The 72,089-nt window shown below is 40.7% G+C and overlaps 2 protein-coding genes across 3 annotated transcripts in view; one reads left to right on the top strand and one right to left on the bottom strand.

The window, feature by feature from the left end:
• The window catches only part of LOC119896858 (trypsinogen-like protein 3), a 6,103-nt gene extending 2,462 nt beyond the window's left edge, over window positions 1-3,641 (top strand). Inside the window, exons 4-5 of the mRNA XM_038710287.1 lie at window positions 2,838-2,974; window positions 3,191-3,641. Of these exons, the coding sequence (XP_038566215.1) occupies window positions 2,838-2,974; window positions 3,191-3,373 (320 nt within the window). The 3' untranslated portion in view covers window positions 3,374-3,641. The remainder of the gene's footprint in view (window positions 1-2,837; window positions 2,975-3,190) is intronic.
• Window positions 3,642-18,596: 14,955 nt separating this feature from the next.
• Window positions 18,597-71,107, bottom strand: bcam (basal cell adhesion molecule (Lutheran blood group)). Of its 2 annotated transcripts, XM_038710944.1 has the most exons (16): window positions 70,882-71,106; window positions 38,266-38,393; window positions 37,793-38,009; window positions 36,022-36,095; window positions 35,740-35,836; window positions 35,451-35,633; window positions 31,620-31,741; window positions 31,294-31,435; window positions 30,639-30,754; window positions 29,731-29,872; window positions 28,218-28,342; window positions 27,339-27,480; window positions 26,465-26,488; window positions 23,576-23,717; window positions 22,436-22,535; window positions 18,597-20,677 (listed from the first exon to the last, which is right to left on the bottom strand). In XM_038710944.1, the coding sequence occupies exons 1-16, from the start codon at window positions 70,943-70,945 to the stop codon at window positions 20,675-20,677; spliced, it is 1,821 nt and encodes a 606-aa protein (XP_038566872.1). In that variant the 5' UTR covers window positions 70,946-71,106; the 3' UTR covers window positions 18,597-20,674. The 2 variants fall into 2 exon arrangements, with proteins under 2 accessions (XP_038566872.1, XP_038566873.1); XM_038710945.1 differs by lacking the exon at window positions 26,465-26,488 and having other exon boundaries at window positions 70,882-71,107.
• Window positions 71,108-72,089: the final 982 nt, after the last annotated feature.

The raw sequence follows: 72,089 nt of genomic DNA, 5'->3' as shown, positions 1-72,089 counted from the left end.
AAGAGAAGTAGGGTCATTTTCTCATAGACTTCTATACAATCTGACTTATTTTTGCAACCAGTGGCGTTGCCCCCTGCTGGACATTAGAAAGAATGCAGGTTTAAAGCACTTCTGCATTGGCTTCACTTTTCAGACCCGGAGGCTACATCCAGTGCTGTTATACAGTCAATGTCACCGCCTTAGAATTAAGTATAACTGCAGCAAAGCCATTGTTCCTTTATCCACTCCACAAGCATTCCCCTGATTTTTAAAAAAGGCTGAGAACATCAAAAATACATTCCATTCATCTAAAAACCTAAAACATATGGACAGAAGCCCCTAACTATTATACCATTAGAGGTTACTGGGGAAATTGTAACTTTACCAGTATTTGGGTCAACTAACCTTTTAAATAGCCCACGAGGATGCAGTGTATTTGAGGGCAAAAAAGTTAATTTGTGCAACACATGACATCCCACAACACAATAATACCCCAAATAATTGATATACATCACATCATGTAGCCTACATACACATACATCATGTGCATCCTTATTCACATTAGGGGTGCAACAACTAATTGACCTCCAGAGTGTGGCAGCATTTCAATCTTCACTCAGCCAGAAAGGTCGCGAACTGCAGCAAAGCTGAGCTCTCATGGAAACACTGGAGCATCTGAAGAGGAGGCGCGTAATGTCGTGTCTCTGTGGATGATTATGCTAGTTCGCAAGCTAGCTTCACGTTAAAACCGTGTTACTTCATGTTACGAGCTGAAACGTTTTCTATACAGTATACAGTAGCACATAATTATGATACACAACAACATCATCATTCACACAACACAAGATAACTAGACAAGAGTTTACAGCCATGCAAGCGGCTCTGTGAGACTGTACTTTGGTACAGCAGTGCTTTAAGCTTAATGCTAATTGTAGCACGCTAACGTGCTTACAATGACAATGCAAAGCTTACTATTAATAATGATTACTGTTATTATTATTATTATTATTATTATTGCACATCATCCTGTGGGGTTTCAGAGATTTATGCTAAACCAAATTATCATGACGCAAGTACCCGCGCTGCTGTAGACTGTATTCAGAAAGTAAACGTTTAATTTTGTTAAAATCACAAAGATTTCAATTTATGAAGACCCATATTGTTTTCATCTTTTAAATGGAGCTCTATCGCACCACTAGTGAGGTTAAGTGTGTAATATTTATGAGGATCTATTGACAGAAATGCAATATAATTGGCAACTAATAACTATGTTTTCAGTGGTGTATAAAGACCCGTTTTTTTTATTACCTTAGAATGAGCCATTTCAATCTACATACACCATGTGTCCTCCTATATGGCCGTCGCCATGTTGTGCCTGCCATGTTTCTACAGTAGTCCAAACAGACAAAAGGCGCTACAGAGCTTGTTACGTCACTACGTTGAATACATACGAAGAAGAGGAAGAAGAAGTAATGCTAGTAGTAGTAGTAGTCGTTTGGTTTATTAGAAGTAAGAAAAGAAGAGAAATTTGGACAAATGGAGGCCTACACATATTATTTGTCACAAGAGCAGACAGAGCATGTCGGCCACCATATCTTCTCCTGCCTGCTTGGAATGGGACGGGGCAAGTGGTGACTGGTGCTTTCATGTGGTGTCAGAATAATCAGAATATTCTTTTCCTCCTTAAATCTTTGTTGCAAAAAGAGAAATGAACTGTACATGGGACATAAAGAAGTATACAGAACTTTGATTTCGTGCAAAATCACATATTTTGCAAACATGTAATTTGTAATATGGTTATGGTTATGGTAATATGGGGTGGTGGTGGTGCATAGATAAGATGCTTGCCTTTGGTGTAGGAGACCTGGTTTCAATTCCCACTGTGAGACATCCACCAGAGGCGTGCGACCTCTGAGATGTATAGCAATTGTACGTCGCTTTGGATAAAAGTGTCAGCTAAATGAATAAATGTAAAGGTTGTAACGGTTAGTTTGCTGTCTATGTAGAGTGAACTAGATGTCTGCGTGTTGTTTATATGCTCTGATAATGCGTCCATGTTGATTCCGACTTAAGAGCAAATGAACACACACTGAAGTCCGAAGAACAACTTCGGAAATGGGACCATCCGAGGAGCAATTGAATACACTTATGAACCGCTAGTTGCAATTCACAACACTCACCACTAGATGCCACAAAAACTTACCTACTGAACCTTTAAATAGGATTTAAAAATTTGAAGACTCAAATTAGTTCTTATATAGTGCTCTTTTAAACAAATGCACATGGAGTGGTGCAAGGGAACATGTAGCACTCACCTTTCAGCAGGAAACATGCATCAGACATTTAGGCAGAAAGAAATACAACATTATTACTTTTTTTTATTTTGACCATGACTTAGGGGAATGTTTGATTTTGATCAGCACGTACTTGCATAAAAGCTAATAAATATTCTGGTCATTGCAGCTCTAACAAGGCATGAACATTCTGTTTTAATAACAGCTAAAAATGGCTTTCTTTAATCAGAGCAGTTTCTAATTGCCTGTCAAAATGCCCAGTCAGTGATCAAGACTAATTAAAAGAGTTAGACCTTGAAAATAGTACTTATTCAAGGTTTAGACGTTATGCTCCAGTGAAAGAAGTGGTAATGCATAAAAATGGGAAGTAATCCATAGACCTACTGAGGGGAAGGAAGGATGCTTTTGTCAAAGAATGAGTGGCATATTGATGAGTATGGTACAGAATATGTCACAATGACTAAATTGTACTTATGTTACAGATTCCGATGAGATCTCAATGATTTTAAGTACTTGGTTTAAATGAATCAGAATAATAACCCACCTTCTTCTTCTTCAAAACAGATAAGCCTTCTCAACACCTGAAGTGTTTAACTGTGCCTGTTGTGGATGACCAGACTTGTATGAACACATTCCCAGAGGTTTTGCACTGGAACACGAACATGGTCTGCGCTGGTCAAGCAAACACAGATAACTGCATGGTGAGCGTCTAAAGAAATCAGTGTGCTGTATTTCTTGCCTCTACCTCTGTTGTGTCATTTAATCTAACCTGTCATCTGTGACGCTTTCCTCATCCTTCCTCCCTGCCTCCCACTGTACTGTATAATAGCATTTTCTTTTAATGTTAACCCACTTATGAGCATACATTTCCCATAAACAACCACAACAGAGTCTGCTATTCTCTCCCATCTGTCCAGTACGATGGTGGCAGTGTGATGGTGTGCGATGGCCAGCTGCAGGGTCTGCAGTGGTTCAATAATGGCTGCATAAACCCAGCTGACCCCACCGTCTACACCAAGCTCTGCAAGTACAATGACTGGATCAACTATGTGATGGACCAATACGCGCCAACTGAAACTACTCCAGGGAAGATGACATGAGGCTGCAAAGAGACATTTGCTCACAGATTAAATGTAAACACTATTATAAATGTTGCTCCTGACCACTTTACTGGGAAGGTTGAGTGATATAGAAAATTATGCTCAAAGCCAGCACTATTGCATTTAATGAAAATGATACTCTAGGTAATATTAACTGACTTATGAACATTATGCAGCAGTCTCAAATGCAAATACTCTGCTAAAAAAAGAAGCAGTGAAGAAAAGACATCTGTATGCAAACTCAAAAATATAAACAACATCAAAAAATGTCATGTTTTATTCATGTGTTTTAGCACACCTTTACTCTGTGATTCCTCATTTTTCCTTATTTATCCCGGCAAACTGTTTCTACAGCTGGCTAATAGCTGCTACTAATTAGCTCAGATTGTTTTCACAGTAGATCATAATTTCACACATGTCGCTGTTTTGACAGTGACGGTTTATTATTGGTTTTGTTGCACATGTTGATCACTAAAACCACAAAATCTTGCTCAAAAGAGAGTGAATATCAGAAACATGAGTCCAAATAAAATATAATGTTGCTCCATTTACTGTGTAAATAGGGAACTGTTTCTGACTCTAACAAGTCGGTCATATCAGTTTGACATGGTAATAATACTGCCTGCCTGTCAAATAATACAGCATTTGATCTTTTAAAACTTAAAAAAAAAAATTATGTAACTTGGTCAAGATAGATAAAATTGGCAAAGTGACCATTATGTTTTACAAGGGTAGTTGCCATTATACAGATAGTAAAAATGTTATTTTGGAATGAAACTACTATTCACATATTTTGTAAAAATTTGTAATAGTGAAATGAACTTAAGACATATAGACTGACCCTAGTGATGAGGTGTGCCTGGGAATGTAAAGGGTATGGAGCATAACGTGAAGCACCACTAGATGGGGGTAAAGCCCAATAATAAAGACACCAATAATAAAGACACACATTGCGCTAAAGTCCCAGAGAGAGAGAGGAGGGGGGGGGGGGATTAGTGACAGTGTGGACAGGTGACATGCATCTGACATTCTTTGTGTGAAGTCTGATCTGAGATCTGAGCACTGCCATGACACCAGTATGTTTGCAAAAATATGTTACAGCAATAAACACATGGATCTAACGTACAATTACAGAGACACACTAAGTACAAAGAAACTACAGAACAGACACTACACACACACACACACACACACACACACACACACACACTTACATGCTAAGTGACTGACAGCTGTGTCTATAATCACCCAGGCAGCTGAACATAGGGGCCACTCTGCCATCTGTTCTCTGCATTTCTCTCCTGTTCTTACCTCCTCTCCCCCTCTTCTCCCACCTCAGCAGGAGACAGAAAGCAAACCGAGGGGCTGACTTTGGTAACTGGGATGTCACTTCAGAAAGCAGTGTGGTATTAATTGGTGTGTGTTTGAGGGATGCTGTGGATAGCCATTGTTAAAAATTCTGGGGGATTTGACTGAAACTAATTTAATTCAGTAGCAACAGTGTCAGCAATTTCTAGGTTTTTTAATAGATACAATACATACTTCACTTATTACCTCAGGCAGGATACCAAATGAGCCTGAAATCCTGTGGGATACCGCCCCCCCCCCCCACCAGCAATTACCATTTGGTCTCTGCAGATTGTTATGACTTGTAGTATGTGGTCAAACTCCCTCCAAAGAGTCTAAAGCATCTCCCTAATAAATTCCACCTGAAACCTCCGGTAATTTAAATGGGTTATCTTGTGTGCTTCTGCAAACACCACAGCCCATTTCTTCTGTGTAATTTCTAGCTGGAATTCAACCTTTCATTTCCACTGCAAATAAAGTTAGCCAAAACCATTAAATAAGGTTGATATAGTGATATAGAGTAGGAGATGTCTGAGATATAACATAACCATACTAGAGTCTACAGTCCTGCTAGTGGCCCTGTGAGTTTGTACACGGTGGTGTTTTGTGCTAAATGCTAATTTTAGCATGCTAACATGCTCACACTAAAAAAACGGGTGTCGTAAAAAAATCTGGGCCCTGTTCATAAGCATTCTCTATGGGCCCCTACTTGCATCCATGATTATTTGTTCTAGTATCTTTGGGCCCTCCACACATGAGGATGTACCACATTCACTTCACATTCAAGTTAGCATGAAAAGATTTGCTAAGACATTTGATGGGAATGTTATTAGTTTTGCTGGTATTAATGGCCATAACCAAATTATTGGTTAAATTAAAATGTTAACCAAATGGTGGTACTAAAGAAAATTAAGGGATCACCAATGAAATCAAAATTCATCTCGAGATATACACGATTGTCTGCACCAGATTTTGTCGCAATCCATGCAATAGTTGTTGGGACATTTCACTCAAAATCACAAATGACAACTTCTTGGTGCCACTACAGAAAAAGTCAGCTGATCAGCGAAGTCTTTAGGATATTGTCTGGGGTCCATGAATGTCTGTGCCAAATATATTGTGGATATATTTCAGTCTAAACCAAACCAAACTGACTGAGTGACATTGCCATCCTTAGAGCCACACTGGCTAAAAACTAGGATTTATGTTATAAATACTTTACAAAGGTAGGTAAACAAATTAAAAGGGTTTATTAACTGACTTCAGGAGGAATTGTCATCCACTACATCAACATTTCTCTGCTTAATGGCCGAAAAGGAAGGCAAAAACAAGTATCTTACTTTATATACCAATAACAAAACAATGTTGGTGTCTTGACAAGTGGCATAGTTTTTCTAAAAGAGACAGAAAATTTCAAAATGACACCTTGTTTTTTTTGCCCTGTAGGGGTCAGGTGCACCTTACTAAGCTGCCACTCAGAATTTAATGGACCAACACGAACACAAGTTATAGACATAAGGTGACCTTGGTGGTCTGAGGGCTTTTTATGCCCTGGAATAAATTCTAGACACAAATCTGACTTTGACTAAGCTACTCTTTGTGTCTCCATTTTTGTTTCTTTCTCTTAGCTACAATATGCTTACATGTATTAATGGTTAACCATCACTTCTTTCCTTCCTACCTCACTCCCTGCTTCCAACATCCTGTAAATTATTTCCCAATTTCTAAATGTCCTCCCTTGTTCCTCCTTTCTCTTCTGGCTTTCATAACTCACGAATGCATAACACAGCCCACATTGAAAACAAATATCATCCACAATTGCCCAAACATCGTGGCATAAACTGATTAATGAGGGAATTAAAATGAATGATGATCCATAGGGGGAAATCTTTTTTCCTGGGGTGTGACAGTGCTTATCAGTGGTTGGTACAATATCTTTAGAGTAAACGCGAGGCATCTCCCTCCCTTCTTCCTCCTCCCTCCATCGCTCCGTTTCTCTGGCAAACTGTCGCCATCACTCATCGTCGGCGTACATTCCCAGCATTCCCCTGTGGCACCTGGCTCATGAGAGTGGAAAAGTGACGAACACACAACCATATGCACATTCACAAACAGGGTGAAGTGCACACTGCAAAAACACTCTCACACTCATCCCACATCGTACACTTTTTCTTCCAAACAACTGACAGCTCTTTTCACAAAGATGTAAATGAATATGGGAAGCTGACTTACATTAGCACCAGCCTGTGCACGTGTGTGTCTGTGTGGGTATATACTGTATGTGTATACTGTATGTGTGTGTGTTTCGGTTCACTCAGCTAATGGCTTGTTGGGAATAGCACAGGCCAAGTCAATCATACTGGATCTCTCCCCATCGTCCCATTGAGACCTGTGGCTCATCAGGGGAGATAATTAGCCTGAAGAGCTTTAATGATAGTAGCCTAATAGCTACAAGAGCACACTGAGAGGCAGCAGTGTGTACATGTGTGTATTTGTGCATGTATATGTGGGATGCTGTGTGTGTAAAGGGGACGAAGGTGTCTCTGGCAGTGAGTGATTAAAATCCTGTTTCATTAATACATGTGCTTATAAGAGTGAGTTTGTGTGTGTGTGTGTGTGTGTGTGTGTGTGTGTGTGGGGGGATAATATGGAAGATGGGGTAATAAAAAATACTGAATATTATGGCTATCAGTCTCCAACATCACCCACCCACCCACCCACACACCCACACACCCACACACACACACACACACACACACACACACACACACACACACACACACACACATACACACACACACACACACACACACACACACACCCCATCTCTCACTCAGTTTTCTCCCACTCCCTCCATCATAGTTAGCATTACAGAGCAGTGAGTTCGCTCACACTCGCTGCATAATCCAACACACACCCAACATCTGAGATTGTGTCTGTGTCTGTGTGTGTGCGTGTGGGTTTGAGAGACAGGAAGAGATAGAGGTGGTATTATGCATTCATATTGGAAATTGCTGTGATTTTAAACGAGCATGTGCACTTTGGTGGACACATGATGTTTAGTAAATGCAGTCACAAAGTACATTGCGGTGCCATGAGTGCATGCATACTGTATAGGGGGGTGGGCACAATAATGGGAACATTGTACACTACACACACAAGCTTCACTATCAATACATCAACACAACATTGACCATAGGGCTACACTGACTCTTCTAACCCAGTTTAAACATAAAAAAAGAACAATATGAATAATACTTATTGTATTGTGTCCAGCTGTACACATAATACTGTATCCACATACTGTTTTTTTGTGTGACACATATTTTTAGTGAATGTTTTCATGTTCACAGTTGACTTGAATAATTTCAATTTCAAAGCACAACAGAACACAAAACAGCAAATTCACATACAAACAAAACTAATAATTAACATTAATTATGCTAATTTTGAGAGTATTCAGAGTATAAAAGCCCACAACACAGACAAACATCATCCAAAATCAAACAACCATGCCCAGTGGGCCACTCTAGAAACTGCCTTTAAAATTTGACTTATAGAGAGTGAGAGTTATCATTTACATTGGTTTAGATTTCTTTCTACCTTCAAGTGCAAGTTTACTTTTGCAGTCCACACTTTGATTTTGTGATCCAAGTGGGAATGAAGGTTCTTCTGTGCCACACAAAGGCCTTTACAGAGAAGGGATAGAGAGAATACACACTCAAAATGTCTCCAACACACACTCACACGCAGCACAGACACACACGTGCATTTCAGTAATGGCTTTCTCAAAAAGGGGCCATAGCTACAAAGTGGTAAACCCCACAGGGAATCCATTTGCCTTCCATTGCAATCATCACACATTTCTCTAAAAACACCATAGACTGGCACCGTTGCCATGGATACACATCGCAGCATCGTTCCTTCTTTCTCTGTCGTTTTCCAGTTCCAATGTATCTGTCTTTCCCTGGAAGGCCTGTAATCCCTATACTCCTGCTACATTCCAGAACATGTTGTTTCCTGTATGTTTGAGAAAATGCAGTAAGAAAGCTTCACCTGCAGGCACACTTCACTTCAGGGAGACAGAAAAATAACACCCAATGATCCAACACAAATAGATACACAGTGCGTAATGCTGTTAACAGCTGCTCACTGCGGTGAATAGCCGATACGGAATGTACACTGTATGATCTCTCAATACACATTTAGTCTGTAACACACATCCACAACCCCAAGCGGAGAGAGAGAGATGTCCCATCACTAACACCAGGTAAGCCTGACAGACTCCCCGAGCTAAGTCGGGACTCATTGATAGGTCTGTCACACAGGGGAGAGAAGTCAACTCATATACCACCGCAGACCTAGAAATTCCCTGCCCTGCCTGCAGAAAAATGTCACCCACAGAATACTGAAAATGCCACAGACAGTGTTACTTTTCTGAGAGAACAAAAGGTATGCTGGGTGAACGGCTGGCCGATCATAGTTTATTTCATCCCAGTGGTCCTGTTGTAGCCCAGCTTTCCTGCTTCAAGCCTAAGATACAAGAAAAATAAATCTCTGTTCACTGAGCAATTGATTTCTCCAAAAACCCAATAATATATCCACCTTTAAAATTATGAGACTTTTCAGGGTTTTAATGTCAGAATTGAATTTTTATTCCTAAGACTTATAATTGAATTGAAGAATAGACATGACTTGTCAGTCTAAGTAAAAGGAAGGGGAGTCTGGGGTATAAATAATTTACATTAACATGCAATTATAGAAGTTGAGCAGGAGTTGTAGGGTAGTAAACAGGGGTTGTATTTGGATTGAAATTCTATATTTTGTCAAAGTTAAATAAGAGCTAGAGCTAGATATCCAGATATCCAGTCCTGTTCCTCATTATACAAAAAGCAAACTCAAAAGATGTATGATTAACAAACGTGGGCATCCTGAAGAGGATGAAGTGTATTGGCAAAAAATATACTGGGGAAAAATGCTTTTTTCAATGTTATTTTGAGTAGGAAGGGAAGAGAGCATATTAGGCATATGAACAACTAAAAGTTTTACTCTAGCAGATCATTGGGACTTCTCTGTTATACTTGGTTCTTAAACTTATCTCAACATTTCCTCATCACCTAAAGCAGAATGACAGCCACATAATATTTAGTTGTATATATTCAGATTTACCCCTGGTACGATGACATTTTTATTTATTTTTTGTCTGTGCTGTATGATGACTGTTACACCTAACTGCAGACTTCTTCTTATTCTATTCGCTGTTGTTGCCACAAGAGTTAATGCTAGTAGCATCACAGTTGGACAAATGTTCCCTGATTTGACCCCCGACCTGGTTCTTACTGTAGCGTTACAACAAACCTTTGCAACATAAAACCTAACCCTGGCTCCGACCCTGTGTGGCAAAGGTTGATTGCGCATGTCTTGGTGGCAAGTTTCCAAACTATTCTGCACCACAAAGCACAAACACAGACGTAACACACACAGACACACACACACTGAGGGAAGGGAGGGATGGAGAACACATACAATTAGTGAGGAATGTCAGCCCCTTTTACACCATGCTGCCCCTTACCCTACAGCATGTGGCTCAGAAAAGAAGCATGCCCAGCTTTTATACAGTACAGGTGGTGACCAGCAATCTTTCTCGTACTTCTCTGAAAGTAGAAGTTTCGCACAGATGTACAGAGGTCAAAGTTCTGGCCAGTGAGCATAGGAAGGAAATATATATACTGTAAATTTAAATAGTGTGTATGGACATAGCAGGGTGGTAAGAGTTAGACATAGCCAGTTGGTGCAAGGTAGAGGGAGAAAAGAGTTTTGGAAGTAAATTATTTACACTAACAGTAGTTGAGAATCTGCATTACCTCTCTCTTACACACACACACACACACACACACACACACTCCTTCTATGTGTGTGTGTGTGTGTGTGTGTGTGTGTGGGAGTGTGAGGTTATGTAGAGCCATGTCCTCTGATCCAGCATCAAATAAAACGACAGGTCTGATAAGCTGATAAGAGTGCAGCTGAGAGAAATACCAGGGCTCCTTACTTACACACAAAAAAAGAGGCGATGCAGGAGATGTAAAAACCTTGACAAACTGGCACAGCAGCTGTCAGAGCCTAAACTCTGTGTCGTGTTTTCTATTACTGCACAGAACAGATTCATATGAGCCCGCTGGCTCTGTAATAAGCGAGGCTCTCTCATCACTAGATAGCTGGTAGTTTTTATCCATTAAGGTAAAGGAAGCGGGGATAGCCGCAAGAGTCAATGAGCGGTATAAAATAGACGTTAAGGTCAAAAGGGGAGATTGAAAATGGAAAAGAGGGTGTAAATGAAGAGGAAAAGAAGGTTGTTCCAAACACTCTCGCCCTCGTTTAACAAAACAAGTGATACACACACAAGATCTTGTTTACTCCGACAGCAGGAGAGACGAGGGTGAATACGTGAGCAAAAGAAAAAAAGGACAGGATGGGATATAATGGTAAAGCTCCATTAGTAAGTCAGTGGTGCGTAGGATAATAATTATCAGGTGTACTCTTGGGATGCCCTAAGTCTCTCTCTGCTATTGCTATTACAACACACAAGGGAAAGAAACACTTTTCACAGTGTGTGTGGCAGTATGCATGTGTGATGGAAGAGACAGAGGAGAGTGAAGGAGCGATATAAGCTAGGATACTGTTGGATGTTGTAACTGCAACTACTTTGTTTTCCTGGCTCTGTGTGTGTGTGTTTGGCCTCAGGCAGGTGTGTATGTTTGTGCGTTTTAAGGTGTATTTTTTCCCCACTGAGAGTTGGACAACAAGGTCAAATGCAAAGAATGTACTACTCTTTCATTACGCTACGCAACCCAACATCCCTCTAGGTATGTATGCCATTTCACTATGGGCTCACACAAGTACATTCAAGACAGGAGCGCTGTGTGCGTAACTTTAGTTTCTGTGTGTTCTGAGTGTAAATCATCACCATAAACATAAGTGTGTGTGTGTGTGTGTGTGTGTGTGTGTTCTATCCTCCAGGCAGCTGCTGTGCTGTAATGTTAACCAATGGGAGGAGCCTGTTGCATATACAGAAGTTCTCCAAGGAACAGCACTCAACAGCTGCTCTTCAGCTCCTCCAGGCCATTCTCCCTCTTTCCTCTTCTTTCAGCATTGACATTTTTCTCTGATGTCCTCTCTCTTTCTCTCTCTCTCTCTCTACTGGGCCCCGGGGGACTTTGTAGTTGCCATTGGCAGTAAATCAGGCATTCCTGGTGTGTGATTACATACGAACACAATGCATCTATATATCGTAATCCGGACTGCCGATGAAGAAGTCTTAGTGGCAGTTTAACAAGTACCTATGCCTGGTCCCATGAGCCTTTTTACTCCCACCCCCCTTTTAGGGTATAGATCCACCTAAATTAAAACAAATGGATTATTCTTAATCAAACGGCCCCTGTGACGAATTAGGACATTTACAGCATCTATTAAACAACTGGACTTCCAGACTGCTTCAAAGATAGGGAGACACCATATTTAAAATGTTTTCATTGAATACTTCAATGAATATTTCAATGACTGAAAATAGAGCATATTACATGTTTGTATTTGAGTAACTTTTCATGTTAAAAGCAGTTCTGATAGCCACAAAACACATGTGGCAGCACCTGCAGGTGGAATGGTCAGTGTTAATAAGTTCATCCTGATTTAACAATATTTCAATTTGACATTAATTCTGTGTACAAAATGTACATAATATGAGTATTCAGTACTTCACAAGAAGAAAGCTCATTATTCAATATCTCTAAAACAGACATTAAATATTCCATTTTCTAGATGTGTTATTTACCAGTAGCTTTTTTGACTTTCTAAATAGCATAATCAGTTTTAATTTAAAGGCTTTGAAAATCTATTTTCTTATGAGAAACACAGTTTTACAATTTGTTTACTATTTACATGAGAGATTTCTGTGTTAGTGTTTTCTCTGGGCGGTACTCCCTCACTTAAAGTAGATTTGGCTTTTTGAGTGCTGAACTATTAATTTATTATAACGATATAAGGATAAGGATATATATATATATAAGGATGTGTGTTCCCTAACTTTAAGTCATAAAGATTTTGTAATAGAAAAATATGCAAGATTTGAGAAGAAGATAATGTTTTCAGCAACTTAAATGCAATTCACTCTAAAAGGCATCACTTTTCATGGTTGTTTTTAATGTGATGTAGTCTGAGAGACCCATCATAAAAGCAGAGTGAAAGTTTTTTTCCCCGAGCTAAGCTGCATTGTATTCTGGTATGTTGTCTGGAGAAACTGAAATATTATATTATATTCTGTGGTGGATTTCCTGACAGTGTTTACCAAAACCTGATTTACCTTCTTTTTTAGATCAGTATAGTTTTTATTCTGTCACCCTTCACTGTAACTGCACAGAAGTGTGTTGAGATGATTTTGTCAACATTTGAAAATGAAATGCAAAAACCTCTATTCCCACTAAAATCGGGACTCATATAAGAAGATCTGTTGTTGTGTTGTGTTATGTTTTTTGCATATCATTCAGCCCTAGTCATGCTTAACATGAAAAATGTGACTTTTGACCCTTGCAGAGTGACTCACATGCCACATAATTCCATTAAAGGGCTATAATTAATTGCTGGAAATATGCTATTTTTTAAATAAAATTAGGCTACCTATGAAGTAAATATTTTTGAAATTGGAACTACGTGGCCAGAGAAAACAGAGAAAAAAGGCTGTAGAAAACCTACAACAACCAGAAGACACTGGGCCCCCACTGCCTTTCAAAGCCACTTCCACTCCCAAACTTCCCTAACTCCTACAAATAGCTGGTCAGAACAACTAACGTTAGGCTAATCTCTGATTGCACCGCCAGGTAACAAATTGGGGCAGTTTATACGGTAAGCCTCATAAAAAAAACCTTGACATTGACATGCTAGTAACAAAACACCATAGCTATTGCACCTTTTCTATGCTCAGAGGAGCCCCTCTGGCTTTGGCTGTTTTTTCTTTTTAGGATCCTGAATTATGTCTTAAGAACCCCTCTGTCCATATGTGGTCCAAAGCTTTGGTGTAATGCACATGGACTCCACTTCTGTTTTCACTGGTACACATTTATCACAGTGGCACCACTAGTTGTCCCTTGCACTGGGAATTTCTGCGCTGCTATCTTAACTGACTCTCAGCTGTGGCGGCCTCTTCCTCCTCCATATGCCATAATTCCTCCACACTGTATTGTGGCTCATTTAAGTAGACTTTAACGTCTGATTCCAGCATTACACTATAAAAATATTTTTTTTCCCATAACTACAGGAACATTGCCTTATGTTATGGCTTTCTAATGGTTGTTCTAGCCAGTGAGGAACCGCCCTCTCCTGATGCTACTGTCCGTTAAGGCAGGCATACAAAAAAGTAGTTCGAATAACAGTACTAGAGCTGACAAAAGACTTTTGCCTAGAGCTCTGGGTGCAGGCACCATGGAGGGAAGTTAACCATTGTTCATTTGCATACCCACATTGTAATGACAAGTTTCCCTTTGACTTAGATGAACCCAGAGGGAGTGCACATTAAGCTCTCAAACTCTCATCACATTTTTGCTTTTACACATCAATGCTGCTTATTTATTGTTTTTTTTAAAAACATTCTTTAGCTTATAAACCCTGCTGAAAATTTGATCTCCCTCTGTTGTATTTGCCATCATTCTCTTAGACACAACACAAAGCAGCCTAACTAATTAAAATTAAAGCACACCAAGCTGTGCCTTAATAACCAAACATCCCACAGGTAGTCTGGCACTCCTGAGTGACACGTGCTCACACACTCTCTGAAGCTCGGGCGGCAGGGGATAGGCCACCACTGTGCTTAATAGCACACTCACAGATTCAATCAATGAAGAAAATCTCCCATGCTGCGAGATAAATATCAGAAATACAGCAAATAAATGCGAGCTCACACAGGTAGATTTAACACACACACACACACACACACACACACACTACGCACTTACTGAGTACACAGGTACCATCTCTCTGTTTTGTCTCTCATAATCGCACCCAAACACATTCAGGCCACACAGGATATTAAACCTTAGGACTGAGGGAGATAAGCACATTTATCACACTAACGCTCTTTCATTCTTTATCTCTGTCCATGCCTCTGCTATGCACCTTGACTCTTTAACTCCCTCCCTTCTTCCTCCTTTTCTTCCTCCCTCCCTTTATCTCCCGTTTTATTTCTTTAGAGTGCATCTTTGTTTAAAGCCCAGAGCCAATGCAGATTTATGACACCTTAACAAGGCATCTTCTGTTTCGTCCTTCGTCACCAATCACTACTTTCATTTCCTCTCATCCTGACAGTAACCCCTCCTATACTACATAAATCTCTGCCTACACTTTGGTCTCCTCCCTATCCCCCCTTTAAATCAATTTTCATTTCACTCCATCTAGCTTTTTCGCTTTCTCTTCTCTGCCTTTTTAAGTCTCTTTATCAATTATCTTCTTCCTTCCCTTCCTCCCTCAATATAACCAGTCCTCTATTAGCCGCTGCATCCATGCTGATCTTCTTGCCTCATTGCTCTTGGGTTCGTGTGTACAAACGGCATGTGTGTGCTGATTATGTAGGATGATGGAGCACATGTTGTCAGTGAGGAGTCACCAGAGCCTTGTTCAACCTGAGTCCACCTCAACAGCACAGCATAAAGAGAAGTGTGTCTATTTCTTTGTGTGCGTGTGTGTATGTGTGTGAGTGTGCTGAGATGAATCCGAGCCAAGTGCTACTGAGTAGCCATCAGATCCGGGTCGAACAGGCAGAAGGGACAGGCAGTGGCTGTCATCCCTCAATAGGCTGACACTAAATGGCAAAATCATTTTAAAGCTACTGTAACTAAACCTAGTGCAGGCAGCAGAAAAACTCACAGGGGGTAGGGGAAGGAGGAGGAAGGAAGAACACTGTGAGGAATGACAGTAATCCCTCTCATTGTTAGAAGGACTGAGAAGCTCTGATCCTTTCATTCTTTGTAAAACAAAAACTCAGAGGATCACATACACACCAAAAACAGCCAGATACTCAACACTCAACATACCCTTGATCCACACACTTAAAGCCTGGTTTTACTGCAGGCCTACTTATAACTACATTTCATCCATTTACTTATCACTATTACCAACATCACACAGAACATACCCTTAAAGTGAGACATCGTTACATTTAAAAGAGGAAATAGTACAACTGTCCACTTTCAAATGAAAAGCTGAATTCACAAAAACACCCTTTCTCAGTTCAGCACACTCTGGGGCTTTGTTGCTACAGCCTTACCTGGCATGGCATGACCAGTAGCTTACGATGTTAGCAAACTATAGATGTATATAACATTAATGAGTAATATAAATGACTCAATGGCTGTAACGCAGAATGTGTTACAGCAATGTGATCACCTTTTTAGTAACAAGTAGTGTGCCAAGAGATTACAACTTGAAATGCAGTAATTACATAGCAGTTACTAATCCCAGTAATGCTCCATTGCTTTGATATTTTGCAGGGTTGGATAGTTCACTGTCTTACTGGGACTTTGATGGTGGCCTGATATTAGCTTGCTCTCTGGTCCTTCAGTGTCCGTTATCTTGGCACAGGTAGCCGAGGCTGGGGAGAGAACCTCGCTCTCAACCAAGAGTAGTAGCAACTCCTTTATACTCAAAAGCTGTCTAGCTTGCTAAGGTTATCTGCTGGCCTATATTCAGAAACTAGCTAGCAGGTAATGGCTATTTTAAGTGTACAAGTGTTCACATTGACAATAAAGGCTAAATGCAGTGTTATTAGTACCCTGATGGTGTACCTTTTAATATACAGTCTATGTGGTGTACTCATGACAGTCAAAAGGTTGAGTGTGGAAAGCTGGAAACTTCTCACCCTTAGTGGTTGCCATCTTGGGTATGTAGCGAAAGGGGGGACCTCCAACCTATTTTCAAACTTTCAAAAATGGCATCTTAGGAAGCTGCAGCGGTTGTGATTGAGTAGAGCAAAGTAAAGCTAAAGAATGCTTGTTTTTAGTCATTTTCAAGCATGCCACCAGATATTTTGCCAGGCAACAATTGTGGTCAAATGTTGAAATTACCCATTAAAAAGAAGAAGAAGAAGAAGAAGGTCAATTGTTGCGATCGCTGTTTTTGGTAATTCCTCACTACCCTGAATTCATGCACCACGCAAGTAAGTACACATAGTGTACTACATGAAAGTGTACAAAAGGAAGTATCCGAAATGACATCTAATGTCTCAATTTCAAATTTCAAATAAAAATAAACAGTAAACCAACTATAATTACTTTAGCTGTTAAGTAATTAGTAAAGTAATCCAGTTACCTTTTCAACGAGTGATATGTCCAAGTAACTTGCACAACAGGTCACAGATAAACATTAAAATTGTTTTATCACAAGAGTAAACACATCGTACCTGTTGTTTCTGCTTGTGGTGGGTCTTCAGGTGGTCTAGCTCCAGAAAATCTTTGGAAATGAATGTTCTCCTTGTGGCCACAGTGGCTGCTGTTTAGAAAGTAAGCCTACTTTTAATACAAAATGGCCTTACATTTGATACTTTGACACTGCTGCTTTTCCTACTTGGATCACTGGACTTTCAGAAGTGGCAAAACATAAATTGATCTAATTGATTGATTAGTTTTTTTCTTGGTGTTACAGTGCTAAGATGATAAGATGATGAATATTGTTCTCATATTAGTGCAAGAGACATTCTATATTTTGTATACAACAATTCAGTGTATCCAAGATATCCAAGATAGATATTTTTCCTTTGTGGAAAAGCATCTGAAACAGCAAATGTTTAAGATTTCATTGCAGGTTAACAGTCTGAAACCCCAGTAGATGCTGACATATATCATGACACTGTTATTTATATTATATAAATTTCTTTTATCTGCCCATACGTCCTTACTGCCTTTGCTAATTTGTATTCGCCGCATAGATCGATTTCTCCAGGTCACATTGATGTAAGACTTTTAATTTCCTAATGGACAGCCAGTGGAGCAGAGTGTGTGTCATGACAATGGTGCTGATAGGCCTTTAACCAGAATGCCTGTGTGTGTATGTGTGTTGTGTTGGGAAAAAAGTTTGACGCTCATAGTTTAATGTTAGAGGCAGGAGAGATTTTTAATGTGGAGAATAAAACGGCCCAGTTTACATTTTTAGAGGAATTCTTTCATTACGTCTCCTTATTAATGTTTGGTTTTAATGCATGAATTTTCAAATAGCCAAATATGATTATAGCTGCTATTGATAAGAGTCATCCTACAATCTGCTATCAATCTATGCACAAAGCCACACATGAATTTGCTGATGATTGATGGCTTCATTTCAACTCATTTCTAAAAAATGAAAGCAAGTAGAGAGAACGCTGCATCATGAAGTAGGCAGCATGCCCATTCCTTTAAGCAGTTATCGATGCAAAACATGAGCTTCCTCGATTTGTCACAACAAATCATGGGATCAATCAATGTGAGGGGAAATTTACATAATGCTGGTTATATCAAAGAGATTAAACTTCGCTGCAAGCTAGGAACGAATTTAGATGTCATCTTCTAGGAAGAGTAAGAAAAAACACACGGATGAATTACATCAAAAGCAGTTTGATTTCTGATAGGCTTTAGCTTTTGGTCTGGAGTGTAAAGTTTTTAGATATGATGTTCAGTGGTGTGTAAGGGCTTCAGTAGCCTTATCATATGGTCCGACACAGTTTCAATCGTACACAATGAATCTCCAAACTAATTTTGTCCCATTTATGATAATGATGAAAAATAAAAGGGGACACGCTAAAGAAACCAACAGCTTTTGTAAATTGCCTGTTGCAGAGATGGGAATAAAAGAAACACAGAGAAAATAGGGTTGTGATTGGTTTTTCTTGAGTTTTTTTCATAATAAATTCTACACAGCTGGAACAAAATAAAAGGATACATCAACACACCACAGAGGTCACAACAGCTTACCACAAAATATACAGTATACAGTACAGAGAGAGAGCACTGAAAATATCTTATAAAAAAGAATCTGAAATTTAAAAACAAAAGTCCTCTCTTTCAGAGCAAGTGAAAAAGCATGGGAAAATTAAAACTCAGTAGTTACAAAATTAAGAATCCCCTCGCTAAAAAACAACTTTTATACCACAATATTTTTTATATAAAACATTAAAATCAACAAATGATGCTCAAAGTTCACTTATCTATCTTCGCCTGCCATCACAGGGTTGCTAACAGTCAAAATGGCAAGATCAGTAGATAGACAGAAAAAAATAAAATAAGCCTTGTGGGCAAAGATATTGGTTTGAGGTGACCTTTTAAAAAAATGAAGGCCATTGGTTCCAGTGTAAAACAAAGTAAAAGGGCACGTCAACCCGCTATCAAACTTTTCTGGCCTGCCAACAGTGTAGGGGAGAAACAGAAATGCCAGTATTGCGTACCTAAACACAGAAATATTCCTGCTGTGACACAAACATTTTCATTTGGCAAAAATAAAAAGATAAATCCTGGAATAACCCCAATCCCTCCCACACCTTCCCTTCCGTGCTTTTATCAAACTACAGTGAACCTGTGCTGTTGATTTCTCCTAACAGGTGAATCTGCGACCACTGCGGCGCGGCCCCTGAAAGTCCCATTTTGTTGTCATGGGAAAACTGTAACACAGCAGACCGCAGTTGTAAGATTGTCAACCATTTCACCATACTCATTTCACATATTAATTTTACAGTGACAACTGATGATAATTGGGCTTTCTGAGCGGAACCACTGTGTGCTGTGCTTGTGAGAATGGTTTCATCTCAGAGCAGAGGATTTAAAGGCTGTGAAAGACTCTGTAAGAAATGGTAGCAATTACGGTCCCAGGCCAGCAGCTTAGTAACCACAGACACTTTGAGCTCCCCATCATGCACAGTACACCTCCTGCTTGATAGATAGGGTAATCAGTATATAAAATTACAGAGAAGAGAACAAGAGAGCAAAGGAAAACAAGTGAGCAACTGATGTACTAATATAATATAAAAGTATGCTGGAAATGGCAAGAACAAATTTGTACAGCCTAATAGCTTACTTGTTTGGTGGCTTTTTAGCAGGATTTAAAAAGGCAAGCAATTTTAGAGAAAGGATTGGCGTTATTAAATGCTGGCTGTTTCTATGGAAAGCTAATTAGGGATACTGGAAAAAAAACATTGACAGGTGGCAAAAATGCAATTAAACAAACAGCACTTAAGCAGAGCTTCTTTGAGCGGAAATGTTACAGCAATGTGTGCCAAACCGTGCTTAGGGATTAAATGTTGTGAGCGTAAATCATCACTTGTTATTGAGGTGAATAAAACAGAATGGCTGCTTGTAATTATTTTTCCCCATGTACCCAGCAGAGAGTACCGAATTTAAGTGCAGACTCCAAGGCAGAACAAGCGTTCAGTGTTACACTTGCAGGCAGACACACACTCCAAAAACTCACAGCAGCTTAATGGCATTTTTAGTTTCATTTGGGGTAGATAAGAAAGATTCTGCCACTGTGTTTAGATTGTGTCAGCCACGCCTCACGCTCTAGTCTGCAGAGGAGTCAACCAAAGACGTGATTGGTGAATAAGGAGTTAGGATCAAAAGAAGCCATGATAATAATGTCATCCAGTGCATGCATGTGTGGTTTTAAACCTGTGGTAGCAGAGATGGATGGAGTTTAATCTTTAAGGGCAACTCTGTCTTTTAAAAAAAAGGAGAAACGCCATCCAAAAGGTCTACACCAGGTTATAAAACAAGCTTAACCAGTACCAAACATGGTGACCCTCCCGAGGTCTCCAAAACAAACCAATTTCCACGCTCCACCTCTTGTTGTTCCCCTCAGTCTAGTGTAGTGAATGAAAATGAGCCCTGTTATTTTCACAACTGTTCTCCTCCATCCCTTCACGCCTCTGTCGGTTACTTTTATTGTCTTGTTTCATCACTGTCGGACAAAAAGAGAGAAAAACACAAACAATAGTGTAAATAGAACCAAAGTGCCAACAGTATAGATGAAAATATGCTTGTAATGATGATGAATACTTTAATTATTATATTTTTCTTTTAAACTTTAGAATTAGATCCTTATTGTTCAAACACACCTCAAAGAAAACTGAACGAACCATATTCGTTAACTTCATTAATTAAAATTCCCTCCACATATTCACTCACAGCTTCAACGATTTATCAAATGCTAATTAACTGTAGGTAACTATTTTAGAGTGCATTAACAGATTAACATTACAATAAACAATATTCATGTGTGATATAACACTGTATGAAGAAGCCTGCAGTACAATGGGTATTCACAGCTCGAGGGCATGAGATGCAACGTTTTTGTCGGTATGTGAAATCTAAATTAGTGACAAACAACAAGTATTTTGGGGCGATTGCTAACTCGAAAAATGGGGAAATTTCACAACACTGTATCACTGCCATGTGCTCTGTAGCTGGCATTATAATCTGTAAGTGTTACAATCGTATGTTACTTTATTTCTGTACGTGTATTTGTGTAGTATGACATCCTCCCGAATTAATCTGTTTTAAAATGTAAAAGATTTAATTTCCGCATAAAATTAAATCTGTCTGTGGCTGGGCTGCAGCCTTTCGGAACACAGCTCACAGGGTGATATTTTTTTGAAGACATCTCACGATAGAACATTGCTTGATGAGCGTATGGAGAGACTGACTTTTACATCTTCTTGTTATATCCATTTCAAAAGCAAAGCAAAATGCGTCTGCAATCTCCCTGCAATTCTGAAATGTCACACCGCTTGCTGTCAGTGGTTTCAAAAATCACATAAAACAAGACTCGCTTAAACTGGCTTTTACGTTCACGTCAAATGTGCCACTACCGTGAATTTCATGATGAAATGTTTCGCATTTGTGATGACTTTTTCAGATGACTCTGTACAGCTGTCACACTCCATCATTTGAGCAGCAGGGACAGCTTTCTCAAACCTGCTCTCTTTGAACTAAAACTGACTTTAGACTCTCAATCAGCATGACTTGTGCGTCTGAAGATATTTCTGCTGACTGTAAAGCTTGTGTTTATGTCATACTGATCACATTTGCCATGAAGGATCTTTGTACCATTCTCAGCCTTGTGGTGTCGCAATAAATCCAAAGGGGACTGATGATTATGATACGGCTTTTAAGTTACTATTGCGTGCTTCTACACCTCCGAATAACTGGAATTTACTTTGTTTAACTGCATTTACAAGCCAAGTTGAACTAATTTGTGGACTGAATAAAAAGACTGCAGTCTTTGGAAAATCCCCAGTTTCTTTTTTGTTCTTCTGTGATAAGAGTGCATCTCTACAGGTCTGACCACCAACAGTGACTCAGTGGAAACTAATTTTATGTGAGAAGCCCATTCAGATCAGGAATGGCTTTGTTTTCATCTACTGCACTGTCCTTGCCAGCTGAAGTGTCCTTGACTTGTCCCTGCATTCCATTAGTCTGTAGCATCATGAGTCACATTCATGAATGCAGAAGCAAGTAATCAAAACTATTGAGCTTTTAAAATCTTTTAAATAGGAAACTGGTGTACTGTACATCATACAAAGACTGTCTCTTTTAGCAAAAACAGTATTTGTCAATGTTGGTTTCCCTTGTGATGATTATCAGCTGCAGGTCACTATTGACCAAAATCCAGGTCCGTGACCCATAACTCCTTGACGCCTGTGTCCATTGGCCTCACCTGGTCTGTGGTCGGTCTCTTGTTGAGGAGACCTGCTTCTTCGTTGGCCTTGTCTGTCTTCATCTCCACCACAATGTCGTTGTTTACCTCTCCACTGGCCCTGCAGAAAAAGCGGGGGAGAAAATAAAGACAAATGTTAGAAAAGTGAGTCATGTGCCTCGCCTTAGTTTTTTTTGTTGTTTTTTTAGGCTGTTTTGACTTCTACACATTTTTTGACATAAGGAAGAAAACCAGACTGCTTTAGAGACCATATTGTTTACAGTTCTCCCAATTTCTCTGTAACTACATTTACAAATACATTACAGTACACATTATTTTACATTTTCAGACTGTAATCTGCATACTGATGACCAATCAGGTACAAAAAATTATATAATGGAAACTATCAAAATCAAATTGTGAGTTATTATTATTTCGATCAATATCACACACATTGAGAGTTTGAGAGTTTCTTCTTCATGGTGCATGAAGTGAATGACAAAATGGTTTACGTGTTATGATTAGCAGTTTCTTCAGCAACCAATTAAACCTGGATTTTTGTGTCAGAGCATTTGATTTATTGATTGCTGTTTAAATGTAAAGACAATTTCAACAAATATAACAAAAAAATCTTCTGAACTACCATAGCTTTAAACATTATCAGTGCATAAACATTATTGGTCTTTATATTTTACACACACATTGTGTGAATATATGCCAAAAGTACTTGTACAATAATGCTAGCACACTGACAGTTAAGCCAAAATATGACTTATTTGAAAGATTTGGAAACCCAGCATGTTGCTCAGCATGATGTAAAGGAGTGAAGCAATCAAGACTTATATTCTGAAAGAAAGGTAAATTATGCAGCTCAGTTATAATTTTACTACTACAGGTAGAATTTTATTTTATTGTATTTTTTCATCCAAGAGTTTCTTAATTTCTTGGAAAGCGCACACCTCTCACAGTCATTTCTATTGAATTAATTTATCCATTTGTTTATTTAATCATCAATGCTTTTATTTTACGTGTAAAATATATATATCTCATACACATGCTGGAACATAAATTACTTCTTTTATGATCACAGTTTTCACTGCTAATCAACGTACTAAAGAGGAGTTTGTTCTGTGTCTTTTTCACCACAACTTGTGAACTTACACTTCCTTTTTGTCCTTCTTGCTGCAGGGCAGCTTGCTCTTTTTGCTCAGGAAGTAGAAGAGGGCCACCAGTAGCAGGAGCAGCAGAACACACACCACCACAGCTATCACCACCCCGCTGGAGCCTCCCTGCTGCTTGTCAGCTGCAGTGCCGTAATGGAGGGATACATGGGAGGGATGGGTGGTAGGGTAGAGGGTTGGTGGGATGGTGGAGGGAGGACAGAGATGGGAGGAAGGTGTGGTGGGGAGGAGTGAAGCATTGATGACAGTGGAGGAGGTGGGAGGAAGGTGGAGGGAATGGGGATTTTGTGATTTGGTGGTCGGGAGAGGGGCATCATGAGGGGTGTAGTAGGATGGAGGTGTTTGATTCATGGGGTAAAGGAGAGGGAGGCAGGGGGAGGAAATAATTTAATTTGGGGTACCACAGGAGGGAGAGAGGAGGAAACAGGATGAGGAGGGGAGGGCGGAGAGAGGATGGGAACGGGTGGGGTCCAGATGAAGACAATGGATGGATGGTTGGAGAGAAGAAAAAGCAGGGGCGAGGAGTGGGATGTGAGGTTAGCCTAACTTTTTAATGCAATGACAAAAAGTGATGGGACCCAAAAACAGGGCCTGTGTACTCATAGATAATACTAGACATCTGACCAGAGCCAGAAAACAACACTGAACATACTCACCCATCCACTGACACTTGTATTACCGTACTTGGGAGGACAAGACACACAAAATAATTTCATCAGCTTTGATGTTGTTCTACATAATTACAAAATATACATACATGTTTTGAAGACCAGTATTATATTTGTTTCTGATTGGCTGGCTGGTGTCCCTTAAAGGAATAGTTCAACATTTTGGGAAACAAAGTTGTTTGCTTTATTGCAAAAAGAGTTAGAGGAAAAGATTGATGCCCCTCTTATATCTGTCCGTTAAATATAAAGCTGGAGCCAGGAGGCTGTTAGCTCAGCATAAATACTGGAAGCAGGATGAAACAGCCTTGTAGACTGACTCCTTTCAAAGGTAAAAAAAATCTGCCTACCAGCAACTCTAAGGCTCACTAATTAACACATTATACCTTGGTTGTTTAATGGATTAACAGGGGATTATATGATGGACCATGAAATGTAAAATCCTTTAAATTTGTCTTTCAAGCAAAGTTCTAGTAAACAATTAACAAGGTTTATTTAACTAATGATAACAACAGTAAAAGTACTTCTACTTCTCTCTGTGGCTACACTGATGCCAACATAAGTTAAATTAACCGCAAACAAACTTTAAAAATGAATGCAAATTGGAACATAACTTCGCTCTCTTTTTGGGCTGTGATAAGTGGTGGTGGTATAAGAATGCCATTATGTATTCTGTTGTGTTGATACACAAAGGAAAGGTTCTTTGCCTCCACACTGTGCATTTTTTACTTATATCGGGGCACCTTCAACATTTCTACGAATTTTTTTAAATTAGCATTGTGGGACACTTGAACTTCCCTTTGAAACCCAAAATAATCAAATAATTTCACTTTTAGCAAATCTTTAGGTCTGGGTGATCTACAGGACATTTTCAGTTTGGGGCCACATCCCTGCTTTGAAGTAAAAGATTAAAAGAAAAAACCAAACATACAAAGAAAATGTGATATTATTGCATAACAGCAGCTGTGGTTCAGGGAGTAAGATGACATTCTTGTAGAGCTGAAACAATTCATCAACTAATTGTTTAGGCAATTGTTTTGTTAAAAAATGCATCTGTTTTGGCAATCGATTCAGTGCTTTTCATTTCAAGTAAGTTTTCAATATAAATACCAATTATTCCCAAGTTTGAGCTTCTCAAATGTGAGTATTTGTTGATTGTCATTTTCTTATGTTATAGTGAACTGATAATTTGGGGGTTTATTCGACAAAACAAGGACGTCTGAAAAACTTAATTTAGGTTTTAGAAGATTGTCACATTAAACTGACATTTTAGAGAGCAAATTATTCATCGATTAAATGAGAAAATAATCACATAATTAATCAAAAAGGGAAATAATCGTTAAACTTCAAGATTGTGATGGACAATAAAGTCTGACAGCAAAGTTTCAAAAACCAATATAAAATGTACCAAAAGTCCTCTCAACTACAGTAATACAAGTACGGATACACAAACACATTAGCTCTTGTAAACACATATACATTAACCTGTGTGTAAACACAGACATCTATACACACACAGTGACTTACAGTTCTAGACGAATGCCATACACATGTCAATAGGGTTAGCGATACAGACCTGACTTAAGCACAGGGTTTCCAGAGAGCAGCACTTTGAAAGAAAGAGAGTTTCTCAGTCCCATAGCATAGCAAAGCAACAACCACCACACACCACTAAGAGCATACACAAACGAAAGCTAAGGTTACAAGATCCTACACATCCCAGCGAGCGGAAACGACGAAAGGAAAAGTGTGAAACAAGACGGCAGTCGGAAAAGAAAAGGTGACCAAAAAGGAGACACAGTGAAGAAGCACAGAGAGGAAAGGAAGGAATAGAATAGAATAGATTCCTTTATTGTCCCCAAAGGGCCACAAAAAGTTGTAGTAGCATCCACAAAATATAGGACAGACATCATACAAAGGTGACAAGAGAAGAATAACAATATACAATATCCACAGTGTTCGGTAGCAAGAGGGCAAATATACAAGATTACAGTACAGTGGAGGGAGTTGTGTCTGTGTGTGTGTGTGTGTGTGTGCACGAGTGCACGTGTATGTCTATTGTGTGTGTGTGTATCTAGTGTGATGAAGGGGCTGGAGCAAGAGGTAATGGGTGGCGGGGGGATTTCTAAATTACAGGGTATGTACAACAAAGAGTCCTGAGAGAAGGAGGGAGGAGAGGAGAAGGAGAAGGGAGAAGGCTCTACCTCTGTCGGCCGAGTTGTTAATTGCTGCAAGAGAGGAGAACAAAAAGAAGTAAAGGGTTTAGTTTGCAGATCGTGGTAAATGAGCAAAAGAAATTTGGATTTGGCTGCACCAGCTCTTTGTAAATCCGTTACTAAGTACAACTACAACATAAAGTCCCCCTTGGCAACTACAAGCTATTTTCAAACTATTAATTTAATAAATGATTTTATACCACTAAAAAGTCATAGCTAATAACAACTTCAATACCCGTAATGTGCAAATAGGTCACAAGAAAACATCTGTCCAGTAAAAAGCAATCACTAGATCGCTAGAATAATCACTAGAAGTCTCTAACATCAATAGCTAAACCATAAATTAAAAAAAATGAGGCTAAGGATATAGGATAGAATAGGACTGGCCTTTATTGTCTCCCTTGTTAGAAATTTGTTATATTGAACTATATATATTGAATATAATATCTGCTTACATTAGAATGAGTGGGGAAATATCAGACTAAGCTAACCTAGCTGATGTCCTAGATCACATCGTTATTAAACAGCATTTGTATCAGGTCAGATTTGTCATCCACATTCCACATTTCGTTTACTCTTATATTAGCAAGATAATGTTAGTTCAGTTAGCTCAGTTAACTACACAACAATGACACCCAGCAGTTAGTGGATGTCTATATTAATAACTACTTATCTCTACAAAATAACTCGTGTTTGTGGTACAACCTGTTTGAAGTGATTGATGTGATTCCGTCGACTCCAATTTTTTTGGCTCATTACAAAAAAACACAAACATCAAAAGCCTGCAGTGAAGAAAACACGAAGGGGAAGGAGGGAGGGAGATAAAGAAGCACCATCGCTGCCGTCATCTCCTGACACTGACCTCTTTTGAGAGATATCTCGAAGGTCTTGCTATCTGTTCCATGCTCGTTGGAAACCTCGCAGGTCACCCCGTCCTTCATGACCTTGGCTGTGGCCTGCAGGGTTACAGTGCTCACCACCTTGCTACCTTCCACTGACACGGACTGGCAGGAGCGATGGATGGAGGCAAGAGACATGGAGGAAGGACAACAAAGAGAACACATTTATTTTTACCTATTCCCTCATTTCTTACCTACATTTCAAATTTGTGGCATATCTTGTTAATATATTGCACACTTTCTTGCTGTGTCTTAATAAGTCCCTACCATGCTCTTAAAAATGGTCAGTTGTGTAAGTTGAAATGTCTCTCAGCTTTGATCTTACATATATCACTATTGGCTTCTGAAATGATAATTTTTTTTAGAAGAATCTTGAAAGTTATATCTCATTTTATCACTTTTATGTAATATTTCAATTATGAAGCTGCATTTTTCCTGTAAGTTTCTTTAAAGCTGCTTCGTATGGGATTTTCTTTTCAACTATCACATTAATATGAAATATAAGAATAAAATATTACTTTCCAAAGCCCTGCAAGCTGCTTCTGTCCCTCCTCTTTCTATTGCTTTTGAAGTTTAACATACCAGCATACTGAGAAGAAGATCTTACGATGTTATGGAAAAATCATGCCTCAGACTTCACATAGTGACCACAATGAAAACTCTAATGATAGCTCTGTTTGGACTACATCTTTCCCTCTGTTTGTATAGCTTTACTTGTGTAATTTCCTTCCAGGAAAGTAGTGATTACATGTGTTTACTAAGTGACTCCTGTAAATTGCACACTAGGAAAGGAAATAAATCAGGTAATAATATGTTATATTTTTATGTTTTTACATTCGCACCTCTTTTCCTGAGGGCTTCCAGGTGAACTGAGGGGCAGGAGAGCCGTAGGCCGAGCACTTCAGAGTCACCATGTCTCCTTCCTTCCCCACAGCTGCAACTGCGGGAGTTTCTATCATTGGCTTTCCTAGAAGGGATGTGAGAAAGCCAGTGACCAGGGGGAACTTTTGATCTAAACACAGCAAAAGCTCAAATGCACGTGCACACACTGTAAATAACAACTTAGTAACAAAAGTTCCCATGCTTTCTAAGTTGTTCTGAGTTAAAGGAACTAAAGTTGAATCATTAGTCATCAAAGTAATCCTCAGTTATAAAAATGTTCACTGAACTTCAGAAAACAAGTTCAACTAGAATTGTAAGCAGTTGTAAGCGGGGTCCACGTCCCCTGGTTCCAGCCGCCCCCCTCGCCCCGCAGGGGCCGCGTGAGTCGACCCGGGCGCTTTGAAATTAAAAGGACTTGAGGTTACGGAGATCTAAAATGAATGGATGTGTATGGGAGTGTCATTTGAAATAGGATTAATAGTGCCACCTAGAGGCAGATTGACAAGAAATTTCACACAGTCCCTTGGGAGGGCGTGCCAGATAAGGTCCCCGAGTTTGGTGTTGATCGGACGTTGCAAACCTGAGATTTGACATCACATCCTAATTTTAGCATTTTTTGCAAACATTTGTTAGCTTATAATTGATATTTTTTTACGAATCGGCAGTATCCCCCAAACACATACACATTCCCAGCCCACTCGGGCTTGGATCCCTAATAAACAAGATATTATGTTGAATCAACAACTGTTCAACCACACTGATACTGTATTCATTTGCTTTTAAGTACATTTTCAAAGTCAGTCAAGAACATTTGCACCAAAGTAAGTACAGAGACACTGAATCACTCCAAATAAGCTTGTTACATTATAAGAGTACTTAGGGTATGGACTGATATTAATAATAACCTTTACCCTGGTTTACATTGTTTTCATTATTATGAAAATGAAACAGGAGTTAACATGTACAAAAGACACATTGCAAGTTTTAATATGCTCATCTAGTTTCTTTATAAAATAATGAGTTGAAGTTTCATCAGTGCATTCATTCAACTCATTTCAAGACAAAAGAACTCATGGTCACAAGTTCTTGGTCTGGAAATAACATTTAAAAGAAGATTAGCTGATTCCATTATACTGCTGTATGATGTTTTACAGTGTACTTACAGTTTCGTCCCACACTGACGCTAAATTATCAACAGAATAGGAAGCCACACCTTCTGTTAGCATCCTCATACTCCACAACCTCCTTCCTCTGATTTAAACAATACCCTCCACACCCTACACATTGTTCATTATCCTGTGTATGTGTATGTGTGTAGTAGTTGTAATGGTACAGGGTTTAGAAAAGATGTGATTGAAATCTTTAAGTTAAGTCTTTAAGTCTTGTCCAAATACAGTTTTATTGGTTTTCCTGAGGTAGGCTCTGCATGTAGGTCTATGAATGTGTGTGTGTTTGTCTATGTCAGTGTGTTACCTTTGACAGTGAGGTTTACACTAGCCCAGGCAGTCAGTCCTGGCACAGATGGCATGGCTCCAACACACATATACTCTCCAGCGTTATCATAGGAAACATCTTGTATTGACAGCGTGCCGTCCTGAGAGAGCACCTCAGAGCCCTGGATGAACAAACAGAAATAAAACCAATTGGACTCACGCTATTAGCACTCTTTCTTTTTATTCTCTGTGTGTGAATATGAGAGTAGAACAGCACTGTGAATATCTAGTTTGAGCACGCTCCTATGCTGGGAAAGCAAAAGAAGCAACTTCACACACACTGTTCCAAAGCACAGTGATAACAGATCAAAGTCATTCCTCCATGATGAATCTGTCTCTTGCAATTCCTCTGAATTTCTTCTCATAGGAATCCTTCTTACTAAGAACAAACATGTTCTTCTACCCAGAAAACCAGCAGTCGGTGAGTTTCTATCACACCCGGGAGACACAACAATAGATACACAGGCTACAACAACAGGCCCGACGCTCGAGGAACAATCTGTGGAGGAGAAGAGATGAATACCAAAACACCAAAAACCCCCACTGCTAGAATCAGAATGTACTGAGCCTCTTCAAGAGACCGCAAAAGTTAGCAAATCGTCTTTTCTTTGGTATGTTTACTGTAGAAAATACATTTAAAGCATATATTTTGGTTACCACAGAAAGCAGACGGAGTGCTTTTCATTACTGTTAAGTATTACCTTTAGCCTGCTACACAGAGAATGCAAACTCCAAATAGTTTTAATGATCTAAAAAACTGTTATCTAGGTACGCTCAGAAAGAATTATGTGGAAAGATGAATAAAAGACCCAAAGCTCTGCATTCTTATTAATACAGAAGTTTTCCATGAATGCAGAAGGACAGCAAGGTTGAGAAAGCGACACACACCTTTTTCCACTGAACAGTATGCGTAGCAGAGCCCTTAGTCTTACACTGCCACTCCACCTTGTCTCCAAGCATGACAACTTGAGGCTGGACAGGGATCACGCTCACTGGGTCGATGTCTGACAAAGACAAAATACAAAGCAATCGAGAGAGATGGTGTAAGACACACGAAACCCGAAGCCTTCTATAGATTCTTAGGAGCCACTTACAATCAAAAAGCTTGTCATTGCTTAAACAACCATGTAATAAGGCTGTTAAAACAGCCACACTAAGCAGAATATTGAAATCACTTTGTGAGTATAAAGCTAATACACTTAGTCTGAAGTTAAGCCCATTTTGAAGCCCAAGTTAAGCCTATTCTATGCTATTTCTAGGCTATCTCCACTTAATGTGTGTGATAAGATCAAATTAAGGAGTGTAGCTGGGATAACATTAAAGTAACAGATGAACTGAAAAATTGAATTGGATATTGGCCTCTTGAAACGAAAGGATTCCATTAAGCTCTTCCCTTCTAACCCTTTAATTCTATGATTTACTGATGAAAAGAATGGCTTACTGCTAAAGCAAAACTGCACAAACAGGAGGTAAATTGTTCTTTATTTGTATTTACTTAATTCTGCAGTTGCTGTGTGTGTGTGTGTGTCTTTGGGTCACTCACAGTGGACAGCGAGGTTGATTGTTCCACTCAGGTCAGCTTCCATGTTATCAAAATCCATGGCTGAGCACTTATACACACCACCATCTGTGCGATTTACAGATTTCAGCACCAGGAGACCACTCTGGCCAATGATAGTTTTTCCCTGAAGGTGAAAGGACAGGCATTGGCAGAGAGAGACGTGGATAAAGACTGAGTGAGAGCGAGACAAACATTATCACATTTTTAGAAAAAGTTGGGATACTTTTTGCAAAAGCAGTAAAACAACAAACGTTTGCTCTTTCTGTCTCTCTCAAACAAACATATATGTACATGAAATGCACACGTACATCTTTGGAAAAGTCAAACTCAGGCTGAGGGTTTCCATCAGTCTCACACTTCATGGTAACATCGTCGCCCTCTTTGACTGGATCAGTGTTGAGAAGGGAGAATGTTGCCTTCTCAGATGGATCTAGACGGACAAGAACAGATATGGGACAGGTGAAAATTCCTACATTGGATACATTTACACTGTTATATTGTATATCATCAGTCAGATATGTGCAACACATTCCACACAGGGTGTTTTACTTCACCAGTACCTCCTCTTTCCTTGCCTCATCATTCTTCTTTAGCTGAATATCAAATTTCACTGTGGTTAGGGTAGCTGGGATTGGCTCCAGCCCCCAACGACCCTGTACGCAGGATAAGCGGTTGACGATGGATGGATGGATGGACTGTGGTTAGGGTTGCCACCCGTACCTTAAAATACGGAATCGTCCGGTATTTGAGGACTAAATAGCGGTTTGTCCCGTATATCCCATGCAAATCATCCCACCCGCATTCTGTGAATTGGGCCTCTGATTGGGCAATATTTGCTGCCATTGTTGGTGGCGGCGGCAGCTCGAGAACCCCCCCCCCTTCCCTCTGAAACGAAAGCGGATGCAAAAAATAGCCTACCAACGACAACGAGAGAGGAAGAAATCAAATAGCCTACTTGAAGACTATCAAGCCAAACTTCACAAATTTTCAGCCAGTGTGATGCATGGTGGCCTGTGACAGCATGCCGAGGCAGTGTTATGATTTAGTAAAACATAATTTTCTGATTTCTGGATTTCATATGCTGCCTATTTGTTAAGAAATATTGTTACAATGTAAATGAAGCATGTCTACATTATGGTATGATTTGTTTTTTAAGGTTGAGATATACAGTCAGACACATAAGCATTATTTTAATAAGAGATAAGAGAGAGATATAAGCTATTTATTACACATTTAATTATCAAAATATAGTGCCTATGTGAAGAATATAAACAACTATGTGTTATGCTTGACCAATCTATAGAATAGCATGATTCAATACTATAGAATTAACAATAAGCTGAATAAAAACTGAAAAAATAAATACATGGAATATATTTACTGACCAATAATAAAAATGGTGTTGAATTAAATTGAGAAATGTTTGTAGATAGATTATTTATGTGTGGATTCATCGTTTGGACAGTTTTACAGCTAACAATGACAAATATTTTAGCCAAAATCTGTGTTCACGCCACCCTTTACAATTACTCAAGTTCATTAGCAATTTCTCAGCAAGAACAGGTGCTCTGTGGAACTCATTAGGAGTGAGCTTTTTGTGCTCATAGTTTTACTGTAGTAGTTTAAAAGACAAACATCTACTCAGTGCTGCATGAGTACTGTACTTCTGACTAGAAAACATTTATAAAAGGAAGTGGGCCTAACATGCTCCAATACTGCACACAAAATCCTTTGCAAAAGTCGTTTCAGTCAAATCGAATCAAAGCATTTGTTTTAGCCTATTTGTAGTTAATAAGTTATGGACGTGTTGATTTAATAAGTTAATAAAATACAGTTCACATCCTATTTTTTGTGGTCTCACTGTCACACATTGTTGGCCTATGATTATTATTGTCACAACTATGTATTTAGCTATGACAATATGACTAGTCTTGAGTTATGATAGAGACTGGCTTCATCTGTTCACACTGATTTCAAAAGCAGATAGCTTATTTTAACGTCCATTGGTATCAATCTTAATACTTTCCTGAAAACATGTTTTAAGTTATGATATACCACCACTGCCACACCATTGGGCCTGTTGTTGCCGTGCCCCTGAGGGGTATGGCCCCCACTCTGGCAGGCGTCCCTTATTTTCCTGTATTGAAGGTGGCAACCCTAACTGTGGTTGCGTTAAACTACAGTGTTTAGCAGGAGGAAAGATATGCAACCAAAAAAGTGAACATAACACTAATAAATGCTTGTTGACAATGTTTCATTTTAAAGGGCATATGTTTTTCTTAAAATGAAAAAGTAAAATGAGGATGGAAGACAGGGCGAGGCTTACACGTGTATAAATAAATCTGGGGTTTTCAGTCTTTTTAGCCAACTCTGTCATTCTCCATTACTTTGGTCCAGACTAAAATATCTCAAGAAATATTCTATGGAATTTTTGTCCAGACATTTATGGTCCCCAGAGGATAAATCCTAATGGCTTTGGCGATGTCCTGGTTTTTCCTCCAGCATCACCAGCAGGTTGAGATTTTTGGCTTATAGTGAAATGCCATCACAACTATCTAATGCTTTGGTTAGTATGCTAACATGCACATTTAAGTTGGTGGACATCATAAACATTACACCTGCTAAACATTAGCCTCATCGTTGTGAGCATATTTGCATGCTCATGTTAGTATTCAGCTCATGGCAGTATAGCCTTACCTGAACTAATAAGCCATTTTATGCAATTACGTCTCAGTGCTCTGTACTCGCTTTGGTGCATCATGTGTCTATATAGTGGCACAATCTTAGCTCATGCACCCAATAAGTAAAAGAAACCCAGGGAACATAACAAACAATCACAAAAAACTACCATTGGAGTCTTTGAAAGTAATGCTGCTCTTAAGGAAGTCATTCATTTTTAGTCAGCCTGGTGTAGTGGGGACAGCAAACTGGTCTGATAAGAAGCTATCCCTTGATAACCAAGCAGCTAGCTCTGTCTAATTGCTGCCATTTTAGGCAATAGTTTGACATTTTGTGAAATACGCTCATTGAGTTTCTTGCCAAGAGTTACATGAGAAGATGAGAAGATCGATACCACTATTACATCTGTGCGGTAAATATAAGCAGGGTCCAATTTGTGTAAAAAAACAGAAGGATAATACCCTCCTTATGCCTTGTGAGTGTTGATAGGCTATTATTTGTGACTTGTAACCAATCAGGACATTGAGCAAGACTACTAGAGTGTTGATTACCTACAGACAGAGAGAGGCAGCTCCAATAGAGCCAAAGTAGGGCATTTTAAAGGAGACCTATTATGCTTTTCCACATTTTATGACTTTTCTACAATGTTATAATGTTGGATGTTCATGTTAAACATGGTCAAATCATCAAAGAATTAGGTTAAAGTATTTAAAAGAAATCCCTGTGAGCAAAAACCTCAGATCTCCTGCTGTTCTGAATGCTCTGTTTTGAACTGCTTTTTCTACAAACAGCTCCGTTCTAGGTAATACGGAGCCAGACGGAGCTGGTGTTCCATATATGGGCATGTGCTCCCATAGCAACGGCCCAGCAACGACTCAGTCTGTCTGTTCATCCCAGCAACAACAACAGCCTGGTAACATGCTTCAGGTCTTCGCCAATCATAAGACAGTGAGCTTTGAGGGGGGGGGGCTCAAAGAGACAGGAGTATTTGCAGCTTGTTTCACACAGAGGCTGAAATGAAGCCCTACAAGAAAATGAAATATGTTTTTGAACTTTGAATCATGCAAAGCTGCCATACAGGAGTCACATAACTACAATATAGGTCTGGAAAAGCAGTTTAATAGGTCTCCTTTAAAATAAAATGAACCCTAACAAAACTACAGATGGATCCGAACCATGAGTTTTGTGATCAGTTGCATCACAAAATCACCCTCTCTGAGGGTGGGATAAAAATTATTCAGCAGAGGCAGCGATATATAAACCAGGAAGGGGGAAATCCCACGCATCCCCCCGGCAAATCGCACCCTGAATATAAGGCTACAGCCAGCAGGCAGGTAGCTTATCTTAGCATAAAGATTGGAAACCACTTGCCTGACTGTGTCCGAAGTTAACAAAGTCTACCTAGTACCAGCACCTGTAAAGCTCACTAATTAAAACCCTTGACCCTCCCCTCCACTCACAATTGAGGTTGATGGTGATGGTGTCGGAGTCCTTCTTTATAAACTGGTCTCCTGGCATAAAGTACTCCACAGTGCAGTGGAACACAGAGTCCTTGTCTGCCTTTGTGGGCTGCATATACAGGGTGCTCTTGATAGTGTAGAGACCGGACGCCTCCTTCACCACCGAGGGAATCATGTAGGTCTCTGACAGAAAAGAGGGATAAAAGAAGGAACAAAGCACACATATTATCCTCTGTTTTGTACAGCATGTGATATTAGACTATATATGTACTATTTATTAAACACATACTCTCCTTTCTGTCCTTGACCTCAGGTAAGGGCTGTTCATCTTTGAACCAGATAATTCTTGGCTGAGGATGTCCGTTCATCGTCACACAGGTACCAATCTAATACACATGAACAAATGCATGGGGGACAAAAGAAAGTGGACTGAAAATGTGTCTTCAGTGTTCACATGAAATCAGAAAATATGTTCACATGCAGGATACACACACAGTTAGAGAAATGTCACACACACACACACACACACACACACACACACACACACACACACGCACACACACACACACACCTCAGAGCTGGTAGACTGTCCTGCAGAAATGGCTTGACTTGCAGGCCTTGTGAGTTCTGGCTTCTCTGGAGCAACTGAGACAATAAAGGTAGCGGTGGGGTGTCATTATTATATCATTACAATTCCTTGGAAGATAAACCTTTAACATAGATGGAAGCACACACAATCTCACTTCCACATATTGAGTCCAACACACATGCCTGTTTTAATAAGTCAAGCAGTAAATATCCTGCTTCACATTATTTCACTGTGACCTGGTTCACATGAACTGACAAGGGTCAAATAACAAATAAATAAAAAACACCCCCTTTCTCTGGCACACACACAGCCACAGGTGTGAGAGTTCCCTCTTGTTTCTGTGCTTCACTCCCTAGCTCACTTGTTCACATGCAAGGTCATCTTATCACTGCCTGCAGCTGTCGACTGCTTATAAAAATAAACAGTAGATCGGTATTCCTCTTTCTATCTTATTCGCTTAATTCTTTGTTTTTAGTTTTTTTACTGCTCCCAAAACCGCTGAAACATTTTTTATAGCCATTCCCTTTTCACACATACTGTGTATGCAGGCAGCCATATTTATGCACAGTAGACATACAGGCAGGATAAGTTTGATTCTGTTTCTGTGTTTCTGCTAAGCAGACATACTACTCTTAACTGTGGGCCTCCTGAGAGAGAAACCAGACTATCACTGCTGCAGCTCAACCCTCAGGAGACCTCATAACTCAGTCCTATTAAGGTGAGGCAGGACAGACAGACACACTATAACTTATTCCCCAATGAGTCAAGTGGTCAAATATAGACAAAGAATGATTGCTGGTTTGTGAGACAGGCTGTTTTCTAACTACTCTGGGCATAAAGTGCATCCAAAAAGGCCTTTGTCAAAAAGCACTGCACTGAGGTATTGTCTACCACTGATTAGCCCATTCACGATTAATAGCTTCTTTTACAAGGTTGCTTTAAACTTCAGTGCCTCTGAGTGCATACATTTTAAAGGATATCTTGCAAGCTTTTTTGACTAAGCTTGACTATTCTAAACTTCTTTTGCCAGTCATCCAACACATGTTTTCGCTCTTTAGAGTGATTGATCAGTCCAATCCAAAATGCAAATGAATCGTATTCATTTTGGTGGGCCACTAAATGCTAAAAGCATGATTGCTGTCTGCTCAGGGGTTACTGTGGGAGTGGCAAGGACATATCAGCCTGTATCAAGGGTCAGCCCTCAGTACCTTGGCAATAAATCTGGACTGTTATTAAGGTGAGATATATGAGACATGACAGGTGTGATTGAACTATTCATCAGTTGTGTCAAGAGTGATTAGGTTGTGACTAATTGACCTCTGGGAAACTTATCAACGGAAATTGGTAACCCCAGGCATTGCAAAAGGCTTTGAAGTCCTACACATGACGAAAAAATATTAGTGTAATAAAAGTCTACTCTATTCTTAACACATGTAGACAAGTCATACTTTATGATACTATATTTATATAAAGACGTTTTGCATAAAGTATGTGTGAAATGCAATCAGCAAAATACATTTCATGCATTAGGTACAATTAAGCCACTTCTAAATGAAAGTATGCATGAACACACATGCCCCTCTGATTAAAGCCATAAACCTTTAGAGGCAGTGACGGTAACAAAACAAGACATAAATTCCACACATCACCAACTGATGGGAAAGTGCGTGTGTGTTTGGGGTGGGGGTGGGGGGTCTTTAAAAAAGTCACGTTAAGGTCATATGAAAGGCCAAAATGGCTCTGGTCAACTCACAGAAGACTTTGAGCATAGTGATGGCATCTCCAACGCCAGCGGGGCCAGCGGTAACCTGGCAGTAGAAGGCGAGCTCGTCGGAGGGTCGAACCGAGGAGATGGTCAAGGCGAAGTCCTCTCCAATAGTGACCCGCTCACTCACAGGGGTGCCGTCATCGCTTTTTCCCTTGCCATCCTGGGAGCGGAAAGCTACACGCTTTCTGGTTCCCTGCTCCTCCTGAAATCGATGGACAGACAGAAGGAGATACAGAAAGAGGATCGGAGAGTAATGAGAAGCAATGGAAGGAGTCAAAAGACAAAGAAATAGGTAAGAGAAAACAGGAGACATTAGATCTGGAACTGCGTTTGAAAATACAGATTTTGACAGCGCACTGATTTACAAAGTATTCCTCATAACATGGATATCGCCTGCTTTATATTGTCTAAAACTATTTGAATAAAGAATATTAATATAATATATTGAAATTACTTACAATGAACCATTCAACAACAGTGTTGCTTGATGGTTGTGAGACTGTGTATTTGCAGGGCAGTTTGGCAGTCTCTCCTTTTAACACCTCCACTTTAGGAGTCACCTCCACACTCACAGCCCCACTACATACTGCAGAGAAAAACACACAAAGACAGAGAGAAAGAATGTGATTAAAAAGTCAAGCATATGAAGCCAGAAGGACTGGTAGTAATGTGTTAACAATGCAGGTTTTAAAAACATCTACAAGGATTTACTTTAACCATATGGCATTAATACCACTGTGTATCATAATAACATCATTGCTTAAGGTAAAACTCAAAAATGTATTACTGAGTGACATTTAGTGGTTGGGCATGTCTCATGTAGAAAGAGGCTAACAGCAAGATAACAAGATAAAGACCTAAGCTAAAAACCTACTACATTACAAAATCTAATGACTTACAGAAAGATCTATTGGTCTAATTGACAGTACTGAAAAGACACAACCCCACACATGTTCAGTACTGTTAACTCCATCTCAAAGACAGGGGGACAGGGGGAAAAAATAATAACATCATAAAACCACAATGACTAAGTTGTTAGAACTTTTGGAACATACTAAACCTTAGGATCAATAAGTCGATAGTGTTGCATGAGTGGCTTGAGAGGTTTTTATGGATATTTTGACATTTTGTCTCTCAATGAAGTCTCTAGTGGAATCTATTGTAACTGATGTAAACCGACTATAGCAGCAGGTCACAGGCTACAAGTATCAGTATTCCTTTAAATGTGTTAGAACTGCAATAAAAACTCTTAACGGACCCTGAGGGAAGTTAGGAGGCCCTCATCACTGTCAGCTGTCTTCATTCAACAGAGGCATCAGGATTCACACAGTGTCCCAGATATCAATGGGAGAGTAGCAGCTAGGGCACAGCGTGGACCTAGACTGGGTCCTGTGGGGATCTGGAACAGTGGAACTATCTAACTCTCTGTACATGTAGCTACAATGTGACAAGGAGATTGCACTGCAGAGAGGAGAAAAATGGGAGGAAAAGGACTGAGAGCTGCAGGAAGGGAAGGAGCTCCATTTATGCTAATGACGCCACTGCAGCACATACAGTGTCATAAATCTTATGTTACAGTAACACATGGCGGCAGTGGAGTTCAGTGCTTTGTGAGGCTCTAATGTGTAGAAACAAGGAGCAACTGCTAAGAAAGAACAATGTTGTTTGAGTGATTTGAGTGAACAAATGGATGACATATTTAATTTGTACACACAGGCTTATATGAAACATAGTGCTTGCCAGGCATGAGATAAAATTGATATGCCAGGAGGAAAACATACAGGGTTATAGGAGTGAGGTCATATTTACTGTAAGATAATATACTTTCACAGAAATAAAAATAACAGTAAGTAAATAATGGATGAATCAGGGAAGCAACAGTAAACAACCACTCAACAACATTACCCCAAAAACTTTCTATATTGCAAAAACTTTTAACATTAAGTTAAGTATCATTAAAAAGCCAGAGATCTAGGCTCAAATTAAAATTCATATTCTGGACATACGTTACTAATGAACAACCCAGCCCCATATTCTGTATGATAACATAAATTAATCATGTCATCACTTTCTGGACTACAAAATCTACATTTTAATAATTTATTTGTTGTGAGAAACTGCCAAGAGTGGGGAGGATGGACTTCTGGGAATCACAGTTGTTTGACAGGCTAGTTTTAATAACAGGGCAGAGAAACGCAGACAGGGAAGATGAAAGAGTGTTTGCTAAAAATGTCTAAAGAGAGACGAGAGGAGCCGAGGGATGACCGCCTTGTTATCACTCTACTGTGAGGAAGAAAGAGAGCGAAGGATGGAAGGGAAAGAAAATGGCATTGAGTACATATACAGGAGATAATAGGGAGAGATGTCAAAAATACACACTTTGCTTGCTCAGTGTTGTGCATGTGTGTGTTAGACATTCCACCAGGGTCAGATGCTGTGTCTATTCACCATGACCCACAGACCATACAGAGGTCAGGGGTCAGTCAAGTCTTGACATTTGATGAAAAGATCTCATGTTCTTTCACTTCCTCTTAATTTACTTCTTCAATTCCTAGGCCTCTATTTTTATCCCGCCTCTCATTTTCTTTTTTTCCTTTTGTGTTTTTTGCCATCTTCATCCCTATCCAGTATTCCTCGCTGTCTAAATATTTTGTTCCATTAGCTCAGCAGCTCTCAAGTGAAACATAAGTTTTACAAACCGAATCTCATGTTCTGAGTTTGTAAGAGGGATGTAGCCCAAGAGAAAATCCTCCTCTGTTTCTACGCCAACACAAACAGCAAGCCAGACAAGCAAATGTACAAGAATGTGTGAGTAAACAAAGCGCTGTGCTTTTAGGCAGCACTCAGGATTTAAGAGTCCTGTTAAGTGGTGTATGGAGAAAATATACACTCACACACATACCACATTAAATCAAGTGACTTGCTGGCACATGCATAGAGGACCTAAATCTTAACTCAGTTACTCAAGAATTTGGAAAAAAAGAGTTTTTTAAAACATGATCGGCAGAATATGAATACTGGATTATGTTTTAACAAAGTATTAGAGGAAATCAGTTATGAAATCATAGGGGAATGCTTAGCCACTGCCTGCTCCTTTTCATACTTCATTGAAATACATTATTCAATCTTTAACATTATATAATCACATAAAGTCAATAAATTATATGGTAGGAATTAGTGTGCATGTTTATAGGGAGATTTTGTCAACTTTCTTGTAGAGCGATGTGAACTGAAAAAATAAATCTTACTGGTCCTACTATGCAAATATTAAGTGATCAACATTATGAAAATTAACAAAATAAACCCTTGAACAATGAAGTTGTTCGGTTTTTATTCCAAGACAAACACTTATGGTCCCCAGGGGATGAAGGCTACTGACTTTGGTGATCCCTTGTCTTTCTTTTAGCAGCACTATGAGGTTGACAGTTGTGGTTTTAGTTAAATACCTCTATGGCTATTGAATGGATTGTCATAAAATCTGGTAAATCTATCCATGTTCCTTACAGGATGAATTTGATTAACTCTGCCGTTCCCATAACTTCTCATTTTGAGCCATCATCAGGTCAAAAACTTGTCTAATTCATTGGGTTATGACCTGCAAAACTAATGACATTCCCATGAGACTCAGATGCACTTTGTGTTGAGTGCTATTTAGCACATGTTAGCATGTTAACACAGCAAACTAAGACAGTGAACATGGTAGAAGTTACAACTTGCAAACATCAGCATGTTTACATTAACATTTAGCAAAGTACAGCCTCAGGGTGCTGCTAGCAAGTCTGTAGACTCTTAGTCTTAGTTGCATATTAAAGGTAAGAAAACTGGCATTATCAGGTGAGTATTCATACATGTGCTGATTATTTTTAGCTGTGTTAGTCACACATTTCTGACCACGTTCACTTCCTGTGGAAACGTCATATTTTGTGCACATTTTTCAGTCACTGGCACAAATTTGCCAGACATAATGGAATATAATAAAAGCTTAATCATCACTTACAAATCAGCTACAAGACCTAATTTGGTCTCTTATGTGATAATAATAGTCATCTAATATTAAACCTATACAGTCAAGACAGTTTGTGTGAATCTAAAAAAATAACCCATGAAAATATAGATCACAGAACAAACAATCTAAATCTATTTATCCTTCAGTATCTGACATACAGTTGTTTTTTATTTCTTATAAGTAGGGTTTGGTCAGAAGCTGGTTTAAAACATGCATATAAACAGAGCTACAGAGAGGCAGTTAAAGCAGTGATGTGTGTGCCATCTGTACACATCCTTCTTTCTTTGCTAGCCTCTTCCTCCCCCATTTCTCATTTTATTGTCTGTCTCACTCTCACCCTTTTTTCTCTTTCACACACATCTTTTGGTGTCATTCACAATATGTTTTGGTTCAGAGTGATCAGTCAGGCCGCAGCTCTGTGTTTTACACAGAGGCAGCTGGACAGACAGAGATGGACAATTTAAGCATAATTAAGGAGTCCTCTGTCCAGTCTGAGCCTAGAGCAGCGCGTGTGCTTGAGTGTGTGTAAGAGAAAGAGAGAGAGAGAGAAAGGCTGGGGTTGGGGGGGGGGGGGGGGGGGGACTAGCTTCATGGGGGTCTCGTTAGCTGATGCAGGCCAGATAATCGGATTTAGCCAAAGAGAGGGAAAGTGTGTGATGGGGTGCGTGACCGGGTACAAAGACAGATGGGAACGAGACGGTCAGGCTGTGACCTGCACACGCGCGCACGCGCGCACCCACACCCACACACACACACACCCACACCCACACCCACACCCACACCCACACACACACACACACACACACACACACTCTTACAGTATATATATAATGCATGTGATATTTATGAGCAACTGAACCACCCCAGGAAGCTTGGGTTAAGTACACTGTGAGTAGAAAAACAGAAGATCTAAGTCTGCAGTCAAAGCAGCATGACAGAGTGGAGAGAGTCATGTCTGTCCCACATCCACTGAAAAGTTAATGTGAAACCATCTTTAATACCCTCTCTGTGTCTTTCTCTTTCTGCCTTTTCTTTGACTCTTCTTTTGCCCACATCTCTTTCTCTTTCACCCTCTCCCTCTGTTTCACACACACACACACACACACACACACACACACACACACCGACACACACACAATTGCGTGCCCCTCATTATGAAAAGAACCAGCTGGATCCCCTCTCTCCTGTCCTCTTTTCCTCTCTTGTTCTCCTCTCACCTACTGTTGTATTCTGGACATCAAACCAGGAGCCTCTTTCTCTCTTCCGACTCTCCTCTTTTCATCCCTCATTCTCAAAGAGCATTCTTTAATACCCAGTCTACGAACTCGCTTGTGTGTCTTGTCTGCGCATGTGGGTGAGGATAAAGAAAAAGAGAATTCAAGATAGCAAAAGAAAGGCATAAAAAAATAAGGGGGGGGGGGACTATAAGTAAAACGAGACAGTGTGTGTGGGTGTGTGGAAACCCAACCTTACCTATATGAGTGTCACCCAACAAGAACCTCTTTATAGAACCACCATGAACACGATAGTACCTGCTTGTTTCCTTGCTAACCCAAACACCACTCCTAAGAAGGGAAAACGATGTTCTGGGTAACTCAGCTTTATTTAACTTTACTGTATTGCACTGTACCTGGGTGATGCTGCTAGGGGTGCAAAAGAAGTGTGTGAGATTACTGTCAGCGTCTCACAAAGAAAGAGCAAAACTATCTGCACCAACAGAAGAATTGATCTATGAGATGAATGTAAAGCTTTAAAGTATGAAACGAGTGCAACGCGGTACCTGAATAAAGAGGAATGTCAGAGGGTGTGTGTGTGTGTACGGGTGGGCATGTGTTTGCGTGTGTGTTCCAAAACATCCTTGGCCTCTAACAGGATTAGTGTGTTTCACTGTTGGCAAAGCAAACAGTGTCCTGCTACACAAGACGCAGCCTCAATGTCACGAGAACTGAGTCACCTTCAGCACGCGGTCATTACACAACAACATGTAATAACAACTTCTGCAGTTTTATTCATTACTTTCCACTGGTCAGCACCTCTTCTTATATGCTCTGAAGTATTTCTCTCTTTATAGTTGCCATCTCTGTTTTAATCAACACTGCTGACATCTCAAGCTGAACTTATACTTAATCATTGCAGTGTAGTTACAGAGGCTACTACATAGTCTCTGCGGCTAGATTATAACCTCCTTGGAAAATGTAACTTCACATGAAGGATACAGCCTCAATGGAGATACCATGTGGCGACGGCAAGAACTGTGACTTGTGACTTGGCATGATTTTTGTTATTAGCGCTAAATCTTCTGATTATTTTCTCTGCTAATGAATTAAATGTTTAGTCTATAAAGCGTCAGAAAATAGTAAAAAAAAAAATGCCCATCACAATTTCTTAAAGTCTGGGAGGGTGTCATCAGATTGCTTGTGTTGTCTAACCAACACTCCAAACCCTAAGGATATTAACATATAAGACAAATTAAAGCAGCAAACGCTCACATTTCTTTTTAGATGATCAAAATTGTTGCGGGTTATTTTTTTTTCAACCACTCATTTCAGCTCTACTTACGTTATGTCCTAGTTATGTCCAGTCTCAGTGGAGACTGTTGACAGTGAGGACAAAATCATCATATCTTGCAAAACAAAACAGGCTCCACTTCAAAGCTCACCAGGATTCTCATTCTCTTTCACAAACTAAATGAAAGAATGTAAACACAGTTACTTTGGGGTGCGTAAAAGCATCACACAGCAATAAATCTATTCTACACCAGATGCGTGCGTACACGTGACACACAAGTATGGCTTCACTCCTACCTAAGTTGTGGTGGTTACTATCACCACAGTCACAATATGACTGACTCACAGTAACAATCATCATTGTGAGCCAGAGCCCGGTGTATGTGAATGCAATTGTGATCAGGGCGTGATAAAGGCCTGTTAATGTCACAGACGGGATCTGACTCAAATCTCTTGTTTACAGGCCTTTCGCTTCCTCTCAGCACTCACATTAGTCTGCCTGCCCGGCTAGATGGGAACAGTTTACACTCCTCAGGAAACTCAGTTTGTTTAGTGAGTGTCATTTTAGCGGACAAACTCGATCCATCTCAGAGATTTACCCAAGAGGGCCAGCTGTAAGGAGTAAAAATAAACAGATAGAGGCTCTTCAGCAGATGCTCTCTTGAAGGAAAGTGATTAAAACTACTGTGGGTTGTTGTCATATGCAAATAATACAGTTGTGGTTGGACACTGAAGAGACAAAAAAGGTGCAAGATCTTTGCAACAATGTTGACAAAGAGTGTGTGTGTGTGTATGTGTGTGTGTGTGTGTGTGTGTGTGTGTGTGTGTGGTGGGGGGGTGGGGGTGAGGGGGTGAGGGGTAGGCTAGGTCAGACTGCTAGTGTCAGGGTGGGTCCATGTAAGGCCTGGAGTCCGTCAACGCCTGACTGATGAGAAAAGAACAGGTGCAGTGCAGGAACAGCAGCTGCAGCAAAACACACACACACACACATGCACACCCACTCACCAACAATGAATGCCACATACTGAGGGCAAGAGTAAGAGGGTGAGAGACAGGCACAGTCAGACACGCAGGACCGCAGAGGCTGATAGACAGGGAGAGAGAGGAAGTTTCCCAGTTTGTAGAAGTAAAGCTTTTTGCAACCAAGGAAACAAGATAAAAACATTCACATACAGTGAAAACCAGACAGAAATAGATCCAGTATATACTTACTACTGATATACCCTACCATACTCCTTGCCTTCTAGTGGCACACGTATCCATACCAGACTAAGTGCTGCGATCTCTGTTGGTGTTGACATTTGAGAAGGAAGCACTGATATGTATCTAATGCTAATTAGAATCCCACTGTCATTTACAGTATTCATAAAGTAGGATAATGGAGAGAAACAGAAAGGGCTAGGGACAGAAAGAGAATGCAAGAAGGATAGTAGAATATTATATGCCAAAAAGAACAATTTATTTCCATACATACATTGATACTGAAAAGTAACCACGTCCTGTTGGAAAGGACATGAACAATGCAAGCCCCATTCCCGCCACATTATGTGTCTCTGCGAACATTGCTTGCAGTCTAACAAAATATGTAATATCCTGTTGGATGGAAAGTCACGTCTTGTGCAGTGCATGTGTTGCTTGTGTGCACAGGTCACTTGTGTGCACAGATATTAATACATCAGCCATGAACAATTTTAATCCTGACGAAGCAAATCATACCAATCACCATGTACTGACTCAACACTAAAAATGATTCAGTAATGAGTTTATTCTTCCCAATATGTTCAAACCAGCGTGAATAATCATAATGGATTTCTGGTTGACCTTTCCACAGACAAGGGTGGTTATGCATGCACAGTGACTTCTGTTTGCTCTTTCTATGCTCCTTTTGTGTTTGCTACTGTGTCTTGATTTGCTTATGATGTTCCACGAGAAGGAGATTTCCCCAAAGTGGAACTGACAAAGTATTTCAAGTGCTTTCATACTAGTGAAGCAAGTCTCAAGCAATGGCAGCCTTAGCTATGTTTCACCCGTTTCAAATGAAATGGGCCCTGCCCACTTTAAAAATAAACTAGGCCTACTTATTTCACTCAGTGTGTAAAGACATGGACATGGGAAGAAGGGGTTCTGCAACTACACTGCAGAGTGGAGTCTCTTCTAACGGTGACAGACAGACAGATCCGCCTTATCTGCCTCCTCTATCAAACGTCTGCATCCTCATTGCGCTGCATTATTATAAACTATGATGAACTTCTGGGAGACTGCCCTTACAAAAAACACTATAGTAATACTATAAAGAATTACTAAAATACCACAAAAAAACAGTAATATTTTATAATTAAAAATACTATAATAATACTATTGAGTTTGCTATGGAGACCTTAAGTTATAGTGAAGTTTTAGTTATACTATAGTGTTTATATAGTAATTCTGATTCAGGAGGATTGTCCTGTTATTGCTTCACCAAAGACAGAATCTTAAGTTGAGGCAAACTCTCAAGAGTTTCCTGAAAAACTTTCTTTACGGATTTTCTTTTTTGCCCAATAACACATGGATGGCAGCGCTTTAAAGTACCAATTACAGCAATCAGGGAATCAGCCTCAGTCTTGTAAATCTCATCTGACCCTTCCAGTCAAAAGCTCCTGCAGTCATAACTCCCCAAGTCGATAGCGAAGGCCTGTTGTGCTTCAAAGATGATATCTGGGCCTCTAATTGGAGTCAAAACAATAATATCTTTGGTGCTCATATTTCATTGCTCGGTGAAACACGGCGCCCTCGTTTTTTTTACGGATTGCTTGCGTGGTTTATGAGGGTTATGTGTGATATCTGTATGTGTTGGTAAAGGGCGGAGGTAAGTAACGATGAGATAGACCCATCCTGGATGTTAAGGTGCCCCATGCTAAGCCATTGTCCTGCAATTACAAGATATTTCTTCCTGTCTGGGCTTGTCCCGATGTACTACCTGAGTAGAAGTAAAATCCACACCTGGGACCCTGCAGCAACACACACCCCCACACATTCAGGATGCAGCTGGCTGTGGAGGTCATATAAGTCTAGAGGAGGAGTGTTTCATCACTTAGTTTATTTATTGGCACAAAAACCACCAGTTACGTAGGTCTTTTCTAGATGTAAGAGAGGAGAGACTATAACGGGAAAATTGATTTTATTATTTGTTAGATAAGATTTTCTGTTCTCAGTCCTCTGAAGTTTTTGGGTTGGCTCCATTGGTCTCTTCTGTCAGGCTGTAGTTTTATAAATCTTGCTTGATATCCCTCTTCATGTGTGAAATGCGCTTTGAGGGAAGTTGATGTGATTAGCACTTAAAACACGTTTAACTTGGATGGTTTAATTTGGATTCATAAGTTGATCTTCGTTTTAAATGATTAAGGAGAGACAGAGGACGGCGTCAGAGGTAGGGAACAAGGACACGAGTTTAGCAGAGGGCTGATCTTTCCAGAGACTTGACTTTGACGTAATGCAGCTGAGTCAAACATAAGGCTATTAGCAATTAGCTTGGGTACACATCAGTCTTCTCCACTGCCATAAACTCAACAATATCAGCATCTGTGCATCCTACTCAATGCAATAAAACACAGAGCCCAAAGTCATACCAAAGATCAATGACTTGGCAAATGAGGTCTGCCAGCCAAGCAGCGGGTTTGTGGATTTCTTTATATATGAAAGTGTCTGCTGTATTAGAGTGGAGGGCAGAGAGGTAACATCACAGTGTGTCCAGTTGCAACAGATAAATCACAGCTTTACTGGTGTGTGTGTTTTGTCATCTCACGGCAGTTTAGGGGCTCAGGACAAACAGTGTGAAGTGGGCTACAAGGTCAGCCCCTCACACACTCTTTTGTCTAGCAGGAGATTCCCCCACGCTGATCCTGTTGTCTGGGCTACGGGGTGAGAAGTCAACCCCATTCAAACAGGAGAGTTTTAGAGCTGTGTGGTCAGTGAGTCTGTTTGTGTGTGTGCTGGGGTTCTGGGATGGGAGTGGGTGTGTTTGTCCTCTGCGAATTCGAGCCAGTGAGTCAGGAGAAGAAAACGAGGACAAGGATAGATGGGAGGAACGTGGAGAAGAAAAACAAAAAGGAAATAACGGAGACGAGGGCACGAGCAGAATATGAATTTGTGGAGCTGACATTGCAGTCTTCCGCCCCATTCTGCAGAAAGCGATGGTTAAAAAAATAATAAAACAAAGCCAAGACGTCTTGTAAAGACATTATAAATAGAGCTATGAATACACGAGTCTTGTGAATTTTAGTGCTGTGTAAGTGCTTTTGCAAAAGTAGCTATGATATATCATCTCACTGATAAACCAAGCATTCTCTGAGTGTCCTTCCCCATTAGCGTTAGCTTAGTAAAATTGAAATCATCTCTCACACAGAATATCTGGGCCATTTATTAAGCTAATGTCTTTTAGCTGACACAATCTTGTGCCATTTTCTGTGACTCCATTAACAGTGAGTTAGCACGACAATAGCCAGTGTCTTGCTCCTATTAGAGCTCACATTTGGGTGTTAATACAGTGGAGGACACAAACAAAAAAAAGGCCATAGCGGTGAATGACATGCATGATCGGATAAAAATATCAAGAGGAATTTCATTACTTTTCAAATCAAAGGACACAAACCAGAGAGGGTCCACCAATTACCCCACTATGTCTCCTCCTGGCTGCCTTTCATTTTCACAGGGAACTCAATTTGGTGAAAGAGAGAAGGGAGGGAGAGAGAGAGAGAGAGAGAAAGAGAGAGAGAGTGTGTGTGTCGTAATCGACAGAAAGAAACCAATCATGTCACTTAAGGGGCAGAGATGAGAAAAGGTGTTAATATTTAATGTTTTGGGGGTCCTGAATCTGGGACTCCTTTCCCTCTTCCTTCCATCCCTCTCACCTCAGGCACTCCAATTAACACACCCTGTCCTTTTCTTCCCCCTCTCTCCAAGTCTTTCTTGCTATTCCCTCCTTCGTTGAAACACAGCCCCTGGCGAAAAATAAAATTTAAAAACGGGAGAAGGGAAGAGGCAGGAATGGAGGGATAGGCAGTAAAAAAAAGTTTGACTGGGACAGTCTTAAAAGTTTGGATGAGAGCAAGAGGAGAAGCCTAGAGGGTCGCAAAGAAGAGAACAAGCAGACATAGGAGAACACTGGTGCAAATGCAGGCATGAACATCAACCCAGAGAAATGAAAAGGTTCAAAGACACTCTGGTTGATGCAGGATTTAAGATTCGAGCAGAAGCGAGGGAAGGAGAGGGAAGGAGAGGGTTCCCTGCATGTTTTTTTCCAATTCCCCTCTGCTTCTGCTTCTTTATCAAGGTAAATGAATTGCTTTAATTGGCCAGAATGCAATTTTTGGCAGAGGCAATCTGCTTGCATATGTTGCCGCTAATGTTGTTGGTGTCCATAATGGAGTCTTCTAATGAGGTGCATTCAGTGATGAGATGGGTATTATAAATTCCTCTCAGGACCCCATAAGGGCAGGAGCAGCCCTGGCAGCATATCATTCGCTCTGCAGAGAAGGTGATTGGCTGTAATCTGCCATCCCAGGGGCTGTACACCTCCAAACACTGCATCCTACATTTTCTATAATGCGTCTTTTGTTAGACTGTCCCATGCACCCAGAGACTTTCTATACTTGTGGTGTCCACACCAAGGCAAGATAACCCTGATGACATCATTGGGGTTATTTTCTCAGAAATGACGGAAACACATACCATATACTGATGAAAGATTGCAGCATCTTCTGGTATGTTGACACGCTGTGTTGACCTGTTTATGTTTTAGTACAATTGTTTGCATTTGCACTCGACATGTAATGTCTTGTAAAATCATAAAATAACCTGATTATATATATATATATATATATATATATATATATATATATATATATATCATGTCAGTATATACACAGTGCTGAAGAATTTTCAAATGCATATCATTCATTAGTTTTCTTGGCTGTGGTAATAAGGCACTTATCTAATCTGAGCATGTAAGGTTATTTACATCAGTATTTATTACTATCCATTTTATAGAGCAGTGTTTCCTCAAGGATTAAAAAAAATCCTCATTGCCCTCACTTTTCAGTGTGTAAAGGCATAACATGGGTACAAAGATAGATAAGAGAGAAAGAACAAATAAGCTTGATTTGGAGGAAGGATGTCCTCAAGATTCATTGTCCTTCACATTTACAAAAAAACTCACGTGGCTCCAGGTTGTTTGGTGGCCACAAAGCAGAGTAGAACAGAGCTACTGCTGTTTGTGGATTTCAAGTAGATGTTCCATGACTCGAGGAAATCAGAAATACTTAAAACGTGACTTGGGCCAAATTAATGACCTGAGACTTGCAGGTGTTGCAGGACAATCCGCACTACTCACATAATCTTATCCTTTCAAAACGAAAACTTATGATGCCTCTGTCATTTGCAGTCAGGACAGATTATCAGAGAGAGGAGAGAGATATTGAGGAGAAAAGCTGACTCAGAGTACAAATAAGGGGGGAGACATTAAGACTAAAGCTAATCTCGCTAAAAGGGTTAGGACAAAGTGCTGCCGCCTGTGCCGTCTCGCTTGCTTCCCCTCTTCCTCTATACCTGAATCAATTCATTCGGCAAGTCATTTCCTAGCATACAGGACAGATAAATACTCTGCGTAAGGCAGCACTGATGCCCATTTACTGTAATAAAGAAACCACCAGAGCGTGTCCATTACAGTGTTTGTATGTGTGTGCGTCTTTAAGAATTTGATAGCTCACAGTGTGTTTGATTAAGATAAAAAAACAGACCCAGACACTTTTGTTCCAGAGAGGAAATAAGATTTGAGATAAGTTGTAAGGTGAGGAAAAGGTGAAAGCAGGCCAACATGTCTCTTTGCGAGTCTCAAATGTCTGCTCTGGACCGTACTACCAAACACACACACACACACACACACACACACACACAGGCTGTCCGGCCAACGCATGTGTATTTTAATACTGATGAGTGTAGGGATGAATGTCACAAGTTCTATTTACAGTAGTCTATTTACAGTATGATTAGTGTTACATATTCACAAACGGAGCAAAACACACTCACAGACACACCTGCCTGCCCTTCATATCTCAACAGCTCAATTCCTCAAACGCACAGCCTCCCCCTGCCACTCTTTTTTCCCCCAGCAGTCACCTCATGCTGAATTGTAGCAACCAGGTGTTTTGTTGGCCTAACAAAGGGTCTGTTCCTGGGAGGACAGGTTATACACACACTGCACAAGCTGAGGTAAACAAAGATAGGAAGCAGAGGGTCTATGGGTAAATAACACCAAGATGCCACTGCAGCTTGTTTCCTGATCTTGCTCCTTTGGAGGACATTACTATATGATACTCACACTTATAGCCGACTAAATTGGAAAACACGTAAATTACTCTTTTTAAAAGGAAATTGGCATTTTCAGACTTAGCCTGCTTACTGTGGATTGTCTAACTTTCCCCACCTTTGACTCTATTGGATGCATTAATTAAAATGGTGACAATGTTGTTGTTTGCATATATTTTCGTTTCCCTCTTTTTTTGCTCCGCTAAAGCAAAACCACTCTGCATTTTCTCTCTAATGTGTCCGCTTCCACTTTTTCTCCTGCTCTCTCTTGTCTCTCATTCTCTCTCAGTAGGAGTGGTGAGTAGCACTCTGCCCATCCCATTTAGAAGCAGCCCTCCCTTCACTTCTAATGAGCCTTCATTTTGGCAGAAGTGGGAGAAAAGCCAGTGAGAGGAACATCGTTTCCACTACTTCAGCTGACAGCAGTTACCTCTTGAAGCCCTCTTCTAATATCCACACGGGACTATACAAGAGGGCTGGAATAGGGAGAAAATGGTGGAACAAATGGATATCCACTTTCACTATTAGCCTCCATTATCCGCAAGCATCATTTCATAACTAGTGACTAACAAGGCTTCTGTGTATGTGCCAATGCCCCTGTTGTATTTTTCGAATGTGTGCCTAGGCTGAGTTAGAATACACAAATCTGGCGTGGGCAGCTCAGAAACCACAGAGAATTGGCCTTCTTTGTGCCCAAGCTGAAATACGAGAGTGCTTTCTGAATAAAGGGGGTCTTATAAGGGGGCAAGGGCGCTTCTTAGGGGGCCAGTCAGCCGGGCGTGACGAGCCGGTACCGCTGTAATGAGATAACAGGCCACTGGAGTATGCTTTGATTTGTTCCTCCTTTCTTTCCTTTCTCTACATCCCTTATCCCTTTGCTGTTTTCTTATCCATCCATGGCTTTTTTTAAATAAAAAAAAAAGCAGGCCATCGTGCTCAGCAGGCTGGTAAAGCCCGTGTGTAAGGGACAGATAGAGGGATAGAGAGGAAGGGGTAAACACATTGGCAGGGAGATAGGGAAAAGGAGAAAGAAAATGGCACTAGAGTGTGGAAAAGAAAGCCTGAAAAGGAACGTGCCTCCTTGTGTTCCTGAAAACATATTCAAGTGCATGTTAACTGGAAATCATGAATACAAGCAAGGCCACAGGGAAACATGGCGCACATAAGAGATGTGAGTAATCAAGAGATGGAGAGACGAGGTGTACACAGTGTGGGTCACTGCCTCCAGACAGGCTGGATAAAACCCACCTCCACTCCTCCAACATCACAGAATTACCCTTACACCTGCCCCCCTTCTTTCCCTCCCTCTAACCCCTCCTGTCTTGGACAAACAGTCTTATACAGTGTTGACAGTGGTAACACTCAGTGGAAGGTTGATACGGGAAACCCCAGCTAAAAGGTGAACTCATTCATTGTGTGCTAAGAATATATGACTTTTAGCACTGGCATTCTACCGCAAACAAAAGCCTCACCAAGTGTTTTTTTGCTTCCTTCCATAACCTGCGCAAATTCACTGCCACCAGTGACCTCCATATATCAGCTAAACCACAAGATTCCAACTTATCTTTCCCACCTCTTCATGCAACAACAATGATTCATTCATTAAAAAAACAACAACACATAAATCAGTGTTTTCTTATCGAATTTGAGTAGATTTAAAGTTGTGATGGTGCGTCAGCCAAAGCCTTGATTTCATCTGAACAACATGAGCTGTCCTCCTGCCTGGGCTATCAACACTCGCTGTCCCAAAACAACGTATAAGCCGGAGATTTAGAACGATCAGTCTAGCCCTAAATCTGTAGTCTGCCTGTCATACCTCACACACAGCAGACTGTTACACACGTACATGTACACGTACACACACACACACACACACACACACACACACACACAGAAACACACACTCACTACCTTTTGATGCCCCACCTCCCACCCTTGTTCCTTCTGCCCCTTCCTAACACTCTCCCCCACTTTCTGTCTTTTTGCCTATTATGGCGGATTAACTTATAATGCTTGGATGAACTTCAGTAAGTGGGGGGTACAAAGTCACACATCAATACACACACAATCGCTGGCTGGCAGGCAGATACGGTCACAAGCCCACTGGCACAGACACTTGGAGCCTTCTGGAGTACAGTGAGACACATGCAGACACCCTTATACGCCCACACACACACACACACACACACACACACAAACACACACACACAAGTTTACATACAGGAACCAGACTCCCATGCTGCAACGGAGTGAAAGGTGCAGAATCCAAACCAAAGCCCCTAATAATCCCCCTGATCCCTCAGAGATAGAATAATTCAGAGTTAATTACTATTCTCCTGCATTCCTCTCTTTCTTCGCCTTGATTTCTAAATCCACTAAACTCCCTCTTTCCCTCAGCCAGGCAAACATCTGAATATACTGTCTACTGTAGATCCTTCTTTGTCTCCTCTTCCACATTTGTATTTGTTTTTCTCCCCCCGCTGCTCCTCCAGTGCCTTGGCAGACTCTTCTACACTTTGTCTTGACAGAGTAAAATGAGAGGTAAATATGGTTATGAGCTCTCTCTCCCTCTCAATATTTCTCTCTCTAACACACACACACACACACGTACAGGCATTGGCAGCAGCTGACACAGAGTCTGGCATTGAGGTTGTGTCTTTCTGGTTGGAGTTTGGAACCACAGTGAGTTTAATTAGAGTGGAGAGGGACCACATGGCTGGCTGGCTGACTGGCTGGCTTGCTGACTGGCTTGTGCAGAGAAGCTAGAGAGAACCATTAACAACCACATTGTAAGATGCTAGCTGTAAGGCAATTTCACAGACAAATACACACACCAGTGTGCACACATTGCTAACTGCAATATATTTATAGATATTGATACAGTAGCTACACACTGATTTGTATGCAGACGGCTTCCTCAAATATCTTTTTGTGTCAAACTGATGCCAACAGTGTTCTCATGCAGGCAACTCATTATAAAAAGATAAAATGCCTTTGTGGTATACAGTTAAAAGTATCCTACATCATTTTCCATGTCACACTACATTATCTTTTGTGTCTCGTGGTATTTTGTTGCATGTGTTGCATATTTTACAAAAAGAAAAAGAAAATGCATTCCCACAAAGTAGTTTCTATTTTCTGCACCAACACTTCAAGACAGGCCAGCAGATAAGCTGGAGACGAGGAGATAGTGAGGGGCTGACTCTTGCCCATACAAGGGTAGGGCAAGGAGACGGAAGAAAGCTGTGTATGCGCACACATGCATATTTACACACCCAGTGAGCATATTTGAAATATCATTCAGCATATGGACAAAGCAAGCACACATGTCAGTGGCACGCAGATCACGTACTGTACTATGCACACATATTTTAACGTTAACTCAGAGGGAATATGAGCTCGCACACAAATACGCATTGGAGTTAGCCAACTCCCATCTGTTTTAACCTTCCAGCATTCCTCGCTAATCTGCACCATAATGGCACACCTGTCTTCTCCCATTCTCTATTACCTTCACATAAATACAGCGGTGGTTTGATGGGACAGCAGAGAAGGGGGCGCGCTAAACATATTCATGAACAAACAGCAGATCCATCCTCTCATTTAATTCTCTCTTTCTTTATGCATCCCTCCATCTATCTTCCACACCCCCTCTCTTGATCCGTTTCCATGGGGAACTGTCTTGTTTTTTTTTAAAGAAGTGGAGTAGAGGTTTGTATATGCTTTAGGGGGGGGCCTGTATGTTACCACGGTAACAGACATAGAGGTTATTGTCATAGCTAGACAGGCATTATTGGTAAAAGTGGGAAGGACAGAAATGAAAGGGTTTTTTTTCGGGGGCAGGGGTAGGTCAGAGATTGGAACAGTGCAGGCCAGGGGGTGAATAACTAAAGGAGTGGGCAGGCGGGGTAGATAGGTAGGTCACATTATTATTGATTGCCTGACATTATGTGGACAGCGGGGGAGTCCACAGAGACAGGCGAATAAATTGTAGCTTGACATCAAAGTCAGGCTGCTGACATTGAGCCTGCAGGGCACAGAAGATGCCCAAGGCTGGATTAGAGTTGGTAAAATCCACATAGGCACGCACAGACGCAAACACAAAAATAAACAATGAGAACACTGTTCACGAGTTACCTGATAAAATGAAGGTTGTAAAGACAGAGCTTGAAAATGACAGAACGAAACTGGAGGAAATGCCAGCCATGAATAATTTCAATTCCAAGCTTGGATTTTTTTTCATAACACTACTTTTCATAAATTGGACATTTTTCTGACTAAGACACCAAAAATGTCTAACTCATTTACACACCAAGGCCCACCAGAGACTTTCAGAAGGTGCATTATTCCAGTCCTCATAAAAATCCAATCTGCTACCCCGTACATTTTTCACATTTCATTAATGCTTCATTAAATCATTATTCATAGCTTGGATGGTGGTGTGACTAGAAAAGAAATAGGAGGCAACAGATGAAATAATTAACGAAATTAAGCTCAAATTTAAATATTCAACATTCATTCTAATTTTGACTGATTCCAGAGACAGTCGTCTGGTGACTCTGCAGAGCAAAACAGAAAATGTAACTGACAGTAGATCAAAGCCATGTGACAAGATAACTGCATGACTGTCCAACATGATATACCTATTGTCCTGTTAGGGCCACACCTGGCATAGGCCTTCCATCTGTGTGCATCAGACCTGACACAGAGGGCACCATTCGTCATTGTCTGCTAAGTGATTGAACCCCCCCCCCCCCCCCCATCTCTTATCAGCTCAGCTAACTGGAGCCTGGTGATAATATCTGGAATGTGTGAAACCTGAGAAAGACAAAACAACACGTGCCTCAACCTGCACAGACCTACAACTCCTAGAGATGGAAGATAGAGACACCACGTGGCTGAGGGAGATGTACGGAAGGGGGAGGAGGGTGTGTGTGTGGGGGACAAAACAGTGCGACGTCATAATGGATGGAGAAGGAGACAAGGGTGAGTGGTCAGGGGGCACGAGGAGGAAAGTGGAGGGAGTGCGAAGGGTAAAAGGTTTGACATATAGTAATATCACTGAAAATCTCAGCCACTTCCACACAAGTTTCCAAAACAGTATCTCTCTCTCTAACCTCTCATGGTGCCCATATCCACCTTTTCAGAAAAAAATCACAGGACAAAAATGGCATCAATTGTTCCACCCCTTTTAAGTGTACATGCATAAGGTCATATGCTGATGTGTGATGTTGTCCCATGAGATCTTACACCAGATGGACCCATGACCCTTTGGGGTTACGCTTCCTTTGGCACTCACACACTAACACGTACACAATCATTCATCTGAATTTAAATAAAGCGAATTTACACTTCTATAAGGTTTATGTTAACCACTGACATTTCATCAATATTGTGGCGCCTCCATTTTAGGTTACTGACACCTAGATCTTTTCATGGGCACTGAAAACCAAGGCCACGTTTGGTTAACAAGGTGGCATTAAGAATACAAGATGTCTATAAGGAAAGAGACCAGTTAAAAAAAGGCTGAAGTGGACTACTGATGAAATGATTAAATAAAAAAATAAAATAAAAATTGGCAACAATTCTGATAATAAATTAATCCTTCAAGCAAAATGTCAAAATGTCAAAACTTTATCTGGTTCCAGTTTTTCAAATCTAAATTAAACATCTTTGGATTTTTGACCACTGATCGGGCAAAAAAAGCAATTAAACAACACCTTGTGCTCTGAAAGCTGAGACATTTTTTAAAAACTTTTTTTCACATTTTACATACTAAACAATTTAGTAAAAAAGACCACACAGATTAACTGAGAATGGAAATAAGTATAGCTACCACTGGCCACAAACATCAAGAAAAGGATCTCCTTTACTTGACAAAATCCAACCAAGCAACAACTCATTTATGAAAATGGCGCCTCTATGTTTCCATTCTTCTGCAAACACAAGCGATGACAAGAAGATGGAGTCTGACAGGCAGAGATTACAAGGATGACAGACACTATTAGAAAGAGAGAGAGAGACAGCAAATGTGGCAAAACTGGCATGAAGATGCTATGCTAATCGCCAGCATACCGAGATCAAAGGAAAAATGAATCATAAGAAAGGAGTGTGTCAGGGTGTCCTTCTATCACTCTAATCATAGCTACAGCATACCACAGAGTCAGACAGTATGGAGAGTGATTTGTTCCCAACTTAATTAATAAAGTGTATCCTGGAGAACCAGTACCTTTCTAAAAAAGAGAACCAGCAATGTTAATGAATACTTGGTGTCAGTCCAAGATGTTTAAAATATGACTTTGGTTCTCAGTTCAAGCTCTATCCTGCACACTGGAGTGTGTAGATTTATATGTACATGTGTCTACACAGTGCCCACTAGCCTTAAAACATAAGGTTAGGGATAGTCTAGCCCTGGCTTTCTTAAAAAAAAAAAGTAAAATACAGTTGAGCATTGTTCCGCAAGCTTTAGCATGAAAGAAAATCCTGGTTTCTGTCCAAGAAGATGAGTCTAGTTGTTGGTGTTACAGGAGCAGATGGTCCAGGTAGGTGTTGCAAGTGCTGGTTGTTTAGGATAATGGAGGAAATAAAACATCATATGGAGGGAAGCCAAGCAGGATGATTGCATGTGTGTGTGTGTGTGTGTGTGTATGCATATATTTTGCATGTGTGTAAGGAGTAGGCTTCTGGAGGTTCATAGGGGTGTTGAAGCTCAACTATCAACACCTCTGCTACTCTGGCACCATCTCATCCACCTCCTCCATCTCCAAGCATTTGGTAATAATGTAGAGACATTGGAGCTGATATGAAGGATGCATACGGGTGAGAGAGGGTGGATGGGTGGAGAGAGGTGAGGACAGAAGGGTAGGGTTAGCAGGAGGGTAGTGGGCTGGAGACCATTTACAGCAAGATAAAGATGGAAAAGATAAAACTGCCTACCTACTGCCTCTTCACATTTTTAGCCATTTTTGTGACATAAGAAAGAGAGATCATTAAAATAGTCTAATTTAACAAATGTTGCTGGACAGAAAATGAAATGGGTAAATATGAAAAGAGAGGGGTGAAATGAAATGCATCCTATATATTACAGGGCATCTGTGATCATATGACTGTATTCATGGCTGCCAGTCTGTGCTTTCATTATGGGAGTGGGTGATGCATATATAAAGGGAACAAGATGAAGATAAAAGCAGACATGACACTATTGAACTTGTTTCAATTAGATTAACTCAAAGGTGGGTGCGACAGCAGCACTGTGTAGCTGGACCTCCCATCAGCATCATTCATTCATTATTCATAACAGTGTTCAAAATCATAGACCTGTTAAATAAAATATGTTTTTTTTTAAACCAAAGGAACATATTGCTAACAGCACAAGCAAGCTATTCAATTGCCATTTCCAGAATTAGTTATGATGTGAGTCACCAATGTGAGACTGTCCTCTGAGTGTATGTCACTAAATGTAATTTGAGAACAGTGTGCTTTTGCCTGGCTCAGAATTGCACATTCTGTGGTTGGGTTGGGGGCCCTTGGGCGGATTTTGAAATTTATGGTGGGGAAGGTAAGGTGGTGTTTGAGAGGGGTTTGCAGAGGCAGCCAAAAACCTGTCCATACAGGTATTAGGCAGGAAAGGGTAGACTGAGGGAAGATGAGAAAGGATGTGGGAGGGGGAAGGGAGGTCTGTCAAATCCAGGTAGAGGTGAGAAGAACTAAAGAACTGTGAGCCAAGGAATGTGGATGAGAAGTAAGCCGAGTTGATGGACAGAAGACGTGGAAGCTGTCTATCATCAGCAGAGAATTTTCCATGACTTCATCTCCAAGCAGAAGGGTAGCTGGAGGGCAGAGAAGCCAACTCTGTAACTCCATAATGAGCTGTGAAGCACAGACTGAGGTGGCAGGCGAGGCAGGGAGACACATGGAGGTAACACTTGGAGATAACACTAAGTTTTAGCCGTGCATACATGAAGGCAGATGTGATCAAAAGACCCAGCAGATTAGGGACAATGTGTTTCCCAGATTGAAGAAGCATTATATACATTTAGCATACTAGAACCCAGATGGTCCCTTCTCTCTGTTGTCATAAATCACACCAACTGGTTGCTTCATTTGCAACATTTTGCAGGTAAGTGGCCACATATGGGATCTATGCTATAAAATGTGCACTAAGCAAGATATAATATATATAAAAACACTTCTATCTTATCTGCACAAAGTATAGTGCTACAGTAGGTAATTACTTCGACTGAGCTCCACGTTTGCACTACTTGCCCAAATCGTAGTTATTTTCCTGTTGAGAACAGATGCAGGAAGTTAGGACTTAAAACTTGCTGAACTAACTGATGGCTGAATGTGCCCTCCCCCATCCAGTAAGAAAAACATCTAAATAAGGCAGTCTAAATAACACACAGTTATTTGCATTAATTAACATGATTTCTGCAATTGAAACTCATCCCACCCACATGCACTTTAACCTTATGAGAAAACAACCAATAGAAGCTTCTGTATTTATCTGATAATACATTCCATTTTTGATTATACTACACCCAAAGCAGCTGCTGCAAACAAACAGAAGCACTGCAGTGTGTCAGTGTTACCGGCTAATATGGTTTATGGGCAGACCTGTGAACCGAGCCTGGCTCAAACTGATATGGAGGCTTGTTTCCACGGTGCACAGCCAACCAGCCAATCATTTGGATATTGTCTCATGTTTGTACTGGAGGCTTTGGCTGCCCTCTGTGAGTCAACTGACTGATAATCCACTGCAGGGGCTCTGACCACATCATCGAGTAGGAACAGACACAAACAAGAAAAAAGAAAGAGAAAGAGAGAAAGAGAGAGAGGCAGTGGGATGTGGTATAAGAAATCGAATGAGCAAAAGTCAGAATTCAGAGAGAGTGGTAGCAGAAGTGAGGAGAGAAACTAAGACCAGAGGAGGAAGTGGAAGACTGTGAAAGTGTCAGGGGAGGGTGAGGAGACGGTGAAAGACAGAAATGAGGACATAGAGAGAAAGAAGAGCAGACGGTGTTATAAGTGAACACATGCAACATGATCTCGAGTCCATGACCGTCCAGCTGTTTCTTTTCTCTTTCTCAGTCACTGCAGCCATTTCTTTTGTCCTGTTAAAAATGTTAACCCTGCCCAATGGGAGAAGGCAAAGAAAGACGAAAAGGAAGGAAAGAAAGATGCACAGTGTGGGTGGGAGAAGGAGAAAGTGTCTGATGAAGGACAGGAGGTCCTGTTCTCATTCTTGGATACAGCTGAAGCGAGGGAAGAGAGAACAGGTGGGTAGCCACAGGAAGACAAGCATGCCATTGTTTGGCTGGTACCAATGTAACCATACGGTCCATATCTCCTCAAACTGCTTCTTACCAATGAAGTTAGCATTAGCCAGGGGTTACCGCTCCATACTGAGCTTTGACTTGGTTTACCCTGTCATGTCGATGGTGGGCTCTCCTGAACCGTTACACCAACTGCCCTCAAACCAGCGCCAAACAGACACACACACACACACACACAAACACAAACAGATTGGGCGAGGTGGGGAGTGTGTGTGGGTGAGGGGCTACAGAAAAGGGTGTAGGCAGTGAATGGTAGTTTTTTTTGGCTGGCTATACCTTGCTAACTTCCTTGCCAAGGAGAGCAGGCTCTAATTCTGACAGCCTGGATCTTATACCACCAGCTGGTAAGCCAGAAGCCACAACCATGGCGGCACAATACATACACAATACATGAAAATGGAGTAATTACAAGCCTTCCCCTATTTTTTTAGTCAAAAATGATCATTATTATTAACTTGGAGACATCATTTTCACATAAAGGCAGTCTATTTGTCAAGAAAAAAATGATGAAGGAGGGAGAAAAATAAAGAAAGAAAGCAGAAAATGCAGAAGACCAAACAAAAGTAAAGGCCAGTAAGAAAGGAAGACTGAGGGAAGAGACTGAAAGGGAAAGGAAATCGAGTGGTTCTAGCCATGTGAGGCCTCCCACATGATGGGTAGGTGATGGGTAGGTGATGGGCTCTCCTACCACTTTTCCCATCCCCAGCTGGCACTGCCATCAGTGTGGGATTAGACACACATACACACACACACCTCTTTATAACCTCTGTTAAATCCGGATTCCAGTTCACGTTGGGGTTGCAGCAATGTTCACATGCTCCTAACAGCCCCGACTGCTCCAAGTGACGGGCGCCCACACACACAGCCAGGTCCTGTCCCACACCCGCAGCTAACCCTCTGCTTTGTCACACACACATACTGCTGCGTTAGTTCAGTTAATGGGGTATGCATTCCAGACACACACTCTGGACACACATTCAAATACCCCTTCTCACAAGAATGTAAATGCACACACACATTGACATACTTAAGCACCTGTATGCATATATGTATTCATTCATGCGCGCGCAGTCACACACAGTTAAAATACTGACAAGTATCACCATTCGTCACATTTTCACTGTGCGCCAACATGCTGCCCTCCTCCATTCGCTTTGCTCTACACCTCCATTCCTCTCTCCTTCCTTTCCTTCCCACTCCTTCTCTCTCTCTCTCTGCTGTGTGTGTAATCAGCCCAGTATTAATACCTGCATTCCAACAGCCTTAAGGAATGTCTTAACAATGTAGCCTTGTTCAGGTGCAGATAGAAAAAGACCTCACTGAAATATACATTAAAAAGGTGCTGCAGTGAGGAGTCTCAGGGCTACATGAACACACAATAGATGACCGCAATTGAGTGGGATACACTTGGCTCTAACGCAGCCTCTAACACTTGAGGCCACTACATGAAAAAAAAAAAAAACATACTCATACATACATAGAGTATAAAAGTCAAGTATACCACTTGCAAACTCTGTCTTTACACTTGACACGGAGTCAATAAGCACAGAAAGCACAGATCGCCACACAGCTGAGCACTGGTGCTTTATCAGTGTGAAAATTCAGTATTATAGTTTATTGATTTTCATATTGTGATGATAGACGTTATCATGTTGTCTTACAAATCGGTCCAAATGACAGGTGCATCACTTAGTCGATTAATCAAATTATCTGTCAATAGAAAATGAATTAGCTACAATTTGTTGTTATCTTTCAAAAAAGTCAAACCGTTCTTAATTCATGTGCCTCAGCTGTGGTGAATTGTGTTTTGTATCTCCATTAAATTAATATTTGGAGGTTTTGGACTACTGGTAGGAGAACAAAGGAAAGGATATTTGAAAGCTTTGGGTTTAGGAATCTATGATGAGCATATTTTCAGTATTTCTTTTACCTTTTTATAGAACAAAGAATTTTTGCTTTTTACAAAAATTTGTTGCATTAAATATAAGATTGGCAATATTGTGATATAAAGTGCGGGAAATATTCTCATTAATATGATGATATTGATTTCCAGCCATAACTAGAAGCCTAGAAGACCTAATGAAAAGCAGTGACATACTGAATACTCCATCATCCTCCCATCCTCCCTCCTTCCCCTCCCTCTGCCTGTCCCCCTTTGTCTGTCCTCATTATTGAACATGTGTCCTCTCTGCCCCTGCCATTAACCAACCCCACCGTTTTTCAAGGCACACACCCACGCATGCACGCACACACACTCACACACACTCACACACACACACACACAGCGCTCACTCCAAAACTGCTAATTGACATGGGGAGTCGGTGCATCTTTCATCATCCTCCACAGAGACAAATCTTGAAGTGTGTGTGTGTGATGTGAGTGGGGCATGGGATCAAAGGGGGTCCTCTGAGCTGCTTGTCCTAGAACTCTCAGGCTCTCTCAACACTACATACAGCAGCCAGAAAAGGCAGAATGTCCACCGTAGTCTTCTTTCACATGGACTGCAGTACAGTATGTTCAGCTGACTTCTGCTTGATAATCATTCAGTATGCATAATCGCCAGGGTAGAATGCAAGATGCTCTTGAGGCACACAGTATAATTACTTTAGCCCTTAATAACAAGAGGGTAAATCAGTTAGGAACTCTGTAAGTCTAACATTATCCCCACAATAACAATCCATCACATTTGTTGTTCTGCAGATTGCACAGACATGTAATTGGGAATCATTTAGCCTGATGGAGTCATAACCCAATTGAATGCCATTGATTTTGAATTAAATATTCATATGGACTGAGAGCAAGCTTGTACTGCTGGAGTGAATGAAAATTAAGCTATGAAACTTGACTCTCCTTGTATTACCGGAACATGAAACTAACAATACAGGAAATTCAGCTTTGAAATTTCCAACAAAAAAACAAGACTCAAAAATGCATATGTCTTAGGGATCTGCAGCTACACCGCACTGCTGCTACTTTATAAAGTGACTGTAAGTCTTGTGGCTTGATTATTGTCATTAGCTGAAGTGAACCCCCCTCACCCCCCCAAAAAAACAAATGCCTTCTTCTACTGTTAAGAATCACCATGGATTTCAGACACTGCGCTAACAGTGGCTACTTCTGTTCAGGCTGTTGTGATAATTAGACATCACATGGTCAGGAGGATGCATGTGTTTTGTGTCTGTCCCTGGCAGGGATGAGAGACAGATGATGGATGGAAGGTGAGAGAAAGTTAGAGGAGGAGAGAGAAAGATGAGTGTGAGAGATGTAGCCTAGAGAAGAAAAACTTACAGAGCTTTGCATAAAGTAGGCCGACAAGCAAATTCCAGGGAGAAATGTAACTTGCAGAGAAAAAGAGACTCACACTAAAGTTAAGAAAAAGGATGTGACTTGAGGAGAATATTAACAGTCAGAGCACAGTAACTTTACTCTACTCTTCTCTTTCAAAGTCAAGTTCACACAAGCAGAGAGGAGCAAAGGGAACTTTAGTGCTGTGGTCGTTGTTTCAGAGGGGCTCAGGCAAGTGATAAAACAAAGACGGGTTATGTCCTTAGGCGAGTTGCCCGACTCAGAAGCCCTAAACAGACACTTGATCTGTCAGTGATGACACTGACCTAGCTCTCAGGTAACGTGGGGAACCCCCTTTTCTCACACATACATGAAGTCATATAGCTCAAAACACAAAACCATACACTGACATAAGATGAAAAGTATAGCATATTAGGTTGCTGTAATACAAATACCACCTCCGAAGCTCACACATAAACGCCTTCACAACCTCTCTTCCCTTCCTCCACCTACTGCTCCTCCTCTTCCTTCCCAGCATGGAGGATTAATGCCCCCACTCCTGTCTCACAGGTCCCCCCGGCACAGTTAAAGCAATAAGATCTCATTGTCAAACAGTGACCAGCCTCACTGGAGAGGTTAACCACCGCTGCTTAACCATTAACTAGATTAAAGTCATGGGGGACGCAGGAATGTACTCTGACAGATGGAAAAGGGAGATTGGACATGAAAAGTGGTTTAAAAGAGAGAAGAGTAATCATTGTAGTTGTGGCCTAACTTTGTGGCAGTGGTTTGTGTAAATTTGCTCACACACGTGCACACATATGTAAACACAGAACGTTCTGTAGCCTAGTGAACTTCAAGTCACCCTCATTTCATGGTTATCATTATGCGATACAGATAAGGGAGGAAAAGAATCCCTTGGGATTCCACTGCTATTTTTCTGAAACCACTCCTTAGGAAGTAATAATAACTGGGTCAGAGATGCTTTCAAAATTGTGCCTCAGTAACATGGGAAGTACTTAAAATCATGTACAGTAATTTTTCAGAGGCATTTTCTGAAATGTCAAATAAATACTAAAAAAATGAAGGGACAAACAAGTTAAGTTAGTTCACAGCAAACATACAGTTGTACTCTCTCCTTCCCCCACACCAGGCCAAGCCTGGTGATGTGGAAAGACACAAGGTGGTAATGGAACCCAAGTGTGTATGTGTGTGAAGGAAGGGGGGTGACAGGGCTTTTTGGAGGGGTGCATTCAACAACTGCTGCTGAGGCAACTGTTGATGTCTGAAAAGCAACAGCTTGAGGGGCTCCCAGAGGACACACTGCCAGCCAACAGTCAGATGGAGGGTTTAGGGTTTAAGGGGACCAGGGGTTAGGATTTCCTCTCTACTGCCAGAAAAATGATCTCCTTGGCAACAGATCCAGGCTTTTCCATGACATTCCCCATTCCTAATTGGCATTCCTCAATCCTGATGTTGTCCGCCTGTCTGATCCTCACTGCTGCTATCTCTGCCTTTATCGCTTTTGTTCGTTTTATCACCCCCACCAGCACGCTATTTGATTGATCAACACAACTGGACGCCTTATTCCTACGGCAGACACAAAACATGTAGGCCATCCTATTTCCTTGCTACTTTATGACACAGATTTGTACAGCACGTGGCTAAAAGAGCTCAAGCCAATGCTGCTGCTATGTTTATTCCTACACTAAACACATTGAGAAATCGAGGCTCTTATCCAGATCTTACTACGGCACTCTCCTGCTAAATGGATTGGCAGCACTTAACCTCGTCTCCCGAAAGTGCTTTGTGAATTTTCAATTTTGTCCCAACCTTGAGTTGCCTCCCCCCAAACCCCCCACTACCACCACCATCACGTCCACAAATGAAGAGACAAGGACACGCACACAGAGACATGGAGCTTTTTTTTTTCAAGGCTGCATTTGAAATTACTTATCACCATCATCAACCTCCCCTTAGACAAGAAAAACAAGACTGCACAGTGGCAACACTGTAGTCAGCTGTGATCATCTCTCATGCCCTCCCTTGATCTCTCACTGTCCGTCCCTTCCCCTCTGCTTCCTTCCTCCCCTCCCTACAGCTCCCACTAATGACAAGACATGACAAGCATCCATATAGCAAGAGCCAAACCAAAACAACTTCCAGCCAGCTTCTTTTTCACCTCCTTCTGATTATGCATGAGAATTAATATTTTTAACTGTAATAACATCATTAAACTTTTCTTCAAACAACTTTAAATCAAGATTCAAACAAAAACAGAGGCAGAGACGTATTGGAATGTGTTCTTTGGAAAGTGAGAAACGGCGAACATGCCAAGAAGGGGGAGGAGGGTCATTCTTATATTAAAATCATCAATAGTGGCCATAAATCGGCTGAGGAATGGCTCTAGGGATGGGTGTAAAAAGCAAACAGAGCCCTTTCCCAATAAAACACAGTGGGCAATCTTCCTGAAGCTATGCATGGTTATTAACTGTGAACCATGCACAAAAGCACAGTGGTCGACAAGGCGAAAGACAACATGGTAAAAAAAATAAAATATTCTAAAGTTTCATTGTGAAGGGCAAAAAAGAGAGACGGTGGGATAAAAGAGTGACAGACCAAGACAGGCAAAGATAAGGAAAGAGACAAGAACATAGACAAAGCTAATCTGGAGAAATACACCTTTTGTTTATGCATGAGTACCTGTGGAAGTGTGTGTGTGTGTGTGTGTGTGTGTGTGTGTGTGTGTGTGTGTGTGTAATCATAGCTTTAGCTGCTGCTCTTTTAAAGCTCGAGGGGATACAAGGATGAAAAAGCAGAGGGATAAACTTTTCCGTCTCTGCTGTGAACCACATCATTCTCGCTAACTGACTTCAAACCAGGATTAACCACGTGCATGCAACCTACCATCTGCTGATGCCCAATTGCCGGTGCTGACTGCCAGCTAACATCACTGTGCTACCAAACTGCTTTAATTGACTTCCATGTGTCATTCACTGCAAATAATAAACACTAGTGGGTATGTGAAAGACTGGCGAGCTCAAATCCCCTTCTCAAAAGTTGAGTACTAGACTTCCTAACACAAATCAGCCAGAACATGCCCTTTATTTTAACTGACTAATGTTTAACTGGTTCCCCCTGGTTGTTCAGCAGAGTGAAAACCAATCAAGCCACAAGAATGCACCCTGGCTGTGAACAGACTCCAGCTTTGCACCTACAACACTGCCTCTTGATGGTGAGGTGGAAGCCGCACTGTGGCCGCTTGTTTGCACATGGATTATTGCGTGTGACTGGGGGGTTTCAAAGCCCTTTACCTTAGAATTCGAGGTGATGACAAACAAATACACACATTACAGAGCGAGCTCAGACGTGTCCAGAGGAATGCCACTCATTCCATGTCAGTGCACTCCTCCGTCACTGTCAAACACATACACTTATAAAACACAGAGGGGAATGAATCACCTCAATAACTACAGCCTCACCATTCCAAGGCCCCTTCCCCCAGAGGCCGAAATGACAAGGGGGCAAACATAGACTTGCTCTCCCAAAGCAGCCACTATCAATCTGTCACTCACTCCAAGCTAAGGTTTCCAGTGTTGCCAGAATCCTGCGGTTAGGGATTCCATGTACCATACACAATATTCGTCCAACAGTGAGTTCATTTGTGGCTGTGTGGGTAATGCACCATTATTGGTCAGTGAATGTAAGCTACATGTGCATGTCTATTGATATTTTTGCATTCATGAATTCAAGGATGCACACGTGTGTATACTTGCAAAAGACTGAAACCAAGTGACCCAGCAGTTGTAAAAGAGGTTCCCGGGCTTTTATCTCCTCATGGCTAACTGGCTCTTTTTCTGGCCTAATACCATAATAATTACACATAGCTACAGGGGGTGCACTTTTGATGCTGCGCTGGCAGGGGGGACAGAAATTAAAAGTGAGGAAATTACTGTGGGAATTAAGGCAGCGATAGACAAAGAGGCTGACGCTGCATGTTAGACTTCAACACCTTGAACTCAGCTGATGCTTGTCACTGCGATTCTTTCCACCTGTTCCTGACCACTTTGGAGTCTCAACAGTTAAGCTCAAACTCATCTGACCATTTGACTCTCTTTTTGTCTCTTTAACTTAATGTCACTTTGTTCTTTGTATCCCCCAAAATGTGCAAAAATCCAAGTTAAGGGAGAAACTAAGGCAGTGCTAGAGTTATTGTGAAGTTATTGGTTCTATAAAATACCCCTAAAAAAACAGGTTGCAATTTACCTACCTTATGCAACTTTGTAACTACCTTATGTGGATAGAGTGTTGCAATGTATTTTCTATCACAAACTTTAGACAGCTAAAAGGAAGTTATTTTTCTGCACGTTTCCACTATTGAAGCCTGTGCTGTGAAGGAAAAGGCAATGGCATTTCAGGAGTGTAGAGCAGGAGCCATTTACCAATAATAAAGTAATTGTGAGAATGTGGGTCTGTGTGACAGAATCCCAATGAGACCCAGCAAGAGCTGCTATTATTAGACAAAATTATGCTACAAGAGAGACAGGGAGAGAGAGAGAGAGAGAGAGAGAGAGAGAGAGAGAGAGAGAGGGAGGAGAGCAACATTGTTTAACGTGAACATTCATGCCAATAAAACATACTGTGTTGAATTGAGAAAGAAAGAGACTACAGTAACAGAGGGATTTAACAAACTTTTTCTTTAAAGAACATTGGAGCAGCCTAGGGGAACAGGGTGACCTCAGCACCTGGAGCTGAGCCTTTAAATCAGTGCACCACAGCTGTACAGAAGAATCTGGGATCTACAATGCATCCATCAATTACAAGGCACTTTTTGGTAGGCACCTGTTAAAAGGTTCCATGGAGGGCAGACAGGCAGCAAAGAACAACAACTGTCTCTGAGACCAGAGACGAGGGAAGGGGCAGATCATAAAAGGACATCTGGGGAATGAAGTGGTGTGAAGGGGGAGAAAAGCTAAACCAGGTAGACCTGGAGGTGGATGCTGATATACAGAAAGCTAGGATTTTCACTATATGACTTCATGTTTGTATAAAATGAAAAGAAATTGCTGCATTTTAAAGGTCTGTAAAATATGAGGAGAAATATTAAATGATGCAGTGAGTGCAGAGAGAGAGAAAAGAAGAGATGGAGAACATAGTGAAAGGGAGTCGCCCAACATAGCCCCGCCCTTTAGCTCATCCTGCTTAAAAACCATCACAGGCTGGAAATGACTTTCACAAAATGCCCACAAAGCATTTAAAAAAATCTTAACACACAGTCACATAGGACCAATTGAAGGCTGTAACAAACTTCCCGGTCAAACACATGAAAAACATAAATACAAACATCAAACAGGTAATCTATTATACATTAACCAAGGGCAAAAGCATTAACTGAAATATTACAGTGACATTAAAAGAGGTTTTAAAACACCATAAAGTAGAGTGGAACTATAACCTCACCAGTGGCGCTGTGAATCCCTATGGGACAGTTAGAGGGAAAGCATGGGAGATAAATCTACATGGTAAATGTACCAGTGCAATAATAATCGTAGAGCACCACAGCAACCCCTTACATGAATATAAAGTTGTTTTTTGTTTTTGTTTTTTTCAGAATTCAAAAACTTTTTTTGGAGATCATATAAGGCCAAAGTCAAGTTGCATTTAAATTGGCTTAGTCTCTCTGGCAGCACCCAGGGGTGCAGAGGGTGAGGCGCACTGCCAGCAAAGGAGACGCAAATCCCGCAGATCAGACATCAAAGAGTTGGAAAATGCACCCAGCAGCCAGACATAGCAGGATGAATGAGACGGGCAACATTGGCTTGAAAATAAAAGCTTATCATGTGTCACTGTAGGGGAAGGGAATATTTATGATGTCCAAACATTTAAAAAGATTTTCTTGTAGATGTATAATCAAATCTAGCCAAGACTTTATCTACACATTCACATTTTGCCTTTTCAATCAGTGCTTTATTTTGACAGTTCACTATATTTTATTTTGGCTTCATGGCAGGTAGCTACTGTTTTGTATAAGGCTATAACCTATTGGTCATGAAGCAGTGTCACAGGGGAATGACGGCGTGCCGCAGTCCTGTGCGCTAAGAAGTGCACTCAAGTGCGGAACTGACACGAACCGAAGTACTGAAGTAAAAAAAGCCACCATTAACCCTCAAAACATCCCATCAGTGCAGACAAGCTGTACGTAGGGGCAGCGCAACCTGACGGCCACTGATGAGGGTTTTTTTAACCAGTTAACGTTAGGTACTGCTGAAACAAATGTTCGATGCGTGTCATTTTCGAGATAAATCCGGTTTGCACCTGCTATCGATGTGTTCTGGCTTATAGGCTACGCACCTGGTAAAGAGGCTCAACAATACAGGGCAAACAAGTTAATGAGCCTCTTCTGACTGTGGCATGTAACTACAAGTTTGTCCTGTAAGCAGCGGACCTCTTAACTCGGAAGTCTGCGACATAGGGAAAGTATAAATCTGCTGCCTGAAGCCATGAAAAACCTAACCAGCATCGTGTCCAACGCATAATAAAGTTACTAAGAGGGGTTTCATTTATAAATTGTAGCGGGAAGTACCAAAGAGACTTACCTTTAAATGCCCAGAGCAGCAAGGTGCACAAGAGCGACGTGCGTCCAAACGTTATCCCGTCCATGGTCGCTTTTCTAACTTTTATTCAAGGAAAAGTAGCTAGAGTGTGGAAATCTGGCAGCAGCAAGTCTTCTTTCAATGCTCCACAGCGTTCTGGACTTCTCTCCCTCTCTCTCCCTCTCTCTCTGCAAAATGAGTGCCTCTCTCCCTCTCACACACACACACACAAACAGAAATCTGATGCTGGTGGTAGTCTTTCTTGGTTGATATATTTGCACAAAAGGTGACCCCCACACTCCCTCCCAATTCCACCCCCTCCTCCCTCTCTCTCTCTCTCTCTCTCTCTCTCTCTCTCTCTCCTCTCTCTCTCTCCCTCTCTCTCTCTCCCCACCTCACTTGCAGTGAAAAGACCTGGTTGACTAATCGTGTAGGTCTCCAGGGGCCCGTAGGACTTCTTTAAAGGGAGTTAAAAGTGATTTTATCACGAGGCTCTCTGACTCATTGCAACTCCAAAAAACGTACCCTTCGGACAAAATAACTAAAGTTTTATCAGGATGATATAAGCTATACAATTCACTGAAGAACTAGAACAAGGCCCTACAGAAATGTAGCCTATAGCTCACATTAAACTCAAAAGCATGCACAGGATATTTTTGTCCCTATTAGCCGAGAATATTAAAGTTATTAGGCATCGCACACTTAACAGCTTTAAGATTTAAATTAATAAATACCTGGAAATTATGGAGGTAATGTCACAGTGTTAAAAATATATATTAGCCTTAATAAAATAGGCTGTAGAACAATTAACTGATCATTAAGTAGGACATTTGTAAAAGATGCAATTTCGCAATTGTAGACATGGGAAATTATTTTCATCCACTATAGCTAAAGGCTAGTGAATTAATCTGGCAGGTTACTGATCATTATTCAGAGGTCTTGAATTACCCCAAAAACTAATTGGTTGGAAAAAAGAACAGCTTTCTATAGCCACTTCTCCCATGTAGGCTACAGACGTTTCCTGCCCTGGTTAGACCTTAAACATGGGCCATCCCCAGCTTGCATATATGTCTCAAATAATGATTTTCATTTTCAAAGCAACCGGAGGCCAATTCTTGGGAGCAGGCTAAGCTGTCTGTCATTGACAGACATACCATTCATTCCTAGACATGTAATCTCTTTAGAATCAGCTTGGGTATTTACAAGGTATG

This window comes from Micropterus salmoides, unplaced genomic scaffold, assembly GCF_014851395.1.
Source record: "Micropterus salmoides isolate LMB-PRFRI ecotype aquatic unplaced genomic scaffold, ASM1485139v1 Ms_hic_scaffold_11, whole genome shotgun sequence".
Lineage (NCBI taxonomy): Eukaryota > Metazoa > Chordata > Actinopteri > Centrarchiformes > Centrarchidae > Micropterus > Micropterus salmoides.
This window is presented reverse-complemented; position numbering and strand designations above follow the sequence as displayed.

Excerpts from the sequence above, each read along its gene's own strand:
- bcam (XM_038710944.1), bottom strand. The coding sequence starts at position 70,945 with ATGGACGGGATAACGTTTGGACGCACGTCGCTCTTGTGCACCTTGCTG. Across the intron at positions 30,755-31,293 it reads AATCAACCTCGCTGTCCACT|ACATCGACCCAGTGAGCGTG; the intron begins GTGAGTGACCCA and ends TGTCTTTGTCAG. Across the intron at positions 28,343-29,730 it reads TGTAAACCTCACTGTCAAAG|GAAAGCCAATGATAGAAACT; the intron begins GTAACACACTGA and ends CATCCCTTCTAG.